This window comes from Marmota flaviventris, chromosome 5 (assembly GCF_047511675.1).
Source record: "Marmota flaviventris isolate mMarFla1 chromosome 5, mMarFla1.hap1, whole genome shotgun sequence".
In the NCBI taxonomy this organism is placed as follows: Eukaryota; Metazoa; Chordata; class Mammalia; order Rodentia; family Sciuridae; genus Marmota; species Marmota flaviventris.
The window spans coordinates 117,453,382-117,525,470 of record NC_092502.1 but is presented as its reverse complement, the minus strand read 5'-3'; positions in this window follow the sequence as shown (position 1 = coordinate 117,525,470).

The window sequence follows — 72,089 nt, the reverse complement described above, 5'->3', positions numbered from 1 at the left end:
TGCATGCTGTTTCTCCATTGGGTTTTGTCTGATGTTTGTCTCATTACATTTGATGTTATGAGGATGACTCTAGAGGTACAGAGCTCTTCTTGTCACTTTTTTTAAAAAAAATTATTTTGTTATTTATGACAGAAGAATGCATTACAATTCATATTACACATATAGAGCACAATTTTTCATATCTCTGGTTGTACAAAAAGTAGAGTCACACCATTTGTGTCTTCATATATGTACTTAGGGTAATGATGTCCATTTCATTCCACCATCTTTCCTACCCCCATTCCTGCTCTCCTCCCCTCCCACCTCTTTGCCCTATCTGGAGTTCATCTAATCCTCTCATGTACCCCTCCCCCAATCACATTATGAATCAGCATCCTTAAATCAGAGAAAACAATCAGCATTTGGTTTTGGGGGATTAGCTAACTTCACTTAGCATTATATTCTCCAACTCCATCTGTTTACCTGCAAATGCCATGATTTGATTCCCTTTTAATGCTGAATAATATTCCATTGTGTATATATACCACATTTTCTTTATCCATTTATCTACTGAAGGGCATCTAGGTTGGTTCCACTGTTTAGCTATTGTGAATTGTGCTGCTATAAACATCGATGTGGCTGTACCCCTGTATGCTGTTTTAAGTCCTTTGGTTAGAGTACATACTATTAACATATGTGCTTACTGCCTATCACTTACCAGTTATACTGTTTACACGGACCTTGGTTACCTGGCAGAGGTAGCATTTGTCAGGTTCTTCACTATAAAGCTATGCTTCTCTCCCCTTACCATACTGTATGGTCTGAGAGGAAGCCATTACGCACAGCCCACACTTAAGAAAAGGGCTGGAACGTCCACATGATTTATTGGGATTTCTCTTGCAGAGGGGATTTGTTGCTTTATTTATTTATTTATCTATTTATTTATTCATTTATTTACTTATCAATATAAACTGTGGTTATTTCTTTTGTACTTTGGGTTATAATCCAAATACAACTTTATTTATTTTGCCATCCAAATTGTTCCAGGTTTGGCCATTGGGAACTCTTTCAAGATGTTTCCTGTGTCCCTTTGACATTACCCCCATTGCATAACTTTTTAAAAAAGACAAAACATTTTTTGCTTTCTTTTCTTTCTTTACTTTTATAAGAGCCTCCAGATTTTCTTACATGTTTCTCCAGTCCTAGCATCAGCTTTATCTCCAAAGAGCTCTCCTGTCCTTTTTAGGAAAGATAATAGAAAGGATCATAAGGGCAAAGGGAAACGATGGAGGATATTAGACCAGAAAGTGGGATTGTCTGATGAGATTTGCATTTTAGAATGATCATTTCTGGCTGGACGTGGGAGAACTAAAGACGAGGAGTCAGACAAGAAAGGAGGCTACTGCAGTGGTCCCTGTGCCCCCGCCCCAAGGGAGGGATGTCTTGAACTATGAGAATAGCAAAGCAGGAGAGCAAAGGGGAGGTCAGGAGGTGGGCCAGCTTACATTCCCAACAGAGCCTGGGGCATTCCAGGTCCTGGGACTCAGTCTACCCTGTTACAAAGTGCACAGAAACTTTCTGGATGAGGAAGAATGATCATATCCTGAGCTAATGTTTACTGGGCACTTGCTATATTCCAGGCACTGCTCTCAACATTTAACTTAGAATAAGTCATTCAGGTCTCACAACAGCCCTGGTGCTAAGTACTCATAGTCTAATTTTACAGATGAGGAAATTAAGCATGAGAATCAGCAAGTGGCCACAGTTTCACAGTTAGCAGCAGACAGGGACACAAGTCCAGTGACGCAGACTCCCACCTGCACCTCTGAACACTGTGTTGTCATGCCTCATGCATAAAGATGGCCTCTGTATTGAGAACCCTGTTGCCAGAGCTGTACCTCAGCTGCCCGGACCAGTGGAGTGGGTTTCTAATCCTGCAGGTTCCTGAAATACTTCTGTCCCTCTGATCCCTGGTTTATCCCCCAAAGCCAGCTCAGACTGGCCAGACATCATGCCTGACTTGAACCCTGCATCTGTAACTTCCCAGATACAGATACTTTCATCTATTGAGCACCTGCTATTATCTGGCACTATTGGAAGTACTGGAGATATAGAGGGAGTAAGAGACATTAATGTTCTTAAGGAGCTCATTTGTGTGCCAGTGCCTAGGAGAATACTGTGTGTGTGTGTGTGTGTGTGTGTGTGTGTGTGTGAGAGAGAGAGAGAGAGAAATAGTATTATCGTTACCTCTGCTTACTCTGCCAGTCCTAACTGTGGTACCTGTGCCAACACTGGGCTGCCCAAACTCTCCACATCCAGGTGTGTCCCCAGGTCCTGCCCTTCCTGTGTCATGACTGTTTTCTGCTTGTCTGTGGAGCTTGCAGTCCCTGTGCTTGCACACTTCATTGGTGAGGAAGGCATGTCCAGATCCCTTCTCCTGCTGCCCGTGGGTCAGTCTGGGGAAGATGCCAGGCCATCTCAGCTTCCCAACTGCTCGGCTCTGTTCAGACTCAGACGAATTTTGTTTCCAGATTTTTTTTTTTTTTTTTGTCATTCACAGCATCATTGGAGCTTCAGATATATTTTTTTTTCTCCATAAATAGTAGGAGGTGAATCAAGAATGATAAACAGCCAGATTTCTTCTACCATTCTTTTCAGGCCCATCTGGATTTTTCTTTTTTTAAAAAAGAAATGTTTTTATTAGTGCATCATAGTTATACAAAATAGTGGGGTTCACTTTGACATAATCACACATGCATAAAAAATATTTTGCTCCATTTCAATTCCTTGTTCTTTCTCTTTCCCTCCTCTGGTCCCCTTCCACTATTCTGATTTTCCTTCTGTTTATTTATTGCTTTTTAAAATTGGTACTTTATAGATACTGTGCTGCTATAAACATTGATGTGCCTGTTTCACTGTAATATGGTGATTTTAGTTCTTTTGGATAAATACCAAGGAGTGGGATAGCTGGGTCATATGGTGGTTCCATTCCTAGTCTTTTGATGAATCTCCGTACTGCTTTCCAAAGGGGTTGTACTAATTTGCAGTCCTAACAACAATGTATAATTGTACCTTTACCCCCACATCCTCACCAGCATTTGTTATTAGTACTATTCTAGATGACTGCCATTCTAACTGGAGTAAGATGAAATCTCAGTGTAGTTTTGATTTGCATTTCCCTGATTGCCAGGGATTTTTCTATTTGGCTGTTTTCTGATTTGGGCCCAAGCCATTCTGACACCAAATGGTGAGACCATTTTAAAATTCTGCTTTATTTGTCCAATGTACTCCCCCCACCACCCGCCCCTTACATGACAATTTGCTTTCCTGAGTGGGAGGGAGTTTCAGTGTGCGGTCACTCTGCCAACTGCACTGCCATGAGTCCTCTTGTGCCTCCTCCACAGAGAAATGCTTGAGACCTTCAGAGCGAAACATCTTTCCCACAGGGACATCTATTCACTCCTATAGGGCAAGAGGCTCCTTGTGTTCTTGCTGGATTTTACTGACAGCCATGAGGCAAGAGAAGTCCTGACCCTAGGTGGAAACTGCATTACTCAGGGTTCTCCAGCAGAATGAAACCAAGAGAATACATATATAATTGTAAGAGGGGACTTACTAGATGGTTCCACCCAAACTAAGCTGGACAGTCCCATAATGGCCATCTGTGAGATGGACAGCCAAGGAAGCCAGTAGCTGTTCAGTCCTAGAAACTGGAAGACTCAGAACAAGAGGGACCAATGAGGTCCCCGTTCAAGACAGAAGGCCAGAAACGCTCTGGAGAGTTGCTGGTGCAAGTCCATGTTCAAAGGCTGAGGAATCTGAAATCTGATGCGTATGGTGACAGCAGTACCCACTTCAGAAGAGTTGAGAATGTGAGCACATGAGCTTCTCTCTTCTTCCTCTTTTTGTTTCATCTGGGCCCCAACTTATTAGATGGTGCCATCCACTCTCAGAGGTGTCTTCCCTACTCAATTCGCTGACCCACATGGCCATCCTCCCAGGAAACACCCTTGTGGCCACACCCAGAAGTATGCTTTACAATTTTTTACATGTCCCTCAACCCAGCAAGTTGACAACCAAGATTAACCATCATGGAGGCCCTCATTCACTTGTCCTGTCTACAGGGTAGAAGTTCTGTTAGTGGCTTGTGGTGGTTTCTGGCTACCCTCAACCTCCACCAGGAAACTCTCAGAGTCATCATAAGGTGAGAATGAGCAGGTTCACTATGAAGATCAGCTGTGCAAAGGGCAATGAGTGGGCAACCTCTGCTTGGCACATGGACTCCAGGGAACACAGTCTCCTTGATGGGCATCCTCAATGGCTGGGCTGGCTGGGCATGGGTGCAGCCGGGAATCATCCATCTGCTTTAACTGTGTTGAGAAGCAGGAGAAGAGAGAAGAGCTCAGTTTTCTCATTGCGGGACATGGATCAGGGCCACAGATGCCCATAGGAATTAGAGATGGTCTTTTAAAGGTCTCTGTTTAGTGGTAGAGAGAAGAGTTGCTGGGAGGGATGTATTTATTGCTTGTTGGTTTTGCTTTTTGAAGAGGAACCACACCACCTGTTTCTCCTCTTCCCCTTCCATCAAACAAGTCCAAATAGATGCTTCCACACAGATCCTTTCCATAAAGACATAAGCATCAAAAGAGAACTTGTAATAATGGAAGCCAACCCTTCTCAGAAGACCCTCTGTACCCAGGCCGTCCATGTAGCCTCCTGTTCTCAATGTGCAAGTGTTTAACTTAGGCCACTGTGTTCATCAGGAAAGCTCAAGCCAGAGACTGAGGTTGGGGAGTACAATAAAAGTACAGTATTTTGGCAAATGCTTTGCCTCTATCCTACCTCTCTGTCAGTAGCCACAAGAGACCCACAGTCAAGCAAATCTGTCATTAGTTCCTGTCTGTTCCAAAAATCAATATCAGGCAGTTCTTCCTCTACACCTTGTACACTGCAGGCACGGCTGTCAGCAGTTCTCTGTGCTTCCTGAGAGCGAGCCATCAGAGGACTCCCCTAGGGCCCGGGAAGGGACGGGAGGCCAGTTCTTCTATCTTGCTCACCTTCTTTTTTTTTTTTAAGTGTATTTTCAAACAGTTTGAAAAGGCTTCAGGTTGCTGCTGGGCTCTGTGTCTGGCTGGTTGCATCTGATCTACTAGATAAACATCCCCTCTAGCAGGAATGGAGTTGTGTGTCAAGAAGCATAAAGTCATTGCTTAAGGAGACCAAGGAGGTAGCAGGGCCAGCTACAGCATGAAAACATTCTGAGGAAGGGACATCTGTGGGGTGTGATTCATGGCCCCTGCACAGGTCTTGATATTCCCACTATTTTAATTCCAGGGTGACAGGCATTCCACTTTCTTAAAAGTAACAGATATGGTTTAGATCTGGAATGACCTACAAAGGGTCGTGGGTTGAAAGTTTGGCCCCCAATGCAACAATGTGTGGAGCTGGGGCTTTTGGGAAGTGATTGGAGTATGACGTTCCTAATCTCATTAATGGATTAATCCATTGATGGGTGAATGAACTACTGGGTGAATGAACTACTGGGTGGGTGGGTGGGGGTGGAAATTGTTAGCAGTGGGGCATGGTTGAAGGAAGTAGGTCCCTAAGTAGACTACATTGGAAGGATATTTCTTGTACCAGCCCCGCACCCTTCCTGGCTGTGAGGGGCTGAGCAGCTTTCCTCTACCACACCCTTTCTCCATGCTGTTCTGCCTCATCTCAGGCCCAGAGCAGCAAGGACAGTTGGCCTCCGAAAGAGTGAGCAAAACCCAAAACAAAAACAAAAGCTTTCTTCCTCCAAGTTGTCTTCTGAGGCCTTTGTCACACTAACTCACCATTGGTCTAGATGAAATAATAGTGGCAATAACCATGTGGTCATAATCATATTCTAGTACTGGAAGGTTTATAAAATGTTTTTAAGGCATTGCATTTTGTGGGATGGCCCCTGCTGAGTCAAGCTTTGGCTGAAATTGTGTGGATTATTCTAAAAAAAAACACCTTACCACTGGATGCCCCCTGCCCCCTGCTACTGGGTCCTACTCATACAACTGTTTCACTGAGTGGTTGGCATGGTGAGAAGGAACCATTAGGAGGAAGTGTTGGTGTCAGGGTCTCTGGGAGAAAGTAAAGGAACATGGGGGGAGGTCAGGATGTCAGAGAAGCTGTGACCAATCCCTGGCGCAGCTCCAGAAGTCTGCCTTTGAGCCACGGATGGAACAGATGTGCTGTGGGACATCACTATAAGAGCTACATCCCCCCCCCCCCCCCCGAGACTGATAATGGAGCCCCCACAGTGTTCACTGGAATCCAAATGACTTTCTATGGCACAGAAATAGGGAGGGGCCATCAGCCCATGTGTTTATGGACTGTGGCACCACTGCAATGACTCTGTTGGAGGCCGAGGAATTGTAGCATTCTCTGGCACCCGAAGGGTTTGGTGGCTGTAGCAGCCCATGGAGGCCAGCCGGGCCGAGTCAGGAAGCAGAGTTCTCAGAGAAGCAGCAGGTGTTGGTGGGACGTGTAAGGGGAAACTGGAGGAGAGTGGCCTTGAGTGAACGTGAGATGTTTTGAAGATTCCAGGAGGTGATCGGGTATGCTCTGAGAGCAGGGCTTCAGACTGTGGTCCTGCAGGTGGAGTTGATGGGCCAGGGAAACTGCTAAACCTGAGCATTATATCACAACTTAATGAGATCAGTAAACATTAATTCCCCATTCATTCATTCACCATGGATCCTGAGTATCCCCATTTTATCTGTGAGGCAACTGAGGTCTGGAGATGAAATGACTTCCAGGCATAGGGGCGGTTGGAGCTCCCGTGGGCTGGTTATCATGCTCTGTTCACAGGGCAGAACTGTCTTGCCATAACTACTCAGGTCCTTCCTGCTTCCATTCCCCATTTGTGCAGAGATAAGGCGAGTTATGATGAATGAGATAAAGATTAGCAAAATGGAAGTTTAGAGAGATACTGGGGGGGGGGGGTTGATGTTGAGGACACCTGGAAAACATAGGCTAGTGCAGGTAAGAATCAAGGTAGAGGAAGGTTGAATGCCTCCAAGGGCAAGTAGCTAGGAGGAAGAGGGACTAGAAAGGCCTCCCTTCACTATGAAACTTGTAAATCATATTCAGATACATTCGTGGGATTTTCATAATTTACCTCTATTTTCCTTTAGAGAAAACTGAGGTCCCAAAGTTCAGAGAGTCTTCCAAAACCATACAGTAGTGGATCCAGGATTTGAATCTGTCCTCCCTGTACACATACAGCATCCCTTAGACTCTTGCATTACATCTTACAAACCCCTCTCTCATAAGCCCGCTAGAATTATAAGCCACAAATGGAGAGCTTTAAGTATTTATATTTTAAAAATCAACCAGAATGTCATGGATGGAATGCAGACTGTGACAAAATTGAATCTAGGTGTTTCACACATGTATGCCATTACCTCACTAAAGACAGTGGGGGCAAAAGAAGTTGTCCTAAGTAATTTTGGAAAGCAGTGTTTTAAATGGATACCAGCATATCAAAAAAAAAAAAAAAAAAAAAAAAAAAAAAAAAAAGCTGCACATACGGATACTGTAATACAGTTAGTAAATTTGTTTCTCATAGGAACACCAGGAATCTGCAATTCTGAAACTACATGTTTACTGGTATTGGACAAATAAGTAAATAAACCACGTACAATGGGAATCAGGTTGTTATGGTCAGAAAAAAGGAATTATAAGTAAATAAAGGGGATGGCTAGAATAAGCCCCAAGGTACTGGAGTATAGTCAGAAACATTAGTATGAGCTTCCATTTATTTTTATGCTATAAATACACACACAGAGTTTATATGGAGAGAAAGAATTAGGTGGGCATATGTGGGTTAGTATACATACATATATTTCGTGGCTCTATCTAATGAAAGCCTAGAAGCAGTGACAGATCAGTAGCAACAAGCACACCCAGCACCCAGATCTTGCTTTTTAAACAAACATTCTCAAATAAAAGGAACCAAGTCCTTAGAGAAATGGCTGATCATAGGGACTGGGAAAGGAAAAATACTAGATGAGTCTGGAGAAGAAATTAAAGAAGTGCCAAAATAAAAATAAGAGGAAAAAGAGGAGAAGGAAGAAGAAGAAAGAAGAGGAGGGTGGGGAGGAAGAAGAAGAAAAGAAAAAATGAGACCTTCGTGTTAAATAGACTCATGTGAAAGACTTTCCAGTAGCCAAAGCTGGAGCAATTTGAGCAACAAAATAAGTTCCTTGAGAGGGTTGTAATATAAAGAATAAAATAAATATCCATACATTCATATTATACAAATAACTGATAAACTAATAGGAGAGGAGGAACAAACTCTACAGAAGAACTCAACTGGACTCTCCCCTCTCTCTGCATGTGGGCTGAGCTTGGTGACTTGATTCTAAGAAACAAAGAATGGTGGGAAAGGAGTAGGTAGCTGGGAAACCTAGTCATACCAGTAGTGGTAAGTTCTGTTGATGTCATGGACCTTCTGTTGTGAGGTGACAACCAGGCCACCCCCTCTTTGTGATTGTTGTAATTTGGATATGAAGTGTCCCCCAAAGACCCATGTGATGAAGGCTTGGTCCTTAGTGCAGCGATGTTCAAAGGTGGGGCTTTTATGAAGTGATTGGATCATAGAGTCTGTAACCTCATCAATGGATTAATCAATTTTATGGATTCATAATTTGAATGAACTATTGGGAGGTCATAGAAACTGTAGAAGGTGGGACCTAGTTAGAGGAAGTCGGTCAGAGGGAGGCACATCTAGAAAGGGTATTTCTTGTCCCTAACCCCTTCTTCCTTTCCTCTCTCCCTCTCCTTCTGCCAGCTTCTTGGATGCCATGATCTGAGCAGCTTTCTTAGGCCACATCCTTCCCGTGGCGTCTGCCTCACCTCAAGCCAAAAGTAGTGGAGCCAGCTAACTATGGACTGAGAACTCTGAAACCATGAATTCAAAATAAATCCAATTGTCCTTTAAGTTGTTCATGTTAGACATTTTGGTCAAATCAGCAAATGATGATCAACGCAGTGATATTCTTCCCAATGTCCTATAGCCCTAACCTGCTAATGAGAAAATATCAAACATAAATTGAGGAACATTCTACAAAATTGATGAAGAGCAGACTCTAAACTGGAAAGTCATGAAAAACAGGAAAAAAATGAGAAAGGGTCACAGATTGGAGGAAAATTATAAAAAAATATAATGACTAAATGTAATGTGCTATCCTGGATTGGATCTTGGAACAGAAAAAAACATTAGCGGAAAAAATGGTAACATCCAAATACAGTCTGCACTTTAGTTAATAGTATTTTACCAACGTTAATTTCTTGGTTTTGACAAGTGTTCTGTGGTTATGTAAGATGTTAACATTAGGAAATGCTGGGTGAGGACTATACAAGAACATTCTGTTCTATCTTTGCAATTTTTCTGTAAATCTAAATTAAAAGTCTAAAAAACTTTTAAAAAATGACTAGAAAGCTAGAGTACAAAGAGAACTGGATAATGCACATGCAGAATAAATAAGCAGAAAACAATGGAAAGTTGGATGAGAGAATTGGCATTCCACAGAGGATTTCTCTCTCCACACAGTTGTTCAAGCCATCGGGGTCATCTGGATTTTGGACACTTTGTCACAGTAAAGTCAAAAGCAGGGAGTAACAGTGGTCTGTTCAGCAATTCAGCTAGGTTCATAATGCACTGGGGAATTAAGATTAAAACTGTTTCTTGAGGAATGTTTCAGAAGAATTATTTAGATGATATTTTAAAATATAAATTAACAATGACTCCTTTTTATCTACAATTTTCCTCCATGGTGTTGAAGCCTTCTTATCAAAAAGGTTTGGGTTCTCATTCTTTGAACCCATTTTGCTTAGAGGTTGTACCAATAGTATAGGAAAATCAAGGACCCTTCCCATTCAACATTTTCAGAACATGATACCATTTCTACACTTCTGTTGAAACAAAACTAGCTTTTCAAGTAGGTGAAGGTGGTAGGCTAAAGAGAAAATTCAGGTTATCTCCATCTAGGAGATGATCTAGTACTTTAAGATCTTCTATTATCTCCGTTTGGTGGGGAGGTACTGGGGATCCAACCCAGAGCTTTGTGCAGGCTAGACAAGTGCTCTCTCCCTGAACTGCATTCCCAGTCCCTATCTCTTTTTAATGTGAAGCACATCTCTTTTCAGCCTCTACCTTTTTCTCTGAAGGTAACAGTGTGGGCATGGTGGATGACACACATTGGGTTCTTTAGGAAACAGGAAATCTCATGATTGCAAATAAAAATGGGGCCTGAATTTGAGATTAACAACTGTGAAGGGTGAGAGAGAATTTGAACTGTGATGTGCTTGCAACAGAGGTTTCAGACAATCCCACAGGTGGTGCTTGAATTTAGATTGTACTTTACATTTGAATAAGCAGAGGAAGAGAAAGGGTTCCCAACTGGGCAAGGCAGCTCCCTTTAGCAAAGGGAAATTGCTGAGGACTCTGCAACCAGAGAAATAAGATCCCAAGTTCAAGGCCAGACTCAGCAATTCAGTTAGGCTCTAAGCAACCTAGTGAGACCCTGTTTCAAAATAAAAAGGGTTAGACCACTGTGGCTCAGTGGTCAAGTGCCTTTGGGCTCAATCCCCACTACCAGAAAAGAAAAAATTCTAGGCTTGAAATTAAGGTCCACCCCCTCTTTTTAAATGCATATAAAATGTTGCTCCATTGTCTTCTTGTTTGGCATTGTTTCTAGTGAGACATCTGCTGTCGTGCCTATCTTTGTTCCTTTGTGTATGTCTTTTTTCACTGCCTCACATTTTTTTTCTCTTACTTTCTGTTTCTCTCTGCCATTCAAGACATTGAAGAAAGGACACGGTGTGTTTTCCTGTGAGAAATTCTTGCATTTCCTTGCATCCTTCAGCAGGGGCCATGATCAATTATGGTGACCGCACAGGAGCTGAAAGTCTCTGTATATTGTTTCCACTGTAGGGGATCAAGGGACGACTGAACAGACATCCCCCTGCTGCTGTGACATGGTGATGGCCACTATTAAGAAAGACAAACTGAAACAGGACTTAGAGGCTGCTTTGGCTAAAAAAGCACTGATTCTTCACTTCGACCTGCAGGTACCTCGTGAGTTATTAAAAGCAGGGCAAAAGCTTGATATCTCTGCCTTCATTTTGTGTCTCTCTCCTTTATTAACTTAAACTTTGGGTCAGATTCCTGCTCAATGCTGCATGTAGACATGTTAATCGCTTAACAAATGTCTGTCTAAAAACTAGAAATGTGAGGTTGATTATCTCTAAAATTACCTTACCTCTCTCCTCTCCCTTCAAGGTTGAAGGCACCAAAATAAGAAAAGCTAAAGCATTTTCAAGACTTGCAGGCATAGCATCCTCAACAGATTGTCAACCACCAGCTTTTACTATGTCCTGTTCCAGATCCCTGAAGCCGTGCCTAGAAGTCTCCAGTCATTGCCCTAAATCTGCCAGGAATAGTGTATCTTGCAGGCAGATCACCCCACAATGAAACTGCCCCCTAAGTGGGAGCAATTACCCCATGATGGGAACTGAGGCTGGCCCCTCTTAGGAGGAGCAATCCTTTTTAAGATAGGAACCAAATGGCCCCCTCAAATGATACAATTTCAGGACCTTACGGAACCAAGACTGACCAAACCACCTAGACCAGTTTGACCAAGACACCTAATTATTCACACCTTTTGCCCCCTGCCCCAATTCTTCCTCTGTTTAAACCTGAAGCTCATGTCAGTACCCCTGAAAACAGGGGTAAGGATGCTAGTACCCTTGTTTTCCCAATATAGCTACATTGAATAAATTTATTTCCTACTTCAACGTTGCTTCTTTTTCTACATTTGCTATTTGGAGTGAGTGGATCTAGTACAATGGGACTCCCCCAAATCAGGCTTTCTCCTAAGACCCTGGCAACAAAACCAGAACTCAGAAAGAAAATACATCCAGCAGTGGTAATTCAACAACAAAAGCTATACAAAAGAAAAGACAGCATGATTCTTTATTCTGAAGATAATACAGGAGTTATAGTAAATAATAAAGATCAAATGAAAGGTTCTGCCATTTCAAGGCAAGATGCAAAGGAATGTGCAGACTCCTGGCCCAGGAGGGCATCCAATGCAAGCAGTATTGGATGATTCTCCAGTATTTGTTTAAATCAATCAAACAAACATTAAAAAAAAATATTATGCTCCCAACAAAATAAATAAAACCTAAAATATTTTAAGTAAAATTTTTCTCTGTCACTTTTAAAAAATGATTTGTTCATTGTGTGTCTTCAACAATTTTCACTTTGAGATTGTTGAGCTTCTTATCCTTGTGGATTTAAAGTATTCATCAAATTTTGAAACTTTTTGGCCATTATTTGTTGAAACAATTTTTCCATTATCTGCTTCTCTCTTCCAGAGACTGCAATGTGCCATTAACTCCATCCAAAAGTCATCTCAGACTTTTTAGGCATTCTATCTGTGGATTTTTACCTTCTACATCTCTACTTAACATGGTCAGTCTTTCCTTTGGCATTCTTCTGGGTCCTACCTCACTGGACTCTTGTCATTCAGTAATCACCATCCTTCATCTTCCATTCCTTGATGTTCAGTGTCTTGAAACCATTACTTCATCTCTTAGGTTTTCAGCTTTTTTTTTTTTTTCAGATGGGAAAGCAAATCTGGTCCCTCATACTCATCCTGGCATCAAGTTGAAATTCCATCTAGGTTCATTTAAAAACACCAACCTTCTTTTAAATGTAAATTTTGTGATAAAGACTGACCTATTAAATTCATGGCACCTTATGACAGATACTGTGGTTGCCCACCACAAACCATGCTCTTTTTCCTTACTAAGGAAGTCTCACCTTTCTTTGGATATGAATATTCCAAGCCTAAGGGCATGTGAGAGTCTTTCTATGCTCCATAGGGGGAAAAGACAATTCTTTGTCAATGATCTGGTTAATATACAGCTGTGTGACCCAGGGTGCCATTTTCTCCCAGATGAAACCTGGAGCTGCAGACAGAGTGTTTTAGTCACTTTTGTTTGTTTGTTTTTTTGTTTTTTGCTGCTGTGACCAAAAGACCCGACAAGAACAACTTTAGAGGAGGAAGAGTTTATTTTAGGGGCTCATGATTTCAAGGTCTTAGTCCTTACGTGGTTGTCTCTATGGCTCTGAGCCCAAGGTGAGGCAGAACATCATGGTGGAAGAGTGTGATGGAGGAAAGTGGTTCAGGACAGAGCCGTCAGGAAGGGGGTGAGGAGAGAGAGAAAGAGAGGGAGAGAGAGGAAAAGAAAGTCATCTGCTCAACAAGGATAAAATGTATGCCCCACAGGATGTATCTCCTGGATCCACATCCTACCTACCCACAATTACCACACAATTAATCACTATCAGGGGATTAATGCATTGATCAGATTAAAACCCCCACAACTCAACCGCTTCACCTCGAAACCCTCCAGCATTGTCTCACACATGAGCTTGTGAGGGACATCTCACATCTAAACCATAACATAGAGCAAAGATGCAAAGATTTTTTTTTTTTCCTGCCTCCCTTTATTCTACTTTTAGAATATTTTGAGAGAAGATTTGATGGTTGGATCTTGGTCATCTGTGTTGGAGGAACCTAGAGTAATATTGTTGAACACATCACATAAGGTCAGGATATCATAGGTGGGCCCCCATGGTGAACCACAGAATAACTGGCTCACCTGCCTACGGGTACCAATAACATCAGCTAATATATATTGCCAAGATTTAAGCCACTATTTTTCAGGTTTTCTGTGACTTGTAGCCAAATACAGTCTACTTCTACCATGGCTTGGTTTCTTAGGTTCTTCTGAGAGCTTTTTTTCAGAGCAGGAAAGATGATGTTCTGGGAATGAAGACTGCCATCAGAGGAGGGGCAATCCCAATGGCAAACTCCTGACTTCACATTTTTTTTTTCAAATGAGTGGCACTCTCCAGTCATGATCATAGGTGGTCAGAGAGCCTCAGGCTTTGCCCCTTAATGTTAGAGCCATTTAACAGACCCTGGTTGTAAAGAAGTGCAGATGGGGAACCTGATGGCAACGTCCCCACAAAAAGTGCTGCATCAATTCTTGAGGGGAATACTAACTTCCAATGACTATGGTCCACAGGGGGGAAAAAAGCTCCAGCCAAAGCTACTTGAAAAAATATATATGAATACAGTTCCATCATAAATAATATATACTATTAATATGGCTTTAAATAATTTATAATGCTAGATTTGCATAATAAATAATACATAAATATGTAATCATCCCATGAAGTTATGTGAAATTAGTAATCATGAAGGAAACTTAACCTATTCACAGGCTGTGAGAAGAAAGGCTTGCAAGGGGCTCAGGGCCTTAATCAGTGCTGCTGTGGAATAGCTCAGCTGAGCAAAATACCAGCCTTGCATAAAAGTACTTTATCTGTGTATCTTATGACAGCAAAACGGTGACTAGTAACAGACCTTTCAGTGTATAGTCAGTAAAAAGGTTTCCATTAGTTTGTAAAAATAGCATTACTTATTAAAAAAATCTGTAATCCATCAATGATTGAAAAACTATCAAAGAGCTTTTTTTTCCTAAAAGTGAAGCAATGCTACCTATTGTCATTGACCCTTCCAACCCCTTCTTTTTTCTAGGGATTCTTTTGTGTTATTTTATTTAATCATCTTAGTAGTCCCATGTGGTGGACACAATTATCCCCATTTTCTAGCTCAGAGAACGGAGTAGGAGAGGATAGGACCTCACCCCAGGTCACACGGCTAGTGACAGGGACTGGTATACAGCTCTTGTGAAACAAAAGCCTGACGCTTTTCCTTGGCAATCACCACACTGTCTCTCATTTTTTAATGTAATTCTTCCCTCTGGATTAAGATTCTGGATGTTTTCATAATTCAAATTGAGCTAAACTCTGAAGAATCTCCTGTGTGCTGGACAGACATCTCATCTGAAGGCATCTGTTCAACAAAATAAACCTATGAGTATTTGTATCTTCATTGACAGGAACAGAGGCTCAGAAAAGTGAAGAGACTTACCCACAGCCTCAGAGCATGAGACAAAAACTGAGTCCTATGACTTCAACCCACACCACATCGCATCTCTGTTCAAGGGTGGATGTATTCACACCAGCCTCTCCAAAGAGCAGACCCAAGACCCAGGCTCCTTCAGTGTTGACCCCTGCCCAGTAATTTCAATGGCTTTTTTCTCAATAGGAAAGATAATCTTTTTGGAGTGGAGGTTGTTGTTAAAAGATTTGGGGACACTAAGGCAAATTTCCAATTTTCAAAGATCTGGCACTAGGGGTAGGCTTCGGTGCATTCACAGCAAAGGCCCTTCCTTCCAAGGTTCTTTAACCAGCACATTAATATCCGGAGTCCCTCCTGGGCACTGTCCATGGTACACAGTCAGTTTAAAGTCCCTTCTCCTCAGAGATTAGCCTTCTTAGAAGCTATACCTTGAGATCAGTCCTTCTAGGAAAGACACAGCCTGCTAAAGAGGGACTGAGAAAGGTTGAAACCATGTCTGCTGAGCCTACCCAGGAGAGTCAATATAAACCGCCTGCATCTTTCAGGCTGAATTATGGCTCATCAAGCACACATTAAACCTTTAAGCCTTTTTTTTTTAAGTAAGAATAAATCTACGTTGACGGTTCCAGCATATGTATTTGTTTTCCCTACACTGTCTATAAACCATGTCCAAGGTGAGTATTTATAAGCCTGAACGAAAACTAGACAAACAATTCTGAGAATAAGTGACAACTATAACCGTTCGTGATAAGACAGTCACAACAAAGGCAACACTGTGCATTAAGTGATTTTTCCTGCAAATCCTTTATACATATGTCAAGCTGTGTGCTGGCAGAGTGAAAGAGAATAAATCAAAGAGAATACCGGTATAAGAAAGGGTTTTTAGGCAAATGCTGCCTTCTATGCATAAATCAAATAAATAGTGATTAAAAAAACCCAAAGGAACAGCATAGATTTCAATGGAATTTTACACAATGAAGTTATTTAGCAATTACAACAACAATTTATATTGATGGAGCACTTTACAATTATTTTCTCATTAACTCTTATGACATTTCTGGCAAGTAGGTCCGTACCATTAGTTAATTTTATAGCCAACATAACTGAAGTAGAGAATTGTTAGGTAATTTTCCCAAGGTCACACAGCCAGATGTGAGCTGGGCAAAGCCTTCACTTTCAGATCTTATGTTCCCATGGTCCTGAGCTGCAGTTCCAGGATAGTGGGGCAACTTACCTCCTTCCTCAGTGAAGGACTAGTCAAGGGGTATCTGGGGGTAAATGATAAAGGCAAAGCCTCCTGGAATAGCTCTAGAAGGTGGCATTGGTGTCAGCACTTTAGCTGGAATGTGATCCTGTCAATGCATGCCTACGTGATGCAAACTCACCTCTCCAATAGAGCCTAGTTTGAGGTGGCCATGACAGTAAATCCAAAACTGTAGTCTCAATCCAGGTTGCAATTCTTGGAACTGTAAAGTAAACCAATGCCTGGGGACCAATTAAGCCTAAATGTCTTGAGATTGGAGATTAGACAGGGATATTTTCCAAAAACTATCCAGGTTTTCCTAACATATTGCCAGATATGAGAACCACTGGTGTAAAGATCCTTTCAGACCTGCTACACATGGTTGAGCAGGTTGTTCACTGCACAAGGACACCTAACCAGAGGGTGTAGTGAGGACTGAAATTCAGCCTATGAATTGTGTGCCCTGATTTGAGGTAGCATTTGTTCTCAAAAAGAGTTATCTTTTGTCTGATTTCTACAAAACAGGTATTCTCCTTCTTCTTGGATATGCATAGCAACAAATTCTGTTTTCAGATTATTTTTATGCCTTCATTAAAAATTACATTTAGCATCTACTACATGCTAGGCACTTGGTATGCATTGAGCATGCAACTATAGAATAATTGCTACTCTTGTCTTGTTGGATCCTCTGTCTCTTGGGGAAGATAAATGATTGCACAGGAGCCATACAACAATCTGTGAAGTGCTCCAAGTCGGGAGGAGTGCAGGAAGTTTGGTGGGGATGCCTGGAAGGATTACCCAGACTCAGCGTTCAAAGGATCTCATGGTAGAAGTGGTATAAAAGCTGAGACTGGAGCACATATTGGCAAGGTGCAAGGAGGAGGTGGCCTTCAAGGCTGAACGACAGCATTAAAGAAATATGGAATCAAGACAGATCATGGGTTATTGAGGAAATGACATGGCTCCTCCTATCTGTCTTGAGCATGAGAGAATGAAGGCAGAGGGGGACAGAGAATGTGACAGGTTCTGTCTGTCTCTCAAGGTGCGGGGTGGCCCCTGGCAAGCTCAGTACTGTGCTCCACTCCCCAGTCCCACCTCTGCTTCTGTATGACCATCCTCTCTCCCTCCTTCCCCTCTTCTGTCCAGAAACTCTCCTTTACTAGAGCAGAAAACACCTAAACCACTTGCACCTGACTTCCAGGAAGATAGAACTCTGAGCTCTGGAAAGAGACAGAAAACTTGGAAGCAGGCAAAGGGACCAACAAGAATGGGGACACAGATGCCACCACATCTCTTGATGCCACCCTGCCCAGCCTCATGACTGGCATGAACTCCTCCCAGCTCACCGCCCTCCTTCCTTGATGTGCCCGGATGTGATTCCACATTCAAAATTACCTGCCCTGTTATAGTTTGGATAGGAGGCCCCCCAAAAGCTCACGTGTGAGACAGTACAAGAGGGTTGGGGGGGAAATGATTGGTTTGTAAGAGTCTCAACCCAATCAGTGAATTAATCCCCTGCTAGGGATTAACGGTAAAGAAGTAGTAGGTGTGGCGGGAGGAGGTGGGAACTGGGGCGTGGCTTTGGGTATATATTTTTATGTGGCCAGTGGAGTCTCTCTCTGCTTTCTGGTCAGCATGTGAGGCTCTTCCCTCTGTCATACTCTTCTGCCATGTTGTCCTGCCTCACCTCGAGTCCTGAGGAATAGAGCCAGCTGTCCACAAGATCTCTGAAACCGCGAGCCCTCCAATACACTCTTCTTCCTCTACAGTTGTGCAGGTCGGGTCATTTAGTCACAGCAGCAAAACAACTCAAACTTGCTCTGTCCCCAGGCTGGTGGGGGGTATAAATGAAGCAAGGGCAGCCATGAGCCAATGGTATCACTGAGCCTGGGAGATGAGAACACAGGTAAGCATTGTACTAGTCCCTCTAATTCTCATGCTGGGAGAACAAGCTTAAGAGCCTCTGCTACTTCTCATCTTTCATTTTGCTTATCATCGCTTCTACGATGTTCTGTTCTTTTTTGTTAAAAAAAAAAAAATCTGGTTGCATTTGATTCTGGTTCTATTTTTTACTTCAAAATAGTATGTGCTTTGGATACATTGAGCATTTTAGTCAACTAAATTATCTGATCCATTAGAATTAGGATGGTACTGATCAAAATTTGTTTTGTCCTCCTAAAGCATAGGAATGTGCTGTACAATGTGCCCATCCATCCCTTTCCAATCTGCTCCCTCACAGTTCTGATGGCTGGCTTTCCTCCCTCCTGCTGGGGGCGTGGCAACTCCCAGCATCCAGTCAGGCCAATGATCTGTTTGTGCATCTCCTGTAAAACCCCGGGAATGTTTCTCCAGTTAGTGTCGGGAGACTTGCTGCGAGTCAGGGGGAAATGGATATCCAGCTTTTGAGCAACTTTGGCTCCTGAACCTCAAAGCCTCCACCATTCCATTTCTACACATCAGCCTGAAGAACTACAGAGCCCCTAAGTCTCTACCTACCCCAGCCTGAGACCTCACACTTGTGAACTGGAATGGAATTGAACACAGCCTCCAAGCCAAGAAGCCATTCAGTGTTTCATAACCTCTACTTGAAGACATTTCCTAGAGGCAGAGTTTGTATGTTGGCCAACAACCATGACCTCATTAGGGCAGCCACGGTGCCTCATGTATCCGTCATCTTTGGGCATCATATTGTGTTCTATGGGCTTCTTTATTCATGTTCCTTCCCATAAATGGAGCTCCCTGAGAACAGGGCAATAAAATCTTTCCCCACCCAAGTACCTGGTATATTTGACCCAAGGTAGGTGATCCGCATGTGTTTCTTAAGTGAATGAATGGCCTGATTATGTTGAAATTTGCACCTATTCCCTCTAAGGTAGAAGAAATTGAATTGGAAATGTTGTATTGAGAAATAAAGAATAAGTGCATCCTACATCCAGATCCTCCAGCCAGCAGCAAAGCTACATTATGGTCCTCTTTTGCTGGCCTCTGCTGCCCACACATGTGAGTCAGGACCTGGCTCCCTGTGGCTGAGTCTGTCTGAGGACAGCAGCCATTCTTCCCCAACTCCCACCACCTCCAGATCAGTCCTTTAAGGAAAAGAAGAGAAAGAAAAAAATCAAACTGTTCGTTTGTGCTTTTGACAAGATTGAACAAGCAGCTCACTGGTACTGTATTTCTAATATTTCAACAGTTTTGTATGGCCATAATGAACATTTTGATGACTTTTATCTTCTTGCAAAAGCTAGCTAATATTCCTTCTTTGATGCAGTCTCCAAGGGGCACAAGGGTAGGAAGAGGCTTCTCTTCAACAAGACAACGGGTACGGGCTTTCTCCACCCTGTGAGGGTTCTGTCCCCGGGACACACTGAAAATGAATACTTCGCAGTCCAATAAAGAGAAGCACTCCTAAACAGCACGACTGTGTCCATTAGGGGAACACCGACCAGAGTCATCAGGCTGTGCCCTCAGTGCTCATGAGAAGTTACTAGATTACACAGGCATCCAGCTATGAATTTGCTTCTACTGTATAAATCTCAAATGTGACAGAACTGAACATGTGCTAACACCAAATGTGCACATTGTGATTCTTATGTGATCTCTTTAAGCCAAATCCTGAAACAAGAATTTCATAGCTTTTCCCTTTATTTGAAACCTTGCATTTGCTCAATGGGCCTGGAACAGGGAGGGATCTCCAAGAGCGGGAGTTGAGGTCCCTTCTCCTGGCTGTCTGCCTCTGCGGGGTTTTTTGGTGCTCACTGACCTCCAGAATGGTAGAATGAGCCATGCAGACACCAGCTTTGCCACTTCCTGGCTGCTCATTGGAGTTCATTTCACAGCTAAGGAAACAAACTGGGAGAGGCTAGGGCTACTGCCCTCACAGGGTTGCTGGAGTCCCCAAGGAGCTCACTGATAAAAGGCTCTTTTCCTGGGCTGCATGCAGGAGGTGCCAGGCAAACATGAGGTACCCCGTCTTCCACTGCCCTTCCTGAGGAGCTGATCTTCTGGAATCCATAGACATGTCTTTCCTAGGCCTCTGTCATTGTCCTGGCTGCCCCTCAAGGCCTCTGTTCTCATGGTACCTTCTCTCAGTAGGCACTCAGTAAATGTTGTTGATAGGCTGGCTGACGGACTGATGGCATCATTTCACCTAGGACAAGTGTCCTTTACTGCCTTTATTTATCACTTAATGTCAAGTGGTGTCATCAGCATGATATCAGTTTCCTGAAATGCACCCCAGAACTAATGAGAAGGTTAAAGAATTAAAAAAAATCACTGGAGAGTATTAGCAATCATCAGAATCCTATCACCAGTAACAGTGTTTGAATAATACCTAACAGATGTAGAAAGTTTTGGAGCTAAATGTGTCAATCCTACACTGATTTTATCTAAATGTCCCCAATTTTTATGACATCATTTGTATGCATATTAAAGAATTTTCAACTGTGGTATCTTCCAGTACTTTAACTGTGGGAGGCAAAAGTTAAGTGTAAATGCCACATTTTATGCTGTTTCACAAATGGAAAGAATAAACCAACAAAAACACTCTCTTTTTCATGTAAAGATCTCCCTTCTTTTCAGCAAATTGTCAACAGTCCTTGGGATCAAAATGAATGCATTCCCCTCCCAAGCTACATCCCTCATGATTCTTGCCTATGTGATTTGCAAGAAGACAGGGGAAAGCATATTTAAGTTCTATCGTGTCCTGGGACAATTTCTTCTTTGGTAAAACATTAAATAAACACACACGCGCACACACACACACACACACACACACAGAGCAAGAATACAGCAAATCCAGTGTTATGGGCCTATGAAATGGATCTGAATTGTAAAACAGTCCCTCTATTTGTCACTTGCCATTGTCTGCCATTCTTTTAAAATGTCCACCATGTCTTTCACAAACACTCCCCCACTGCTGTCAGATCCGTTATCATTGCCTTGCACTTTTGTTCTTCTGTTAATTTTGGATAAAGTCCTAGAGTGTAGAGCAATATTATAGAACTCATTTCTGCTTAGGTCTCAAGTTTCCGTGGCTCCTCTATTACCAAGTGGCAGTGCACCCTATAGGCACAATAAATAAATAATACAACACTGAAGCTATAACAAATCACGAAATACATTATTAAAAAATTAAGAAATAAATATCCTCCCTTACTTAAATAGAGATTGATTTTATAATGTGGAATGCTGAGGAGAGCTGCTCCGAGATATATTAAGGCCTGGGGACACGCAGAATACACTGGAATGGGCATTTTGCTCCCTTGGCTGGAGGGGAAAAAGTCCTCAGAGTGAATGGATGCGTTTGTGAAGTGGAGGCTGCTATTCTCTGTTTGTTCACAAGCCAGGTATGATGCACTGCCTGCTTCGTCGTGTGAGGGGAGAAAGACCTCCAGGACACATCTGTCTTTCCTAAGCACAAACTGTTAGTCTGGATGAAGGTGATGAAGACAGATGCTTTCCTGGAACTAAAGTTGGAGGAGCACTGTTTCTTTCCTTTAACTTTAAATCACAATTCTGGCTTCCAAAAAACTGTTCTCAGGCCAGGATTTTGCCAAGCATCCTCCAGGGTGTTTCATTTAATGAGAGGATACGGCATAGATTGTTGGACCAGGTGTATATGTCCAGAGGCAAAATTAAATAGAATCCCTTCTCCAGAGGTTAGAAGATTTTCTATGGAAAAGATAAAGCCCATAGAGTCCCTGGTCTCTCAGGAAGTCAGTGTTTGTTGTGTACCTTGAGGTTTGTAGGGCCCATTGGCTCACAAGGACCAGCACTGACACAGCTACCATGGCTCTAACTCCATTCTGGAAGAGTGTGGCACTTGTCTATCCCATCCCTAAATGTTTTGGGACTAAGTAAATCTTACTGATTTCCCTGTCCTCTGCAAAGACTTCCAATATCTTAGTATAAGGGGAAAAGACAGTGGCTAACAAGTGACCACACCTATTCTCCATTCCAAAGTGATGCAAGAAGTCTGTTCTGGTGGCACATTAAAAAAACAAACAAACAAAAAAACCACCTCTTCATTTCCTTATTGCATTGCTATCTGTGAAGGATGCTATAGTATCCTCCCAGAGCCGACTGAACTGTCACAGAGTTCCCACCAGCTGAGTGATCCTAGAAAGATCACTGGAAATGGTTTGTTTAACAATGAGTTGATCCATTGGGAATATCCATTGGGAATATATATCCATTGGAATATTCCAAAGGCTCTTGAGGCAGCATTTGCCAAGTGCTTGACATGTCTATGTTTTTTATAGACAGTGTACCTTGTCCATCTTCCCCAAGCACATAAGGAAATACAAAGAACACAGTTATGATTGAGCATTTACTTTTCTTATCTTTTATGAAGACATTTTCTGACCTTCACCTGAAATCCTCTGTCACTCAGACACCCAGGAGCCTCAGATCCCAGAGACATAGCCATCTTCACCCTATAGATTCTGAGGTCACCCTGGACATGAACTTCTAGCTGGTAAATGGAGAAGAGAAAAGTAGGAGAATGCAGGGGAGAGCTTTTAACATGCCATGCCCAGTGCAGAGTGGGCTGTGGGATATGCCATGTTCCACTGGCCTGAACCAGTTACCTGATCTTACCCGTATGGGAACACAGCTGGGATTGTCTTCCCCTGTTGAGTATCAGCCACAGCCCTGCACCTTCTTTTTCTCAGTTTTATGAAGGGGACAAGCTCCATCCTTCTCTAAGGGTCTCCGTTCTTCCTTGTGCATGAAATGCTTGCCCCAGATGGTTAGCTCCCTCACGTCTAACAAGAAAGCCAGAAGGTTGATGGGAGACATGTTGGTTGGCATTCACACTTAATGCTCAATATGGAAAAACTTAAACTCTTCCACGTCCCTTGGGAAGGATGAAATTCTTAACAAAGCTTCCAGTGAATTCCTAGGGATTTAAATTCTCAAGATGATCTGGCCTTTGGACTCCCACTTCTGTACCTGTTCTGTCCAGTCTGAAATGAGTCAGTGCAAATGCAAAAGGCAGCTCCTTCCCACTTTTGAATGACTTTATACCCACACCCACACCCACTCCCACATCTATGCCACTCCACTCTCATAGAGTGCATGTGATTCGGATGGATCCTACTGAAGCTTTATAGGTCCTGGGGACTTCTGGGTCACATTGCAATGCACATAGCAAACAACTTCCCATCTGTTATTAGTCCTCCCCCTGAGAATTTCTCACAGTTTTTGACGCTTCCAAGAAATGACCTCCAACCCCTACCAGTTTGTCAAGGGGTTTCTCTGAGAGGAACTGAGAAGAGAACACTTTAACGTGATTATATCAGATGATCATCTAGGAATGTGGCACCTCATTCATTTCCTCAACAACAACAATGTCAGGTGCTGTACTATCCAGGGGTGAACCACAGCAACAGGATCTCTGCCTTCATGGAGCTAACACCTGAGCACAGAAGATGGCTAAAAACAAGTGAACTGTCTTATATGATAATCACAACTTGGGATAAGTTCTACAATGGTGATAAAGGGCTGAGAGAATATACTAGAGTGTGGTGCTTATTCTAAGTAGAGTACTCAGGAAATCTTGTCCAAAGGAGAGAAGTGACATTTAAACTAAGATTTGTAAGATGTGAGGGAGCTAACCATCTGGGGCAAGCATTTCATGCACAAGGAAGAATAGAGACCCTCAGAGAAGGATGGAGCTTGTCCTCTTCATAAAACTGAGAAAAAGAAGGTGCAGGGCTGTGGCTGAGATCCACTCTCTCTTTACCAAAGTCTTCCTCCTACATTATTGACTTGTGGCTGGGAAGTGGATGCCCAGCCAGCGGCTGGCTACATTTCACCTAGATAAGAGAGAGCATGCGACTTAGTGTGACTAAAGGTAACCTGCGTCTCTCAGGCCAGCCTCCTCATCACACTTAGTCCTCCACTGTTTCTCATCCCCCAACTGCTGCCTGGATGCTGACACCAAAGGACCTTGAAGTCATTCGATGAAAACAATAGAATCTCCATCAGTCTGGGTTCCTAAATGTCGGCATGAAGCAGAGTTCCTCCATCAGTTATCTGCCAGTCTACCACTGTGTCACAGGTTACTCTCAAACTTAGGGCTAAAAACAACACACATTTATTATCTCACAGTTATGAGAGTCAGGAATTGGGCACACCATAGTCCAATTCCTGCTTAAAGGTCTCTCAATAGGCTTGAATCAAGGATCAGCCTGAGGCTGTGGCCTCATCTGAAGTCTTGACTGGGGAAGGGTCTGCTTCCAAGCCCATTCCTGTGGTTGTTGGCAAGACTCAGTTTCTCCAGGGCTGTTAGATGTCAGGCCTCTGTGTTTTCCTCGGGTGACCAGAAGCTGCTTTGTCCCTTGTCAAAGAGCAAGCCTGCATGAGGAACCACAGAGAGAGTTCTATCAAGATGGAAGTCACCATCTTTTGTAATGTAATCCTGGAAATGACATCCCATCACTCCTACCATATTGTGCTCGCTTGAAGCAAGTCACTTGATCTAGTCCACTTTCAAGGGAAAGGGTTGATACTAGAAGGCAGGGACTTTGGAGAGCTATGTCAGTCAGAGGCTGCCTATCAGTGTGAGTAGGATATACACCCCTCCTTGTATGAAACACTGGCACTTCAGGCTTGGTCGACCACAGCATCTAGCATCACAGCAGGAGGTTCTGGGAAAGTGAGGTCAGAGAAGGCCAGGCAAAGCACTGCCTTATTAGCTCTGATAAGGAGCTGGCACTTATTCTAAGTGCAGTAGGAGGTCATTAAGGGATTTAAGCACGAGAGAGAAGGGATCTAGATTTTATCTTATAAACATTCTTGCTACTGCCCATAAATTCTTCAGGAGGAAACAAAAGTAGAAAAAGAGAACTGTCAAAGGCTATTGTCCTCTGATATAGTATTGGAGAATAAAGAAAACAGGACTGGGATGGTTAATTTTATATATTGATGTGGCTGGGCCACGGTGCCCTGTTACATGATCAAAATTATTACAGACGTTTCTGTGAGGGTGCTCTTGGATGAGATCAACATTCATATTAATGGATTTTGAGTAAAACAGATTGGCTTTCATAATGTGGGTGGGCCTCATCCAATCAGTTGAAAGCCTGAATAGAACAAAGGACTGAATTGTGCAGCAGATGGGCTTAAACTTGAATTGTAACATAGGCTTGTCCTGGGTCTTGAGCCTGCTGACCCACCCTGCAAATGACGAACTTGCTTTCCTCTATAATCAGGAGCAATTCTATAATCTCTCTCTCTCTCTCTCTCTGTGTGTGTGTGTGTGTGTAGAAGGGGGGGGAGACACACACACACACACACATCCTATTGGTTCTGTGTCTCCAGGGAACCCTGATCAACTACCAAGCAGTTGCAGCTGCAGCAGCTGTGGCAGAAAGTCCTGCTGTTAATACCTGTTCTGTGTTCCTGGCGCTACAGAGGATATTCTGAACACATTATCCCATCCAGTCATCCAACTAATCTAGATTTTTTTATGTGCATTTTACAAATGAGGAACTCAAGACATAGAGAGTTAAGTAAATGACCCAAGGTCCCATAATGAGTAAGAGGTGTAAATACATGATCAATTTGTCAGGACCCCATGATTAAAATTTAAAAAAAAAGGAGGAGAAGATGAGATGAAAAAGAATAGCAGCAATGACCGAAAAAAAAAAAATAGGTTTAGTGATTCAAATCTGAAATTCCGTTTTGCTGATGGTCACAGCACATTCATTAAACCCAGTGCATTTTCCTTATGTATTAAAATAACATTTGCAATCTGTGAGAGGCCTTTCTTTTTGCTAACACATGACAATTATATCTTTACACTGCAACTGCAAATCTGGTTTTTAGTTTTCCTGTTTGTTTCCATACGCATACTTTTACAGCCAATTGTTAACAGATTAACAACTTTGGGTGAAATCCATCAGCCTTCTCTGGTTTGCCTCAGTGGTTGGGAAACTCTGTTGACAAGGACAGAGCACAGAGGAGCTGGCTCTAGCTTGAGCAGGCCAAATGGAGCAGTAGTCCCCTGGATAAGCATTTATTATGCTCTTGCTACACTCCAGACTCCATGCTGTGCACTCCGGACTCTGCCTCATCAGCAGCCAGGAGACTTCCAGAATGCAAAGAAGGGCTTATCAGGAAATAAACACATTTAAATAGAAAAATAGTCTTGGAAATATATTCCAAGTCTTGGAAATGTGTTCTATGTTTTCTCTTTCCATCTACCTTTCTATCTATCCTTTCTTCTATTTATCCATTTCTTTCCACAGTTTCTAAGCAATGATCTCTCAGTGGCAAAATTTTGAAATAATCATCAAAATAGTAACATCTCAACCCCATTCTCTATAGAACTGCTGTAATCTACAGCTACTGAACAAGCCACTCCAGAGCTGCAATCGTTGCAAAAGTGAAAGTTATTAATTGCCAGGATTTAACCCTCTGCTCCAGTCTGCACTCCAGCTTCTAGGGAATGGGAGCTCGGCGAAAAATTCACACTTAGTTTTGTCCCAAGTGGGAGGGATGGATGGAGAAACTCCAAGTGTATAAACACATCAGACTTTTATTCTTCTATTTAAATAGATGTAAAAAATCAGGCTATATGGAAAGAAGGAAAACACAAAGACATTACACGAAATACAAAGTTAGAGTCTTTCTTGACCTTGTTAGACCTCTCTTATAACAACGAATCATGGTCATCACATGCAAGATGGCAGGAAAGAGTTAAGCAACAAAACCTAAGAATACAGCAAGCAGACCCAGCTGCAGAAACAAAGTGATCATGGAATGTACAGAAAAGACTCAGCCTGGGTTACAGATATGACCACAGAGGAGCAAATTGCTGCGGAATCTGGAAGGGAGAAGCACAACTTGGCTTTCCGTCCAGACAATTCCTTATCCAGCTCCATGGCTGGAGTTCTGTAGGAGGAGGTGAAATTTTGGAGGAAGCATTTGCCCAAGGCATGGGCAGAACACATTTGTCACTGGAAGGCAGCAACAGAGAGCTGCACCTCCAGCTTTTCAGTGTTGCAAAGAATTACTCCGTCACGCAAGGAACACCAAAAGCTCAAAGAGAAATGCAGATGATGCAGTCTCTCAGCATGGTTCAGAAGAGAACTACTTATTCCAAGACTGAATTCATAGAATTACAGACAGAAAGACTTAAACTATCTAAGATGGTACATCTTCTTCAGTACAGGAACTGGCCTTTCTGGTGGGAAACAGCACAGATCCATGTCAGAGATAAGCGGTGCAGGTGAGCAGGCAGCAGTGGATTCAGGGCAATGGAGAACCAGGGTGGCAAAGCCTGACTTCATCTTTGGCAAGAGCTCTAAAGGTCAGGAGGAAGTGACCAGCAACAGGACAGTTGCTTTTGTTTAGATGTTACAGGAGAGATCACCAGGCTGATGGTATGGGGAGGAAACATTCCAAGAGAAATATGAAAGCAGAGAAATAAGAAACAGTGTGGTTTGTTCACCAGTCACTAGGGAAGAAGGAGAGCAATAATACATTCACTGGGCTGGGGCTATAGCTCAGCAGTAGAGCGCTTGCCTAGCACATGAGAGGCCCTAGGTTTGATCCTCAGTATCACATAAAAATAAATAAATAGAACAAAGGTATTGTGAAAAAAATTTAAAAGCACAACTTGGCTGAATACTTTTATATTTGTTCATTGTCTCATATAGCTGGTAATCCTGTTAAATCACCACAATTACTTCCAATTTACAAATGAGAAAACCAAGGCAGAGAAGCCAAGTAGCTTGCTAAAGGTAGTATAGTTAGTCACTGAGGAATTCCAACCCAGCTTTGCACTCAACTGCATATTTTTTGAGTTTACTATCACAATATTTATGCTTGAATAATAAGGTATTTAATAAACTCTTCCTTAACACAATGACCCCCTCAGGCTACCGTCCTAGATTTTTCTCTCTTTCTCTTTTTCCTCACTCCAACCTCTTGGAAGAGTTTTCTCAACCTGATTTTGCTTCCTTACCTCCTCCTGGACCTAACTCTCAACCTATCGAATCCCTCCAACAAAGCTGTGCTTGCCTGGGTCAGTAAGGGCTCATGCTTCATTCAGTCTTTTGAGCACTTCTTGGTACTTAGCATGGCTCTTAGCAACTTTAAATGCCACTGACTTCTGAACCTTTTCTGACTTGGACTTCTGCAGGTTAACGTCCTCCCTGTCTCCCTTTCATTGGTTTCATGGCCCTTCCTCTTTCCCCTGCACACGCTCCTCTTCCTCTGCTCACCTCTTGGATTTGGAAGTGCTAAAGGACCTTATACGACGCCTGGGCTTTAGTAACCATCCGTGCTCTGCTGATTCCTAGAGAAGACCTCCAATTTTTGGCTTTGTTTCTGCTTCAGTATTTTCTCCCAGCACCAGCACCCTTCTTCTGGTAATAGCACCTGATTCTCCTCTGAGGAACTTCCCCTGTCCTTATTTTCAGCATAAGCAGTTGAAGAGGACTGATTTCTGGGGGCTGGTGGGGGTGGTCTTGTGATCTGGGCCTTCATTCCACTCTCCTTACTCCAGGAATTGCTTTTGGAATGGACGGAAAACCAACTTTTTCTCCCATTGTTAAAGAGACAGAAGCACCCTTTGATACAGAACCCGAACCTGAAAAAATATTGCTTGGAGCTGTACAGCCACTTCACTACTAAGAGGACGGGACATATTTGAGAGTGGAGCAAAGAGGGAAGAACAGAGAAATCAGAGGAAAGAAATGGACCCCATGCCTCATTTGAGTCTCTGTGTCTAGTCCTGCAGCTATCCCTGTACACCTCAGTCTGATGGCCACTAGCCACATGTGGTTATTGAGCACTACAAATATTTTAAAATATTTTAATCCTTTATATAGGATATGAATATATTAAACGAGTTTCAATATATCTTAGACATATTGGGTTAAGTAAACTGTACTACTGAAAGTAACTTTATTCATTTATTTTTTTACTTATTTAATGTGGCTACCAAAAAATTTTAAGTTACATATATAGTTCATGTTGTATTTCTATTGGACTATGTTGCTGGGGATCTTCCTATTACATAACTGAAAATTGTCTTCTTTTTCTCAAGCCTGCAACTGATTTCTGGGGGCTGGTGGGGGTGGTCTTGTGATCTGGGCCTTCATTCCACTCTCCTTACTCCAGGAATTGCTTTTGGAATGGATTGTGTTTGCAATCACAAATGTCTTCATAATATAATAATATCTCTCATTCTAGTTCTTTCTCTTAGACACCAATACCAAATACAACAAGATAGCCATAGGAAAGACATTTGTTTAAAATGAGTGAGATGTCCTTTAAAAGTTGTGAACAATTTTCTATTTTTACTGGTGTAGACATCATTCATCTTTGGAAAAGACTTCCTTTGTTTCTGGAAAATAATTGGAAAGGATTCTTTTTTGACCCAAACGTAAAGCAAATGTTCGGGCATCATTTCTAAAGGAGACTGCCACCCAATAACCTAGATGTAAATGACTCAAACTGACATGCTATATATTTGTTGATCAATGCAAATCCTATCTTTTTCAGTAGGGGTGTGCCCTTGAAAAGATTTTTTTAGCTAAATTAGATTTTTTTTTAAGTGTAACTGATTCTGTATATTATTCTTTGCTCTTGGGATGTACATGCACATAGGTTTCATCTTAAAACTAGTCATGAGAGATCAGGAGTGCAAACCAGATGCTGAGGGGATGCATGTGGAGGTGTGTCCGTACCTTAATCTGGGGGTTTGGCTTTAAAGGGAACCATATGGGAAATGCCAAAGTATACCCTGGGCTGAAAACCCACAGTGGTGTTATTTCAGGTGGTATCATCTAGACTTCAGAAAATCTGCTGTCAAATTTTGTGATTGCCCTGTCTGAGCTCTCAGGGTCAGACCACACACTATCGGTAAGAGAAGTTTGCCCCTGGAGAAAACAGCTATGAAAATGAGGGAGAGAAGCTTTTCTCATCTGTTGAATGGCAGCATCTAATTGGTCCTCTCAAGTAGAAGGGACTGGGAAGCACTACTGGTAAGCACTGACCATCATGAGTGGCAAGGGTCATAGCCAAAAGGAAGCCATTATTAGAGGCAAAATGGAGAAGCGGGAGTATAGCGACATCTAAGTTCTCCTCTTTTGCACTATAATTCCCTTCCAGAATCCCCAAATAGTCCAGAAAATTTTGTTAGATACCACTGTGTGGTTTTATGTGTGCCCTGTAAGATTAAGGGAAATCTATGTGCCCATACTGGAACGAAGCAGAATAAAATGGAGAAAGTAGTTGAGAGAAGTGAAAGACGAGCTGGCAAGAGTTGACTTACCTGCTGGGTCTGAGAAAGTCATCTGGAGGACGGATGGCTTGTGGGGGTGACAAGTGGCCTCCAGGGAAGATTAGTGTAACACATGAGCCTGACTGAGGGATTCCCAGAAATTACCTGGCAGGGAGAACATAGCAGAAAAATTAAACTCTAGTGGCTTGTTAAGTGAGGACTCTATTAGCTACTTATTTATCTATTTTTTTCAGTGCTAGGGATTGAACCCAGGGCCATGCACATGATAGGCAAGCATTCTACCACTAAGCTAGACCCTCAGCCCCATTAGCTATATTCATTAAGTAAGGTAATCCATGAGAAATGGAGATAGCACTCACCAGATTGTCCATGCACTCCTCAGTATTCCCTAGAACCCACCTGTGCAGAAATAGGGCCATGCGCTTAGGACTATTTAAGTGGTTTATGAAAGGAAGTGAAGAACCCAGGCATAATTTTTCAGACTCTCCTTCCCTATTGTGGCCATCTAAAAAGTGACATATTCCAGAAAATGTAGCTACAAGATTCAAGAGCTGCAAACCATTAAGCATATAACTGAGTTCAAAGTAAATTCTGTGTCCACTATGCCATTGATATTTTTTTAAATGCATCATTAACCTAGTCTATCTTATGAATATACTTTGTAATATGATTACCATGGAGTCAGGTGTAACTGAGAAATGTTAGTGACAGTGAAGGCTTCAGATCCATTCCTTGCCTTACCTGTGTTCTGAGGTGCATCACAAGAGGACCGGATCCAGGGGGCTGTTTGGGGGGTTCCTATGCCTGCTGACTTATGGCTGGGTAGGCAATGGAGGGCACTGCAAGGAGACATGGAAGAAGTGGGAAGCCAGGGTGTTTCTCCCCCTCTTAGCACCTTGGAAGGAATCTTCAGCAGAAAGTAAATCTTTAAAGTATTAAAAGAAAATAACAAACAATCTAGAATTCTACACTCAGTGAAAATATCCTTGAAAAAGGAAGGTCAAATAAATGCATATTCAGACCAACAAAAAACATATAGAATTTATCTTCAGACTCAGGCTAAAAGAAAAACCAATGGGATTTCTTCATGATCCAGATTGAAGCACAGAAATAGAGGCAAGAATAAAGAAGACAAAGGTTAAAATCCAGTTGAGCCAGATGAACACCAACTGAACAATAATGAAACTCTAAAATGTGTATAAGTTAAAACTAAAAATGTGTGTAAGTTAACATCTTGTAAAGTCCTTGCATCATCTGATTTGTTGAAAAAGTAGTAATTTAAATGAGACTCTAGGAAGTCAAAGATGTATGTTGTGATCTCCAGGTAACCATAAAAGAATAGCAAAATATATATAATTAACACACTATTAGAGAAGGAGCTGGAATAAAAGCTACTTGATTAAACCAAAATGTGGCATGAAAGGAGAATAAAAGAGCAAAGAACATATAGGGGGAAAAAAAGTAAGATGTTAAATTAAAGCCTGATATATCATTAAGTTAAATGAAATGTGAGTGGATTAAATACTCCTATTAAAAAATAAATGTTACCAGACTTGAGAGAAAACTAAATCCAATTATATTCTGTTTATCTGAGACCCACAAAAAATATAAAAATATAGGTAGGTTGAAAGAAAAAGAATTGGAAAAGATAGATTATGAAAACAATAATCAAAAAGGGAAAAGGAGGTTGGAATAGCTAAAATAATATCTAAGAAAAATAGACATAAGACAGTGAGTGACACCCACTCCCTTCACGCTGGACCCCAACTCTTCTTCAGTCAGTCTTACTCCTTACTTGTCCTTCCAGTTTCAGCAGGACCTGGACAGATCTCCCCAGCTCTCCAGCAAGCCCAATAGAAGCTGAGGTTTTTCCAAGCCCTTGCATATTAGGATCTTCTTTTCCTTTGGAATTTAGAGACCAACATGAGAAGACATCTATGCTGGCCTGGTAAAGGATGAGAGACCATGTGGAGCCAAGACAAACTATCCAGCTATCCTCCAAAGACCAACCTGCCAATCATGAGAAACACAAGTAAGGTCACGCCAGCCCATCCAGCCCCAGCCAAGCTGGCTCCAACTAAAACAGCCATTCCAAATATCCTACTTGTCCCAGATGTTTTAGCCGGCTTTTTCATTACTATGACCAAAAGACCTGACAAGAACAGTTTTAAGGAGGAAAAGTATATTTGGGGGCTCATGGTTTCAGAGGGCTCCGCCCATAAATGGCTGAGTCTATTGTTCTAGGCCCAAGATGATGCAGAATATCATGGCAGAAGAGTGTGGCGGAGGAAGGCACCTCAGGATATAGAACCAGGAAGTAGAAAGAGAACTCATCTCACCACAACAATATATAAACCCCACAGATATACCCCTAATGACCCACCTCCTCTAGCCACGCCCTACCTACCTGTCATCACCACCCAGTAAATCTCTTAGTGGATTAATGCACTGATTAGGTCAAGGCTCTCATAACCCAATCATTTCACCCCTAAACTCTTGCATTGTCTCACACATGAGTTTTTTTGGGGGGTACCTCATATCTAAACCATAACACCAGCTAACACACAAAATTGTGTGGAAAATTAAATGGATGTTATTATAAGCTCCTAAATTTTGGATGGTAGTTTACACCACTAAAGAGAACTGATAAAATGGTCAATCTTTATGTGAAATCTTATGGTAGGCATCATGACAATTTTCTGAAAGAACTTGTCATTGTAACTGAAGTTTGAACTAAAAGGCCTTATATTGGAGCAAGTATACAGAAAAGAAACTGAAATCTGTATTTGGGGACTGCTCTTACATTGACTATCTTTTCATTAATCATTTTATACTTTATAACATTGTGATGGTGTTCTAGGGAGTATTGACTTGTCGTCTTTGTTACGTGCAACTCTTTCAGGTCTGGGCTTTCACTGCTTTATCAAGTATGCAAGCTGACTACCTCAACTATGCAGGTATTCTCTTTCTAATGTTGCTACTTCATCTTTCTTAAATTATTCCCTTGCTTATTTGAACCAAGAATGTCTGCCGTAAAGATAACCATAGAAAGAAGAAGATGTCCACTCTTGACTTTTTTACATGTCTTTATTTGAATCAAACTGGAAGTGGGATCATGTTTTAACTATGGCTACAAGTGGAGGATAGGCATAGAAGCTGGAATCAGTAAGCCTGAGTTGGCAATGGGAAGAACTGAGACTCCCTCTTTGGTACCCTGAGCATGTACCAAATGTTTCTGAGCCTCAATCTCTTTTTGGAAAGGGGTGTGATAACACATGGTTCACAGAGCTGTTGTGAGCATGCCACGTGAATGCATTTCACATAGGCAAGTTATTATTACAAATGAGCAACCCTTAAAATCCTCAGATGGTTTTCCGTTCTGATCAGAATGAAGTTGGCTTGAAGCACAAAGAGAATGTGGCATCCTCCCCACCTCCAGTACTTGTAACTCTATGCCATTCCTCTTGGCTTCCTGAAGAGGCTCATTTAGATGCATTTACATCAGCTCAACAAGAGACTTGCTTTGTAGAGGCCCAAATGTAGCTAGGAAACCCACAGCCATCAATCAACTTAGCTGGTAATAGGTCACTTGCTTCTTTTCCATCAACACATAGGCAAACAAACAACATATTTAAAATAGAGAACCAACTTTTGAAATCAATATAACCATCTTGTTTCCCTATAACAGACTAGAACAGACTGGGCTTATGAGATATAAGTGACCACAGGAATTCTGTTTTAGCATTTGATAGTACCAATGATGGAAACGGATCTATTTTTATGGATATCTCTTTTCCCTTTTCCAAGATGACAGTGACAATAAATACATTCAACACGCTGGTGGAGAAAACTGATGTGGGGCTGCCAGCTTTTCAACTGTGTCTGTATATATATCTTCTGTTTTCAGGATAGCAAGTTCAGCTCCTATTTCAAGGACCTTTCTGTGTTGACAGTACTTCGTTACCTGAACTACAAGGCACCTTTGCCCTGAATGAGTGGATCTGTTCATTTGTCTATTACTGTAATTTCCCAGCAATCAGCAAGTTCCAGCTCTTTCTCTAATGATGACTGTTTTTTATTTGCCAGGCAGGCAGGCAGGCAGTATTTATCAATTTCTTTGCTGCTTGCTTTTAAGTGATCACTGATCTATAATTCCTCTTCAGTTTATCACTCAGGTCTACTTTATAAGATGACTATTTATGAGGCAATATGCATGTTGGCTGGCCTTGGACAGTTATAGCAACAGCTCATTTCAAGTGCCCCATTGTTATAAATACATTTCCCTCTCAACTCATCACAAAGTGGAAATAAATAGAACAATGAATTTTATATATAGCTTTTCAGTTCTGTGAGCTTGCTTTATCTGGGCCTTCACCTCCCCTTCAGCCTACAAGTAAACTCTCAACTCATAAGACATCAATGAAACAGTTACTAACTCTTTCTGAGATTCTAGACTTTTTAGGGTGAAAAGCATTCAGAGAGTATGACTCAAAAATGGATGAAATGCCTACTGGGTATATACTCAAATACAGGGATTAAATTTCAGTGCTGCAAAAATAAACATTTATAAGATTTTTCAAATATTCTTTTTCCCCCAAATATAATTTGCATTTGCTAAGTTTCTTTTGTGTATGTGTGCATGGTTTTTTGTGTTTTTTTTTAACATCTTGACATTTGAATCTCATGAGTGGCTATTAGATGCTTCTTAACAAATTATTCTAAATCTCATTAATTTCTTGTCTTCAAGGTGCTTCTTTTAATGAAACAGCATTGAATTGTAAATCCTTTTCAAGGTATTTGTTAGGAGATACTGCTTCGTGACCTTTATGGCCATTATTTTAGCAGAACCATTATAAAAATAAACTTAGTTCTTAGAATGTTTAAACAAAAAGAATGTACTCAGGATAACTTTCCATCTAAAATGATGCAAAAAATACTCTAAGGATAGAGAAGAGCCATTTTGTTTAGAAAGTCAATCTTTTTAATTCTGCTTTATTTTTTTTCTTTTTTCCCAGAGTAGACTAAACAAATAAGTCACCACAGGCACTGTGCATTTTTTCTATTCCTTTCTCTTGGGATGAAATATGAAATAATCTACAAAGTAATTTGATCCAGCAATTAAAAACAAGGACATGAATTACACTAACAACTGTCACATAGAAAGAATTAATTCCCTCATAACGCTGCTTGATGTTACAGACCCTGGGTGATTACGAACAGATTGTAATTGGAAAAGAGCCAAACCAATTCAGGTATCTCCAAAACACAGGGGTAAGCCTCGACTTGCAAACGGAGAACAGTTTTTACTACCCACAGGAGTATCTTTTTGCAATTGGCGCTCGGATGTTTACCTAGCGATTTCTCAAGGCACCCAGTGATGCAGCCGTCCAAGGTACTGCACGTGGCAAAAATGCTGATCCCTGCTGCTGAAAGTCAGCACACCATTTATGGAAAGCAGACCTTCTGGAGGCTGCTTCTAGAAATGCTGTCCCCCGGAGTAGGGATCATTGGCTGCTTCTGTTTAGCTGTATATTTGTCATTCTAAAGTAACGGACAATCCCTACCTGGAATGTCATTGGGCAAAGTGGTAAAGGACACCAAACGCCTGCTGTTTATTGGCAGAAATTTATTTTTCCCAATAGCATCCAGATTTTAGGGCCCTTTTCTGATGTTTCATTATTTCTGGTTTAAGGCAAGGTAGTGAAGCTCTTTATTGAAGAAAACTGTGGTGCTCTGGTACAGTGGAAAGGGCTCAATTTGAGGGATGAAAGGATCTAAAATGTCCCCTACACCCACTTATAAAAGTAGTGCACAGTAATTGTTTTAGAAAACAAAACCCATAACTCAAAACAAAGAAGAAAACAAAAATCCTCCATGAGTAATCTACCCTACCCGGGCACAACCATTAACATTTTGGTGTATTTTTTTCCCCTAGCCTTTTTTGCATTTTTTGAGGTTAGGATCATTCTTCTTATACCATTTTGTATCCTGTTTTGTTTTATTCTGTTTGCTTAAAATTTGTCAGATGCATTTTACCATGTCATTGAAAAATCCTCTGACATATAATTTATAACAGCTGCATAATAGTCTATCTTTTGAATGTTCCAGAATTTATTTAAACAATCTCCTGATGATGTTTTCATTTTTAACCACACTATTTGTACATAAATCTTTGTCTACATTTTTGCCTTTTCCTTTGGGTAATTTTCTAAATGGGGAACCAGTGGGTGTAAGGATAAGAGCATTTTTTTCATGTTTCTTCCTCTTTTTAAATATTATTACCTTCTCTGTAATAAAGACATATTGCAAAAACAAATGAACCTTTCTGACTTTTAAAGAAGAAAACAAAATCACTACTTGTTCCTGAACACACATACAATTCCCTCTGTCTTTCCTTCTTTTCCTCTATTATTCCTTCTTTTCCTTCTATGAAAAACAATGGGAATCATATTTTTCAAAAGCTGTTTTGTGATTTTCTTTTTTGACCTACTACAGAATATAACATTTTTAAGGCTTTTGATGTATGTTAAATTGGTATGCAGAAAGCCACACCAACACCCATCATCATTAGCATGGGCCAAGTGACATTTTGTTCTCTAATACCATCTTCAAATATTGCCTCTATTATAATCTTTGCTATTTAATGGTAGCGTGAGCTTTAATTTACATTTACTTGCACCTTTGTGAAGCTAAATTCTTTTTGATTTTTTAACTTTGGACACTTAGGTCCACCTTTTGTAATTTGCCTGTTAACTTGTTACCATCCTGTTTGCACATTGGTTTGTATGAGCTCTTTATATAATAAGTAATTAGGGCTTTTCTCATTATTGTGACAAATGTTTTTCTTATTTCTTGTCTCTTAGTTTCATTTATTTTTTAAATTCAATTAAAAATATCATGCAACTTTTTGTTCCCCTATTTCTTTCTCTTATTTTCAAATATAAGTCATCCTTCCCCATAGAGAGAACAGATGAATTATTCATGTTTTGTTTTTTCTTTATGATTTTAATTTTAATTATTTTTATTTTAATCTACCTGGAATTAATTGTGGAACATAGCAGAAGATTAGCTTCCTGTTTCCAACGGTTCAACCTTGCCTGTTAAATTAGTGTAACTCTTTTATCACATATCAAGTTTTTGTACAAACACAGGTCTGTTTCTGAATTGTGCCTTTCCTTCTAAACTGTAAACTTCATGCAGGCAGCTAAATTATTATCACCACCTAATTCCTATCATATGCCATTCTCTGCTCAGACTACAGAAACCCAGAGGAGCAAAGGAGAACTGGACTTCCTATAGGGAACTGAAAACCCAATCCACACTAAACTTATAAAATTTGTTCTCCTACCATACACTGCTACAGATATAAATATAATATTGTAAACCATGCCTGAAAGTCAAGAAGGATAGACAGAAATATCAAGTCCGTGGTGTACAATTGTGAAATAAAGAAAGAAAAAAGAAAGAAGTCTATCTGAAATGTGATTAAATTCTAGGTACATAGTATTTTTCTAATAAATAACCATGACCCTTTAATTTTGGGTAAGTGCTTCATCATAGGGTTTTAATTCTCCTTTTTTATGATTTTAAAAGAAATTGCAAGCGTTGCAGGAACTGACCATGCAAACAGTGGGAGAATAGATTTCAGGTAAATTTCTCCGGAAAGAGAGGTGGCTTGATTCACTGTAATTTCTCAAGCTCAAAAGCACTATTTACTTACAAGTTTTGATTTCTTAAATCATGAAGCAGTAAAGCAATCTTGGATTTTAATTCTCTGAGTCTCTCTTCCTTTTAATAAAATATTAAAGAGTCTACAATACCTTTGGTTGAATCTTTAGAGACAGGTCAGAGGGCTGGGAAGAAATAAACAGCTTCATTTCCAAAGTACTTCAAGGATAAAGGCTCCTCCTCTGTATGGAGGATTTATCCCAGGACAAATACAATCACAAGTCACTAGGTTTGCTGTTGGAGGTAATGTCACGGAACTGTCTTGCCAGAGAATATGTGAAAAGAGAAAATACACAGTGTTCAAGCCTGGATTACAATACCGTCTGGGGTTAGCACATTTTAACTCACAGTTCACTCTTGCTTGTTATCATAGAGTTAGATTTCATCTGAAATCACAACCAGCCACAATAAGACAGCACTGCTAACACCTTATTCTGATGTTATTAAAAACTTTAATTCATAGTTTGGATAACCTAGCCATGCCCTGTGCACCAGTGTCAATGCAGAGAGGAAAAAACTTGGACCCAAATTTCCTGCATCATGAAAATTCAAAACAAGAGCAATATTGCTGCCAATCTAATTGGCAAAGCCACTCTGATTCAAAGACCAGATTTCCTGATTAAAAATTTGCAATCAGATCAGGTTTCAGAGGATGCAAAGCTATGGGGAACAAGCATTATTAAGCATTTCAAAGTTCCAGTATAGCCACTCAAGGTTTTCTACTGTGGCTGCTGCAGTCATGTTAGCCTTTGAAGGATTTGAAGCAATGAGTCTCAGTTGTTTATTATTGGGATATATTGGCTCTTGTTGAATAGTACAAAGCTCCTAAAAATAGGTATTTGAATGACACTACAGGTACATTACTGCATTGACTAACTCTCTCCCCAAATTCACCCTAGGTCTATTAATAAGTATATTTATAATATGGATTAAAAGATAATCTAACTTCAGACACATAGGGCAGTACCTATTTGAAAATCACTCCAGATAAAACGGTAGTCATCCCAGTTTAAAACCGGCACTCTTAAGCAGTAATGACAAAAAATATCAAACAATGCTTTCCATGTTGCAAAATGTAAAGTCTTTTTTGCAAAGAGCAAATTCTTCTTTTGTAACCACGACTACTTCAACTAAGTTTTCCTTGAAGTTCCAGACTTAAAGGAGACCTGCTAGTGAAGGAGGCATGTCAGTAGACATCTGCAGAAATGAAAAATCTTCCTGCTATCTAACTTAAATCTCCTCTGTTCCTTTCAGGTAAGCCCATTCATCACTTCCCTGGGGCTATTCTGTGTCCAGAGTGCTGCCGCAGTGCTCCTGGAGATGAGAATATGGTCTGGCTTTATCTTTAGAGCATCTTTAAAATATAGATTACAGAAGAGAGCTGACTACAAAGTGCTGCGATGTGGTATTTAGAGAGCACCATGCTCTGCAGACAGAAGCCTGCCACTACATTAATTCATCTCGCACCATTTTCTGTTCTCATTATAATTTTATCTCAGGAATTAATATATTCTGCCATCTTCTATTCTGGTTACAATCTAGAGAAATCCGTGAGGCTGAATACATTTTGTACCACTTTGTTCTGCTTATAATGTTAAGATGTTTTCAAGAATGGATTAGTTCAATGCCACTTTCCCTACTTTATCTTGAGAACCGGAGCTTAAACAGAAAACTTCATTTGGCATCGGTGTGAATGCGTTTCTAGTACAAAGATTGTATAAAGAAGAGAGACTAGGAAAATAGTTTTATTTGTCTTTGTTTTTAAAGATTCTTTGACCTCCCATAAATTTTAAAGAGATCATGCAAAGGGCATACGTGAAAAGCGTTAGCTGGGTGACAAAGGCCTTTAGAAAGAAAGAGTTCTCATCGTGAGTCATTCCTTCTCCCAAGTGAAACAAATAGAAATTCCTCCATCACAATTACATTTAAAAAAAGGAGCTAACCGTTGAAAATACACATAAATCCTAACAAAGATTTAAATTTAACTAAAGGATGTAAAAATACCCTCTCACTACTACAATTACCAAAGTGGCTAAGCCGTTTTGAAGAATCATGGAATGACCACATTCCTTTGGTCACCAAAATAAAACTGGTAAAAGTGATTTTTTTTTAACATGGCATTGGGGGAGGGTGGCACTCAGAATAATAACAAACTGTACAATTTGAGGTAATATATTCTTGCTTTGTTAAATTATGGGACCAGTTTCTCATTTAGACTGAAAGTCAAAGTAATGATTACCATAAACTGAAAATGATGCTGTGTTTCAGATACAAGATGAAAGTAATGTTTTGCTAAAAGATATGCATACTGGATACCATCTTTTTAAAAATATTTTTTTTTGTAGTTGTCGATGGACAGAATGCCTTTATTTTATTTACTTTTATGTGGTACTAAGGATCAAACTCAGTACCTCACACATGCTAGGCAAGGCCTCTGCCACTGCAGCACCTGAAAAACATCTTAACCTATTTTATATCTTTTATTGTTGTTCATCTCCCTCTCAAATGCTCTAGACCCTTCCACACTTTCTCAATCTCTAACCCTCTATTGTTCAACAACATATATTTGTGACATGAGTTGGGGACACATTCTAGGTCTGAGAAACAAACTAAAAGTCATTGGGGTCAATATTTCTAATCAAACTAGAGGTTTCAGCCACAGACACATTGCTGCTTAGCTCCTTCTATCTAGTCAGTTCCTTCTCCCCTTCCCCCAGTGCCTATTACAGACTTTGATTTCTTTTAAAACCTCTCTTCTTTCCAGTTTGTAATTCTCTGCAGAAGACCATAACTTCTCTTTGCAGAAAAAAAAAAAAAAAAAAAAAAAAATATATATATATATATATATATATATATATATAATTGTAAATCTTTTCCTTTTCTACCCTCCCCACAAATGCATCTAGACCTAGGCGTATCTTCTCTTCCCTCCCACCAACGAGGCTTTGGGGAGAGAGTTCCTTCTTGCTTTGGGGTTCTCAGTCCATTTGGCCCCTTGGTCTCTACTTATAGGACCTCATTCCTTCAGTTCCTGAATCTCCTTCCTGTATATCAAGCCCCTCTTCCTTCTAACAGAGAGGAGTATTAACAGTCTCAGGCCTCTCTATTATTATTTTTTTTTACTTTTTTTTAATTGTAGATGGACACAGTACCTTTATTTTATTTATTTATTTTATGTGGTGCTGAGGATTGAACCCATTGCCTCACACGTGCAAGACAAGCACTCTGCCACTGAGCCACAATCCCAGTCCCAGGCCTGTTTTTTTAAAACAGAAGTTAAAATGGGACTTTTAACCCCAGGTATCACTCCAGTGACCTCCTTATTTCTTATTTCCCTTCACAGCCCAACTTTCTCATCTCCCTCTGTTCTCTACTTTGCAGTGTGGCTCCTGCCCCACTATGCCATGGGAACTGCCTCATGACCCCAGAGTCACTAATGGCTTCCGTATTGACATATTTAATGGATGTTTCCATCCTTATCTTACTTCTCTGCCATATTGACACTGTAGGCCACTGCTTCCTGCTTGAAACTATTTTGCTTTGGGGACATTGTAAAATTCTTTGCTTTCCTTATGAGTGCTCCTTCTTCATTTCCTTCATTCGTCCTTTTGCTCTCTTCTAAAAAAGCCACTGTGCCCAGGGCTCCAATGCTGGCCCTCTGGTCTTTGATTCTATGTTCTTTATGGATGAACATGCCCCAAACTGTGGTTTTGTAACTTTAAGATTCAATTTTGCCCCTGAGCCTTTCCTGTTGAGCCCCTGACTCACTCCTTCCCATGTACCTGTTTGTGTCAACTTGATTGGGTGAAGGAATGCCCAGATGGCAGATAAAGCATTATTTCTGAGTTTGTCTGTGAAGGTGTTTCTGGAAGACATTAACATTTGAATCCTAGACTACCTAAGCAGACCTATCCTCACCAAGTCACCAAGTGGGCAGGCATTGTCCAATCCATTGAAGGCCTGATTATAACAGAAAGATGGAGGAAAGGAAGCTACTTTCACTCTCTTCTTGACCTGGGACATTCATCTTCTCCTATTCTTAGACATCAAAGCTCCTGGTCCTTTGCCTTTACAACTCTAGGACTTATACAAGGGGCCTTTACCCCAATTTCTAGGGTCTCAGATTCAGACTGAATTGCACCACCAGTTTTCCTGGTTCTCCAGTTTGCAGATGGCCATTCATGGGAATTCTCAGCCTCCATAATCATGAGAGCCAATTCTTCTAAGAAATTTCTTATCTATATATACACAGATAATACATATATAAACACATAGAGAGAAATAATATCTCCTATTGATATTTAGATATTTCTAATCTCTATATATTTTTATAGAAATATAGAAAGTCAAATATATATTATATATACACACATAGGTACGTATATATATATATATGTATAAATATATACATATTTATTTATACACATACATATGTATACGTACCTATGTATGTTTATATATTTGATTTGCTTTCTCTGACCGATACATTTGGGATCAGTGTGACTTCTCTCATTAACATTGCTCATCTTCCATAAGTTTTAGCAGATTTAACCATGGCTAGATATATTGAGGGGAAGACGTAAGACGTAAGAGTGTATGACGCTTTAGACAGCTCTCTAAGTAATGATTCCCTTTTTATACCTGGCCAATTTTAAAACAAATAAAAATACCCAAATGACCCATACAGTTGCTACTTCTTCTCAAGTCCTTGAATCAGAACTTTTTGGAACTTACCCAACTGTGTCAGACTGTCCTACACATAACCTAACAATGAAGGAGATCACTGAGCATGTTACCACATCATAAAAGTCCATCTGTCCCATCCTGCCTACCTGGCTACTTTCAATTTCCAAGTTTCTGGTTCTTAAATTGTGAACATGGCCATAATTTTCCATTGGTTGGGGTTCACCTGGTAACTTTGGAACATGAATGTGAGACATAATCAGGTAGTAGTTCCAAAGATCAGGAAATGGTTAGCATAGCAACAACCTTTCTTAAGAAATTTCCAATAAGACTAATTTGCTCAGGAGAGCAAAGAATTAAACATCTTAAAATCAACACTCAAGACACTTAACATGCATTTAATACTTAGGGAAGATTTCAACCAGTTACAAGTATATGATTTAAAAATTCAGCTTACTCTGCAGTACGAGTATGGAAAAGGTAATTGCATGTCACCAATTTAGAAACATCAATAGGAAAAGAAGTTGTCCATGAGCCCTTATGGAGTTTCACAGGATAAGGTTAAAGAGTAGGAAACATCTTTTATAAATATGTGAAGAAAAGAGACTAGGGTTATTTCAATCTCCTATTTACATTTAATTGCCTCTTTTATTCCAAAACTACATCATTGTTGCTATTTGCAGCATAAATACAACCTACAATAAACAAGGAAATGAACAAACTTTGTCTCTAAAATGTCTAGCTAAAGTCAATTTTAAAAGCTCTCCAATGGATACTCTCCCAAAAAACCAGCATTGACTTCTTATTGCTGATAAGCAATTGTTAAGATAAATCTACCAGCTGAAAAAACTCAAGATTTAACGGTACCCTCTCAAAGAGATACTGGTTCTCCTTGGAAGTAGAGTAGCTGATTTGCACTTTTGTATGGCCTGAACACAGAAGGGATTTTAATCAAATACAGTTTGAATGACACCTGCTACTAAAATATGATTCTGTGTGAAAAGCAAGACTTTGTGACCGAACACATGAATAGACATTTTTCACGACTTCCTTTTGTTTTCCAAAACAGTTTTTCATCAGTCTGGGAGGAGAACAGTACTTAGCTGCTCAGGGACTACCTTTAGCAGTATAGGCGAAGCACTTCACTCTCCCATCGCGTTCAATCCTTGTCCCAGGCTGCACTAGTGACAATTAACTCTAATGGTAATGGCAGCCAGTTTGATGAAGACTCTGAGCTGTTAGGGATGGAACTGAAACCACTGAACAATCATTTCCCCAAAGACCATGAACCTTCAGGGGGTAATGACTTTGTGTCATTACATCCTGAGCCAAAATTCAACTGATAGACTACAGGTTAACAGTTCTATTTCCCCCACTCAGCAGCCCAGGCTGGAATTCCTGTTTATGTTGTGATAGCTTCCAATAAGTTTCTTATCAAATTTCTTACTGCTTGGGACTCAGAAAACTTTCTCTTCAGGGGTAACCACATTTTTTTTTTTAAGAAAGTAAGTTTTAGAAAGGGCAATTTTAAAAAATATAGGAAGGGCGCATTAGAGCAAGGCTATAGATATTATGACACTGTTTTATATTTAAATGAGAAGAAAAAAATGTACATATATCTCAGATCCAGCAAACAACAACCTTTTTACTTTTTCCTACTATATTATGACTTATGTCAGTAGGTAGAAAGATTCTATTATTTTAAAAAAGAGAGAGTGTGAGAGAGAGAGAGAGAATTTTTTAATATTTATTTATTTATTTTTAGTTCTCTGCAGACACAACATCTTTGGGTTTTTTTGTATGTGGTGCTGAGGATCGAACCCGGGCCTTACGCATGCCAGGCGAGCGCGCTACCGCTTGAGCCACATCCCCAGCCCAAGATTCTAAAATTTAAATTTTCCATTTCAACCACTCTTTCCACAATATATGTAAAGCAGAAGCATAAACATATTGTTTATTTAAAACCAAGCATTCAGTTATATGTCAAAGATTACTATGAAGAACTGGTGAGTGGATCCATGGGACAATGAAAACCAGATTTTTTTTTTCTTCCCATGAGACTCATTTCCAAGCCCTGTGGGGGCTTATCAAGCTGAGTTTCAGGTCTCCTGATCCTTTCGAGACTCCAATTAACTTGTGCGGTTCTATTGGTTTTGATTCAGGCCTGTGTGGCTCATCTCCAGTGAGAAGAAAAACCAACATAGGAAAGGTTGAGCAAAGTGGTGGCTTAGGAATTTGTTTTTTTTTTTTTTTCTTTGTAAATAGTCCCAAAGAGAGAGAACAAACATTCTAAGCTACTTTGACGTTTACAAACAGAATCTCTGATAACCTCCCAGTGCCCCCAGCTAAGAGGTGACAACAAAGGTAGGCGCCCACTCAACAGCTTTGATGACCCAGCTTGGCCAGGCTGCTGGAGGCAAACAGATCTTTAGGGCACACAGTGGGACGGGGGAGGGCTGCGTTTCTTGATTGCTCCCCCTCCTTCTTTCTGCCTTGCATTCACATCTCTCCCATTTCATTCCTATCCGGCCAACTCTGAAGCGTTGAAAGAGGATTGGCTGTAGCTCCTGTCAGCCACCTGGCAGCCCTCAACCACAACCAGCTTTACTTAAACTTCTGGCTGGCTTTAAAAGGGAAAGCCAGGGGGAAAAAACGAGAGAAAAAATTTAAACAGCATCCAGCCAGTGGGGAGGTGGCTCTGAAGTCTTTACACAGAAGATACCAATTGTGTATCAGCAGGCCACATAGGAGTTTGGAAGGGCATCTAGCCTCAAGTCAATTATGAGTTACAGAGTTTGAATAAGGTGACTACAGCTGGTTATGGACTTTAGCAAGGCTCAGACTAAACATTGTGGCCTGTGTGCCTTCTTTGGTGTTTATTACATTCCACTTGTGGAACTCTCCATAACATTTTAAAAATGTTTTCTATGCATGCAAGTTTATTCTGTATTATTTCCACGTATTCAAATTCTCACATGATGGCAATGATTATATTAGTTAATTTTTATGTTTGGCATTTAATCATATTAGTTAACATTTATGTTTACATTAATATTAGTTAAGATTAGTGGTTAGCATAGCCATATTGTCAGCATTGTACTAAGCACTTTGCTTATCTTATCTGTTTATCTTTACAACAACCCCATAAGGAAAGGTCCCCTTAGGATGCTTGTTTATCAAATATCACACAATTCTCTCAATTGATGAGAACACTGAGGATGACTTCAGTTCTCAGAGGTGATAAATGGTGGTAGGGTTGGAATTCTAACCCAGGTGTTTTCTACACCTAAAGTCATTTTCTTAGTCTTTATCCACCACTGTTCTGAGACAAAATCTCAAGATGTAATTTTTCTGAGCCTCAGATACCTCAGTCAGTTTAATGAGGAAATTGGATGACACTATCTCCCGGTTCTGAAATGGTTTGCTAAATAAAGACCTGCTAACTTTGCAGGAAAAAGGAGTGCTCCTGGGCCCTTCTCCATCAGCTCACTGAAAACCCTGACAACTCTGCTTCGAGGCATGGGACAGGAAGATGACCTTGTTCTTAATTGAGTTCAAGATCTACAACCAGATTTCAATCTTTTGGTCAAAACTCCAGATATGTTTATGAATAGGTATATCCATGATTTCCTCCTGATGTGGTGAATCTTAGAAAGAAATCTTGTATCTCTTAAAAAATAAATCTTTCCCTGGATTTCAGGTACCAGCTACAAGACTTTTATTTGCCTCCTTTTAAAGCAGACTCCTCATAAAAGTGGTCACTACAGTCCTCCATCAACATCCAGGAGGGAATTTGTCCCAGGATCCTCATGGATGCCAAAATGCATGGATGCTCCAAGCCCTTAGATAAAAATGGCATAATATTTGCTAATAAATTGTCCTCCTGTATCTTTAAAATTATCCCTACATGGCTTATAATACCTAATATAATATAAATGTTATGTAAATGATATACAATTTGGTTTAGGAAATAATGTCAAGGAAAAAAGTCTGTACATGTTCGATACAGATGTATTTTTTTCTGAGTATTTTCAGTCTGCAGTTGGTTAAATCCACAGAGGCATAACCTGCAGTCACAAAGGGTCGACTGTACTTGCTGCTACTAGTGCTTCATCTCTCATTTTTGTTCTCAGCCTGCTGCAACTGGGTTCTTGCCCTATCAGTCCACAGAAACCTCTTATCAGGGTGACCTACAACTTCCATGATGTTCTTCATCTGGCCACATATGACAAAACCCTGAAGTACCATGACACAGAAGAATGGTTAAAAAACAAACAAACAGGTGTTTACAGATCAAAATTTATGAATAATCTGCACCGAAATAAAATCTAAGGGCAAAACGTAAATATACATCATTAGACAGCTATACATTATTTAAAAAAAAAATCTTACTCCCAGAAGAGTTTCTTTTTCTTTATACACTGGTATTTATTGTACTCAAGAAAATTGTTAAGTACACAGTTTAGATTTTATTTGAACAAATGTATCCTCCTATCATAATTTCTACATATTATCCTAATACACACTAAGAGTACATTAAGGGGCTAGAGTTGTAGTTCAGTGGTAGAGGGCTTGCCTAGCATGTGTGAGGCACTGGGTTCCATCCTCCGCACTACATAAAATAAATAAATAAAATAAATGTGTCCATCTACAATTAAAAAACATTTTTAAAAGAGCACATTAAATTTGTTAAAGATGCCTAAACTGAAGAAAATTCCCCTATTTTCTAGCCATGGGAGCTCATGTGAGTTGCCTTTCTTAGGCTTACGTAGGAAAACAAGGTAGGGGCTTAATCATCCCCTACTTTCACATAATTGGTATTGGTAGACCTGGGACCTGCAGCCAAGATTCAAAACTCAAAGCCAGAGTCATTCTGTAGTGCTATGCTTCCTTGATATATTTCAAAAGATGAGTAAATTTGCCACAGCAAGATGTCTCTTTTACTAGTCAGTACCTGATAAGGCAATACTCAAAAAGAGGAGTTCTGAATCTCTTCTCTCTAACTCACCTGTTCCCAGCATGTGGCTTGGCCACTTAGGAAGTGATCCCAAGTCATTTTGTAGATATATGAGCCACAGTGATTGGGTTTGCAAATGTTTCACCACTTTAAAAACTAGATCACATTTAAAGTTACATCAATGATAACACCATTTGTATTCATTTGTAACCCAATATGCTTTCTTGAGTAGCAAATAATGTAAGAGATGGAGTTAAATTTCATGTACCAGCTTGAACTTGGCCTGACATGCAGGCTGGTGTAAGGATGCTTCAGCCTGTCACTTGGATTCTTCCATGGGAATGGGAAGATCCACTGTGAATGTCACTATCATGTACAGCAAAGCAGAGACTTCATTATGGCCAAGAGTTGCTTTCTGAGATGTTCTTATGTTGCCTGGCTTTCTTCTTTAACAAACACCAAGTATTGGGCAGAGAATTCTTTAGAACTGGAAAGCTTGGCGTCAGATTTTCCTAGTTGGTTGGAGGACCATTAGAAGACATTGTTCTTCAACCAACTCCCTTTCCATCTGGTCATGAGCCAGATGTGCCAGGTATTGGCAAAACAGACAACACTGGGGTGACAAAAAAATTCTCCCTTTAGCCTGGACAGATTGGTTTCTTAAGAAACATGAAACATTTTCCATTTCTTTAAAACATGGTACCACACTGAAAATGGATTGACTTATGTATCCTTGACCAAAATCTTTGTTTTCAGTTCTAAAATTAGAAACAAGGAAGTTGGGGTGAATACTACCCTCCCCCAACTCCCTGCAGGCCACAACAGCAGGTGTGCCTATTTTCAGAGGTAAGTGAAATATTTGCCAAATCATTTGGCACATTTCAACTCAAAATGTGCCAAATTACCTGCCAAAGCTAAACAGCCTTTTTAAAAGAAAGATAAATGTCCTTCTGAGCACATTTGCACAGACCCACAGTGCCATCCAGTGGCTCATTATGAGGGTCACAAGTGTGCCGGGCTCCAGTTGTCTCCCAGGGTTTGGGTCACCTTTGGATCACCTTTTCCATGGCATTGGTTTCTTTGCTACCCAGAACCCTTGGGACTTGGTAAAGTGCAATGCATGGATTAGAATGAGCTAGGTTGGAGGAGGGTTGGTGTCAAGGCTTGGATGTCCTGTCTATGATGTCCTGGTGGGAGTGCCAGTGTCTAGAGGGCTTTCCAACTAGCAAACATCTATGTACCTTCTTCCATTGAATCAAAGCCAAGAACAACCTACTAAAGATGCCCCGAACTTTGTGGTTAGTCTCAAGTTTCCCCACCTTCAGGAGGACAAGTCAAGCCCAAGTATGGCAGCCTACTTTACTTTCCTTCCATTTGATAAGTGGTCCTCATTTTTAAAAATCTCTAGTTAATTTCTATCTTAAAATGCCTTCTTAATGGATTGAATTCCTCTTTTAAAAAAATAGACAAGGAGTCCCAGGCCATATAAGCTGATGAAAAATGGTAAAGAGGAAGGAAGGTAGGAAATGAAGGAAGAGAAAAGAATAAGGACAGAGAAGACAGACTTGATTCTCTTCTCTTTGGACAACTGAAGGGTCAAACTGGCACTACCTCTTCTAAAGTCAGTTTCTATAAATTGTAGAGCAAAAGGGGCTTTTGAAAGGAAAATGGATCACACCACGACAACAGCAGCTGTGTATCACCACAAGGAGTTTCCTTCAGGTAGCAGTTGTTCAATGCTTGTGAGCTGCACCAAGCAAATCATCTGAGAACTGCTTTACACAGTCATCAGTTTGGTTCTGAAGGGGTTAGAGTTCCCACTGGGGATTGTTCCAAGAGGGAAACAAGTATCTGAACAGGAGTTGCAGATTGAAATTCAACAAAGGCATTGACTCTCTCCCTGTTGGCTTTCCCAGTGTAGCTTGACAGAGGCCTGTTACATGGTTCAGCTTCAAAATCTCTAAACCTACCGGACAAGATCTAGATATTTCAATTTGTCATGTCTTTATCTTTTTGAAAAGATCCCATAAGCAAACATCAATGACTCTAATTAGCAGTCTGTCTCTTCCCCAAATAAATTAAATTCATCTGGATCAAATCTTGACAGAGCTGGATGGACCATACTGGCTGGAGCTATACCCTCCATTTTCCATTTGCTACTTAATCTTCTTTGACTTCAACATTGTATAAAATAATCAGAAGTTAAAGAAATTTATGGATTATGCACCAGGATGATATCCTCATTTTACAAATATGATAACTGTGGCCCACCAGTCCGCATTTTCTAAATGAGTACAACCTCTAGTGAGAAAACACACTGGGAAAAAGAACCACTTTGACACTGCACACAATAAAGAAATATCCCCAAACTTGGTATCACCAAATAACATGATCTAAGAGTTTGGTGAAAAGATTAGAAGAATAGCTAATTACCTTTGCTTCCCCTCTAGCTGTATTCCAGGAGGCGATGTGGAATGAGCAGTGGTATGTGGAATGACACACTCATTTTGTGTTCAGAAACCAGAAAATCTGAGTTGTCTGACTCTAGTGTCACTCACATAGAAAGGCTGACTCATTTGAACTTTGAAGCCTTGTTAATGGAGAAATTGTGGTTTTCTGGATTGTTCCATTTGAGATGGAGAAAGGCTTAAAAAACAAGTTTAATAAACACAGTGTATGATCAAAGATGGAAGAATGATATTCCATGAATGCCTGTCTGAGGAATAGAACCATGATTAAGAAGAGGCATGAGAAAGAATTATTTAAAGAAGCCACAATTAGGCTACTGAATGCCAAGGACATCTTGTTAGGTATTCTACAATGATTCCTTATTGAAAGACAACTCTTGAAGCACCGGTCGCAGACCCAACGACAGAGAACTATAGACAAAGAATGTTTGCTCTGCAGAGATTCAAGGGAGGGAACTTAAAGTGAAAAATCTGTACTGTATGGATGGATATCTTTACAATCTCTGGCCACATCCAGTAAAGATTCAGGATGTTTTGGTAATAACTGACAAATACCCACTCCGACCAATTCAAATTTAAAAACAAAAATATTCCCTAAAAGATCGATCACTTATTGACAGGCCTCATCCAGCAATAATAAATATTCAAGGGCGTAAAGTAAAGCACCACTGGACCTCACAGGGCTGGAAATGTGGAACTTCAGAGTTGGTAACTGAGATCCTAATATCTGTCTCTGCCTCCTTCTCTATTAATTTAGACTATTTGACACTTACATAAATAAGAAAAATATATGAAGTTTTCATCTTTAGGGAGTCTTGTCTCTTAGCTTTTTCTCCCTCCTCACCCCCATTCCAATTATATGTCTCCATGTAATCTGCCATTGTTCCATTATTCTCTTTACACTTGAACTTCCTTGACTTTCTCTTTGTCTCAGCTCCCCTATAGCTTCATCAGGGATTAACTTTGGCTCACTGTATTACAGAAATCACCTCTGATTCTCTACAACCTTTCAGCTTTAAAGTGTACCAACTAGACACTCTGTTAGCCATCTAGCCACTGGCTGACCTTAGTTAGAGGTCATCCCTGATTCAGGTTGTGGGATGCAAACATGGTAGTCTAGGCTGATCTCTTGGTCTCATCATTGATTGGTATCCATCATTGAAGGACAAAATTCCTGGAAAAAAAATGAACCATTGTTGAGGTAGACACCCCAAACTACATCTATTAGATTATATATTTTGTCTAAGTTAATATAAAATATTTTATAAATGTTATGTTTCTCACCAAGCTAAGCTAGTAAATCTCCCTTTATTATCATGGATTTCAAGATAATGGGGCCAATTTCTGCCAGAGATTTATCATTTTCATAACACTATCCAGTTCTTCCTTGTTGGTTAGAATTGAAAATCAAATAGAAATTTCTACATTGCTGTCTCCAACTTCTAACCTATGAAATTACCAAGAGAAGACAAATCAACAGTTTACCAGATGTTCTACTTTGAGGAGAATGACACTTCCAACATATGCCTAACTAGAGAAATAGGGTATTTCAACAATCTTGTTTCTGGGCCAAAACTAGTCTATGCCTAGTTTTGAGTCTGTGGCAGTGGTATACAATAATTACAATAGTACTTTATTTTCTCTTTCCTTTTATATTGTGTCAAAAGTTATTTTCATTCTATAAAGATGCATAAATCTTTATACATAAATGTATAAATTTTGCATCTTTATGCATCTTTATACATTTCTTAACAGGGCTACTTGGTGGAACAACCCATATAAATGCCATTTGTTACATTTAATCATTTAAGAATAAGATAAGTAATAGATAACGATATGATAAGACCTCAGTGATGATTTTCTGTTTGCATTGAAACTGCCTATTTTAAGAGATCTTGCCTCTTTCCATTATATGCCATGTAAAATCATTTCCCATACTTTCCTGCTTCAGAAAGTTTACAGCAAACCTTGGGGGATGGTCAAAAACTGCCTCATGAAACTTGAGTGGTACTGATAAAAAAAAAATGGATCAGAAATGGTGATGTTCAATTTTGTGTTCAGATATATGCAGAAGACCAGACAACATGTTCGGCCTTTGGATGCTTTGGGGAATTCTATGAGCCTCGATATTTTGAGCCTCACAGCGGGCAAGTGAAGGATGGACTAGATCATTCTGAAGTCACACTAAAGCACATTGGGTGAGCAGGATCACAGACAGCTGACATTGAATTTTAAGTATCAAGCGTCTCTGATTTGAACCTCACACATGCAGGTCCTCAGATACCCACCATGGCAACTAACTTGTCACAAGATGGTACAGCTGTTATATATCTGTCTGGTTCTAGGCAGAATAATGTTCTTCATCGAATTTGTCAAAATGGGAAATTCGTCTGCTGCTGATGACAGCAGAACCTTCCTTTTTCAAAGGGGACAGCATCATAGAAGGCCACTTACACATAACCTGGGCAAGCTTTGGGTCTTGGGGTCAAATGCTTTCTCTTTTTGACACGATTTCTCTTGAACAGTGAGACTGTAGAATCCTGAGTTGAGAAGCTCCTCCTACGGGATATCTTTATCAAAAGATCTGCTTTAACTCCATAGATGAAGTTCATTTTGCCTATAATTGTATCAGCCATAACTTATTTCGGTTTTAAAATGACTCCTGATTCTCAAATAGCTTCTACCATCCCCATAATAGCCCTATGATACTGAGCTCTTCTTACTGTTTGGATTCAGTACATGAAGATACTAAAAACCTTGAGAAATGTGATTGGCTCAAAGACTTGAGGAATTACATGACTTTTTCAATCATATGCCTTGTTTGTGAACAAAGTGACTAGAACATTTAAGGTATTCTGATGCCTGCCAAGCATTCTCTACCACAGCCCTCCATTTTCTTTCCTCTGGCATTGGACAAATATCCTCTAGTGGTTATTCTCTTAAAGTGGCTGCCCTAGTTCCTGCCTTCCCATTTGCTTCTCAGTAATAAAAGTAAGATATGGAATCTCTGCTGACTTCCCATTGGTTAAAATTTAGCCACATATCTCACAAAAATGTAGGCTTTTTAAAAAAATGAACATCCATGTACCCTACTAAAATTCAGGAAGTGTCTTTTACTAAAAGAATTTGAGGAGATACCTAAGGGTCTACTATATAACCAAAGAGAATACCAGAGAGGACCCCATTGTGAATATTAGTTGGTGTGATATGATTTTAGCAGCAATATTTTTCCTGAAGTTGAAAGGGGGCCTTCTAAATGACTCCTGGAATGTCATCAAGCTATTGCTTTCCTGGACCACCCAGTATCCAAAGAATTTTAGAATGTGAGATTTGACCTCCATTGTATAACATTTTGTAACTTATGAAATTATGTCCAAAATATTTTATAAACTTTTGAGCAAAGTGCAGCGCATGATCCAATTTTAATAGGAAATGATCTGGCTCACATTAAAATGGGCAGGATGGGGCATGGGAAGGAGGTGCCCTGCAGAAGCCCATCGTGGAACACAATGAAGAACCTTAGTTCTCTAATGCTTTTTCAGACCTCTGATCTGACAGTTCCCAAAGATTTGAATTCAGAGCCCTCAGTCTTCTCTCTGAGTGTGAAAAAAAGGATGTGTCCAGGGCCTTCAGCATTCTTCCACTGGGAGGGTGGTTTGAAAAGAGAAATCCAATAGGTTGAAAAAGAAAACCTAATAAGTAATGAAGGACAAAGAAAGGTAGGACTGAGAAAATGATTTCTTCATGGAAGAACTCAGCACGAGAAGGGGAAATGCGTAGCTCATGATGGCGGTGATGGAGGCAGTTCTTTTCCCGGTGGCTCTCACCTCCCTTCGTGGTTTTGGTTTCTCTCAGTTGCACCTGCATTCACTCTCCCTCTCATTGTGATTTCTATCTTTTCAGTGGATTTAAAATCCTCTAAACTTGCCTGTCTTAACTATGGCTGTCAGAGGGCCTATACCACATGGCTGTGTGTGCGTATTAAATAAGAAGTCCCACAGCATCTCCAGAGGCAATGCTGGACCCCTTCAATTAGAGTTGACAATACCTTGTTTCTCTTTGGGGAGTTTCTCTGACAAAGCAAAGGGAGCAATGGGTGGGATGAAATCCTTCCTTTTGCTTACCCGCAAGAGCCCTGGCTTCACATTTCACAAGGCATTGCCTTTTCTACTCAGCAGAATAAAGCGACAGCCCCCAGGGCAATTGTGTAATTACACACAGCTCTGCTCTTACAAGGCGCTATGCAGATTGAGCTCATTTATCAACTCTTCACTTATCTGGGATGATTATTTTAAATACAGTAGAATTTGCTATCTTAAAAAAAATAATAATGGGTTGTTCCTCCACTCTGGGTTTGGTCTGAATAAGCACAGCATCCAGGCAGAAATGAGTGCTGTTCACCAGCCCTGTCATTTCCATTCTGGAACAGAGAGATCATTGGTTTCCAGTGTGTTCTTATAGATGGACACCCCAGTTCATCCTTTCAGTGTTGGAGAACTTTAGTGTGTTCTCCTTTCTTTTGTTTCAATCACAGTGGAAAGCCACTGCTTCATCTCCCTCCAGGAATAATGGTGCCAGCAACAATATGTCCCCATGGGGCTGTAGAAATGGTGTACTTCCAGATCACTCTGGACACCTGATCCCTCGTCCCTCCACAGCCACCCTGTTCTCTGGCCCAGTGCCCAGGCCCAACCATGGCTGCTTCCAACATTGGTTCCAATAAGGCTTTCTCTTACAAAACTGAAGGTGGGGTGGAGTCTCCAATGGTCTCTGGGTGCCTGGTGTGCTCTGGACTCCTGTTGCCTCATCTTCTACTCCTACCTACCTCAGTGGTACTGCATCAGGAACAGGCCTCTCACTTGGGGCCCACTCCTTACATTTGACAGTCCCTCATCCTAGTCACTGGTCTCCCTATAGGATGATCATTGAATCCCCCTTTGGCAAGGAATCAGGGTGCTCTGTCTTTCTCCTATAAATCTTCCAAGACTACAGTCTCGTCACTCAAATACTTGTCCCCAGAATAACAGTCCACATTCTTGGCTACTGAAACTCAACTGCCACAAGAAGAGGAAAAACAGCTACTATTTGTTGAATATATACCCATGCCTCCTACTTGACTGGGATCAGCTCAATTAGTGGCAGGGAGTCCCACACACTCTGGCTTTAATTTTCACTCTAACTCCCTTAAAAATAAGTGATATTACAGTCAAGTGATATCATATATACATTTAATTTAGTCTAACTCAAGTATATATGCTTCCCCCCCAAATTAATATACATAAAATGATATTATTTATCTTATATATACAAATTTTATATACTCTACATATTTAATATAAATATTTTATTTATGCTCTATATTATATATTTATAAACATATATTGTGATACAATAAAATCACCACGTTAGTCATCTCTGAATAGTACCCAAGCTGCTGGGCAGCCTCTCTTGACTGACTCAGCCATGTCAGAACCCCATCCTAGTTTGCTGGGTCACCCAATGAATGGGTCCGCAAATTCTTTTTCAGACCCTTCCTTACCAAATCCATGCCACCATGAATGAGAGGTGCATGAATTGCCAGAGACTGTCAGCTGGGCGCGTACCATCAGGGTCATATTTGTCGTGCTGAGTGCAGTAACACATGCTTAGATGAGTTCTTTTGGACACCACTTATTTCTGCTGTCCCTGGGAAGAGTGAAATGTTCAGCCATTTGCAGCTCACCAAAAAGAGGCACTCACCTGAGTGCTTGACTAGGGAGATGGAGAATGTGAATCATCATTATTTTCTCACCTCTTTCTGGATTCTCTTGAACCTACAGCTAATTTCTAGGAGCTGGAACAAATCAGCTCACTATTCTGGGCCTCAGTTTCCTTATCTGCTTGACGAGGTGGTTGCTATCTTAAAATAAATAATAATAATGGGTTGTTCCTCCACTCTGGGTTTGGTGCACAGCATCCAGGCAGAAATGAGTGCTGTTCACCAGCCCTGTCATTTCCATTCTGGAACAGAGAGATCATTGGTTTCCAGTGTGTTCTTATGGATGGACACCCCAGTTCATCCTTTCAGATGAAGATGTTCCTTCCAATTCTAACATTTTGTAGTTCCTTCCACACACAAAAAAACATTTCTTCCACCATGTGCCTAATTCCTGTTTCTGCCCTAAGACCAGGCCCAAAACTTTCTATGAGTCCCTGAGTACAGATGGATGGGAAGCCTTCTGGCTCAAACTTGGTGTTTCTTTCACACCACAGCCTGAGGCTTTATCTGATATGTTTCTATGATTCAGGGACTTCCTCATTCTAGGGGGACTGAAAGCTATGGAGGTGACAGTGGAGATTTCCTCTTTCCTGTCAAGGGCAATGTATGAGACTTCTTCCTCCCCACCTCACCCCACGCAGCCTCCTTTAAAAAAAATCATTTATTTTATATCTTTGGTAAAAAACTATAAGAGAAAGAAAGGGAGGGTGGAGAGGAAAAAGGAGAGGAAAGAAAGAGAGAAAGCAAGCTCCGGGGAGGGAGGGAGGGAGGGAAGGAAGGAGGGAAAGCAGAGGGAAAGCAAGGCAAGAAGCAGCCCACTGAAAGATTAGATCTGATCCATCTGTTTTTGGGTTTGGGTGTTAGGCAGATTCCCAAATGATAAAATTATGATCAATGGGCACAACTTTTCATTTTTAAAAAATTCAGGTAATTTAAGGCCAGGTGACTACAGAACAAAGAGTTCCGGCAGCCAGGCTTTCTCTCTCTATAGCTCCCATCTAGGTGACTTGGATGAATCTGAAGACAAAACTCGATTGAACCATTTACTTGCTCCTCTGCGTCCAAGCTGCTCTGGGGCCAGCCGTTTTCTGCCTCCTCTGAACTAATGCATCTCATCAAGACTCTGGATACGCTGCTCTGCGCAGCTTTCACAGACCATCTCCCGGGACTGCCTAAAAGCAGATTACCCTCCTGCTCCTTCTGAATTTGCATCCAGATGAAATCCAGTTCAAGGAAACAGCAAAGACAGCTGTAAAAGGGAAAAGCGTAGAAGTTTTCACAAGAAGGCAACCAGCTCCCAGAAGATTAGAAAGGAAAAGAGGGAGTTGAGCTCTGCTTTGTTTGACATCAACTGATCTTTCAGGATCCAAGAGGGCCAAATGACACCTTCCCATAACACCCAGTCCAGGTGTCATCTCCCCAGGGCAGTCTATCTGGATTCCTACCTTTTCCTCCATCCTCAAGGTTGGAAATAGACTCTCTCCTCTTCTCTGCTCTAGTACAGCCCTTACTACTTCCTACTCTGGCTTACTCTATGGAAAAACTCTCTTGGAGACTATAAGTTCCTTTAGGGCAGGGATCACTGGGAAGTGTGACATAACTTCTCACTGAATGTAAGTTTATGGAGACACAAATAAACATATAGACACAGACATAATCTTGCACGGTGCCCGGAAAACAGTAGAAACTTGATAACTACTTGGCAAAATAAAGAATGAAAGAATAAATGATAAATTCACTGAATCTGTTTCTGAACCTCTTACTGTTCCCTTATCATATGAGCTTTTGTTTTGCTTAAAGAGAGAATTTACCAAAAAGAAAAAAAAAAAAAGAAAGAAAGAAAGAAAATTAAAAAGAAGGCCTACAATATGGGATGTATGACTTCTCCACTGACTTCCAGACCAGACCCGGTGGTGGCCTCACGGCTCCTTCTCCCTTGCTCCCCTCTTGCATTTGAGGAATGCAAATTCAATAATCAGGGGAGAAGATGCACTCACCTCCCTCCCCTGCATGCCCTGCACAGCAATTACCCTCTTGCAAGTATCTCTCCACTGGCAGATTAGAAGTTCAAAAAGCTTCGCCTTGTTGCTGACCTGCATAGAATCATGGCAGCTGATAAGGCAAGGCAGCTACGGGGTCTGCAGCTGGAGGCTGGTAAGGGATGGGCTGAGAGCCGATCCTGCTTCCCCAGCATCCCCCGGCACACAATCTGGCCGATTATTGACAATGCTGAGTGATGTGGATGGCATTTATTAGTTTTCAATAGCTGCTATAAAATGAACATCACGCCATCTGCAAAATTAGGATTCCGAAGCAGCCCTGGATATTAAAATATTTGTGACTGCTTCTGCTATTATATAAGATTTTACATTTTATAGGCTCCCCGGGGGACTAGAGGCATAAATTAAGATACATATTTAGAAGCAGTAAATAAACTTAGGAAAGCAGCAGTACAATTAATGAATGGACAGAAAATTGCATTTGGGAGGAGAGAGTTTTTCTACAGAGAGAGTCATCAGCGAAATGGGGTTTAAACATTCTCCTGCCACTATCATTAAGACATTAATAGGAAAAATAATATACTGGAATTCATAAGAAGGAATTTTCAGAAAGTATATAAACAACTCTATGTATAAAAGAGAGATTCAGTGAGTAATAGACCTCCTCTCCCTTGCCATCCCACTGGACTGCATCCAGCAGTACCATCTCCAACAGAGTAAATGGCTGATCAAAGGAATTCCACAGAAAACGTTCCAAGGCCTGATTCTAATGTCACTCAATTTTCTAGCATAATTACCGTATTGTGTCACTTTCTCTTAACCCCACATTCCTAATGAAGACACAATCACAGCGTGATTCAAAGATGCAAGAGCAAATCAGGGTCAATCACTATTAGTTTGAATTCCCTAGGCAGGTTGGGTTTATTCATAGATCCCTCCTGGGCTGGACCACCACCCATTAGGATGGGTGTGCTCACTGTGACATTGGCTTGGCTCTGGCAGGATTTCGAGGAAAGGGTGCTTCTTGTATTTGTCTTATATTTGGCCTCTTGCATCCCTTCTTCCACCTGCCCTTAGAGATAACCTGGAGGAAAGCCTCTCTCTTTGTCTTCTCTAGCAATATCACATTGGGTTGGTCCATGTTTATTTCTGGTGCCTGTGAGCATGTCTGATGCCTCAGAACAAATGGGTGTTCAAGTGTCATCCTGCAACCATCTATCTGGGTGCCCTCACTACCAAGTCTGGGATACCCAATGGCAGGGCAAAAGGCAGCTCTTGGTTACCCAGGACTAGTAGTTTCATCTGTGATCACACAGGATGAGGCCATTGCTCATGCCCTCATTTCCTCTCCTGGATCTGTTCTTTCTTTCCAATTGTACCTCCACATCAATCAAAACTCAGCATCGGGATGCTGGCCTCTCTCAATTCACCTTTGAAAGGCTGCTTGTACTAATGGTGGTCAGAGCCTTAGGAAACCATTCCCTGAAGTATCACTGATCTGAAACATAATCCAGAGATAGAAAGGGCTCTGGCTTGCTGCTTTATATTAGAGCAAAAATAATCACGGTAATAGCTTGCATTCTCCTTGATACTTTTCATTCAATAATGTCAAGTAATTTGTACGCAAGTAATTAAGAAAACACTCCTTTGTGGTAACTTACTAATTTAGCTCCCATTTTAAAGAGAGACACAAAGAGGCTTAATGATTCTCCCCAGGGGACAGCAGAGTAGGTAGCAGAAGCATTGGGTATGCAGTGATTTGTGGCATAAGATCTCTCATGTTCAGCTCTAATCCCCAATATTGGGCTCACAAAATTGCTTCGGAGCGGGGGTTGGTGTCGCGTCTCTTGGGTGGTGTTGCTCTGTTCTATTGAAGAGCCGCCGGTTTTGCCGCAGAGGCAGCTGCATTTCTTAGCTGTGGGTGAATATTTTTGTACTTTCTTTTCATCACATGATGTATATCATTCCCCGCACTGGCATTTCCAATCACAGAGAGCAGCAGAACCACAGAATGAATTGGAGAACTGTAATTTTTCCCCCTCATTGATTTGGGGGGAGGGAGAGAGGGGATGGGGAGGGGAATGGGTAAGGTGGAATGTTCTTTCAAATCTCCCAACAACACCACTACTGGATGTTTCTTTCACCTCACAACTGCTCATTCAAACTCCCCTCTTTCCATTCTGCCTGCCTCTGCCAGCCTCTTCAACAGGCCCAGACTGCTTCCATCCTCAGAGCATCAGGTGCATAGTCCAAGCAGGATACGTGACCCCGGTGACCAGAGCACAAGGTCCCCATCTCCACCTACTTCCACTCTCATCCCCCTCCTGCTCACGGACTCTTTGGATGAGTAGGAAATGACATTCGGTATTAGAGATAGCATTATTTGATGGTGGTGGTCATTATTTGTAATAATCCTTCTCAAGTTGGAATGCTGTGTATTTTGATGCTTTGGTTGCTGGAAGATGTGCCATTAAATTTCTATCTCATTCCTATGAAATTTAAGCTGACAAAGGGGAAAAGACAATTACTAGATTGCTTTTAAATGCGTTTTTCACTCTGAGGCATAGCAAGAACTTGGAGAATATTGGGTGGAGGTATAAAATCTCTTAGTGAAGTAGACAGAATTGGAGAGGGAAGATGGAATTTATTGTTGCTATTAAAATAGTTGTTGGTTCTATTGAAGGTAACTATGAGTTGTGTTCTTAAACAACTTCAATAATTATAGTGGTAATTAGCACAGGTAGGCACACATGGAAATATAAACATGCAAGTAGATAAATATACTGGCAACTACATCAATAAAGCACTCTGCAAACATAAACTTCTATATAAATGTTAATTAATTACATAAGTAGGCATATAGGATGGGATGGTTATTCATATTACTGCAAAGATAAACCATACTTACAAAAAGGCAGTGCACACATTTGAGAGCCAGTTTTCTCCCCGTGTCTCATCTCAGCCTCCTGGGTCCTAAGCAAAGGGTCAGGAAAGTCAAAGGCTCCAGCCCTTTGCTATTCAATCCAACAACCCAAAGGCTACATGTGCCTATTGAGCACTTCAGATGTTTCTAGTCCCAAATGAAATGTACAAAGAGTGTAAAAAAAAAAAAGTACCAAATTTTGAAGGCTTAGCTTGAATATCTCATTAATAATTTTATATAGATTATACATGGGAATGATAATATTTCGGATATATTATGTTAAACAAAGTATTAAAATAAATTTAAAATATTTCTTTATATGTTTTTACTATGGGTAGTAGGAAATTTTAAATTCTCTTGTGGCTTAGAGTACATTTTTATTGGACAATGTTGCTGTGGACTATTGAACCTGAGTTTGTGGAGCAATATAAGTCAGGGACAAGGAATGGTTCTGGGGCTTCCAGGGCACATTCTGCTACTGTGACATTTCTGCCTGTGAGCTATCAGAGGATAAACCAAGGCTGTCTCTCCATGCCGTGAAGGACAGGGGTGAGCAAGCCGGTCCAGTAGTCCTGCTCAGCCTGGGAGGGACAATATTTGGCATCAGACACAGTAAAACAATGGGGCTCAAGGCATACTGGGGTATTTGGGCTGCTTATCTGCAAAGTTGGAAGAAAGGAAAGCACAGGTTTATCATGCCCCCCTTCTGGTAAGCACCTGTTTGGCTGCTGGGTATGCCAGCTAATTATTCATGAGGGGAGAAGAGGGAGGGGACAAATAAGAGGAAGACTGGCCTGGGAGTGGGAGGTGAGAATATGTGCTCAGTGTAGCTTCTGGAGTAGTTTGCCTCAGATTTTGCCACACAAGGGGTTTGCAGGGCACCTATTTGTCCTGAATGAAAAGGACTTGCACGAATTCATTCATGTATCACCCTGGTACAGTGTTTAAAAGTCAGATAAATGTTGACAACTGTGACATAACCTAGCTGTGGTGCCAACCACAACCATAACCCGGGTTATGGTGGTCAGTCCTGTTTGGGTGGGTTCTTTAAATCACTTGTTTTCTTATTTGCATGTTATTTGTGTAAACTCAACTACTAAGTTCAGAAGGCCTTAACTCCAAGAAGGCATAATTAAACTGAATTATATCAATAGTATAACCCCCTACAACTGTATGCAAATACATACCAAGATAAATGCTATTTGAGAATGTAAGATTATTAAACCATTGAATTCGTTGTAACTCAGAAATTGTGAATACACAACCTGTGTGGAACCCTCCTTTTGACATCACAATTCCTATAGGTCACAGGCACAGGAGAGTTTTTTTAAAGGTCCCAACTTTCTCAGAGATGTTTACCTTCCGGAGCCCTTAATGCTCATTCAGTACAGCTTCTCCCTGATCCTGATTGAGCAATAAGGCATCGAAGGCCCAGAGAGGAAATTGCTCAAGATGATACCACCACTCAGGGCTGACCCAAGACCAGAAAATGTCCCTGGTCCAGGTCCTCTTCTACTTGGAGATACAAGTGCTGGAGTAGGAAGGGGCTGTCATCTATAAAGCTAGCCATCTAAATGTCCCCGTAGAGCTAGTAAACTATGAAATGTGGTCCATCCCCTCCCTTGACAAGCATAACTTCCTAACAATGCAGCAGGCCAGCTTATGTGCTAGAAATCTTGGGTTTTTCTGGGTACCCATAATGTGATGCACAAGGGAGATGCAAGCTCCAGAGAGGCACATGCCGTTGGCCCTGTAAGAACTGTACGGAAGCGTGCCAGAGCTGATTTCTCTAACCTGAGGTCCAGCAGGACCTCAGGGCCGCATTTAAGAGACTTCTCCTCCTACCCTGATTCCTAGTCCTGGACATTTTTCTGTATTACAACACTCGCTTCTGCATAATGCAATGTACCTATAACCCTATTCTACTCCAAATGATAATTATTATTCCCGACAGGGGAAGGACTTCTTGGGTATAAGGAAATAGCAAAATAGAGTTGAAGTTCTAATTTTCTTGTTGTGCTCAGATCTCATTGCTGCCCTACATCTTCTCCTTTCACTCCACAAACACACATTCTGAAACAAACACAGAGACACACATACACACTGAGACACACACATGCACGCACACACTTGCACACCTGGACAACCCTATATGGTCAAGAATCCCATACAAGACACAATGGTCGCTCTCTTTCCTGTCATTTTTTGTTGTGAGTCACTTGAACTCCACTGATTTGCATGTTGTTTTCATAAATTTGCATAGCACATTGAAGAGGTCCTCTCTCTTCAGCATCTCTGCTGTGGAAATGTGGCCAGTTCTCCCTGTGCCACAAGGCAATCAAAGGAAGGCTTTATTTCCACATACATTTATTACAATGACGCTTTTGAATGCTACAGAACATAGAAGGACTTTCTTTTAATTAGAGTATCAGTGTGAGGAATTTACTAAAGCCATCCCTTTTTTGCTGTGGTCAATGGGCAACTCAGAATTATGAGAGCAGGTAGCCAGGAAGGTGCACAATGTCCTACTCTGGGAGGGATATTTTTAAATGATCCCATCAGGGATGTCCTCAAGAAATCCTCGCAGCCACTTGTGTCCTCTGAGCCTCCAAAATCCTGCTCCTTTAGTGGCTTTCACACCAGAGTTCTCACAAGGATGCTGCCAGTGACACTGGGGACCCCTGTCCATCTGGCTTGGCTCAGGACTCCATGTTCCACAGTGAAGCTGAGAAAACTGTGTGGAGTGTTTATATGTCTGTTTTGGTTTCATTTCTGGAATAATGGCCACACTGTACATGACCACCTGATTCTAATCACTCAAAAGAATTTTTTAAAAGGGGTTTTTCAGCCCCACACATGAAAGTGATATTATGAGTCCTGTTGAGAATTGAATCATATGTGCACAGCCCTCACGGTCTCTTACATAATGGCCTTGCCTATGTGCAGTCCTTCCTTCCCTCCCATCTCATAAGTCATCCATTTACCTTGGGCATGTTCTTTTTTGCTCTTCAACACTGAGCCATTCGCAGAATGAAAAGACAAGAGAAAGGGGTGAGGGATGGGGCCTCAATCCTCTTTGGTTCTCCAGCCACCACATAAAGAAAGACCAAAAGGGAAAAGGGAAGAAATGAAAGAGTACCCATAGAAAAGAGGAAGGAACCTAACAGAGAAGAAAAGCATCAAGAGAATGGTCTTGCTCCAGGGCAGTAGTGTAAGGGCTGTGGATCACAACTCCTTCCCTGTGAAGGAATGGGAAACCCACAGGCCTGGGACTCAAGCCCACTTGGGGAACGTGTGGCTATGCAGTCTTGACCAACTTGTGTAGTCTTCAAGATCAGGATAGCAATGCTATATAACATCTCACTTACTCCACAGAGAAATAAGGAAAATGAAATCATTTACTATATTGTTTAGAGAAATCCTTATTGGACATGTATGCAACTGTTCCTTCGTGGTCTCCATTACCTCTCATGAAGTAAACAGAAAAGGAGTTGAACTGCAGTGAATATTTTTTTCCTTTCTGTTCTTTTTTAATCAGTCCACAAACATTTCTGGACATTCCACTGTATCTTCAACCTGCATTATATAAACTACAATGTACAAATGTACCCACCACCCTGCTCATTCCAAGCTTCCCAAGTCCCAGCAACCCTCCATCACTGTCTGCTAAGATCCCATTAAGTTTCTTGCTGAGGCCATCGTAGTGAGCAAGCATAAGAGTGGAGCTTCTATTTTCAGGTCATTCACTTGAATTTTGAATCTTTGTGAATCACAAGAAAATCTATGCAGAGTAATGTATCCATTATATGATACCCTAATTCTAAAGACAGTGATTCAACTGCTCCTGTCAGGTCTCTAACCATCTCCTTCCATGTGACCAAATCCAAGGGACACTTCTCTGATCTCATTTAATTTGGTTGCTCATCCAACTTACCACTTCCTCTTTCTTTCTTTTTTTTAAAATATTTTTTAGTTGTAGTTGGACACAATACCTTTATTTTATTTATTTATTTTTATGTGGTGCTGAGGATCGAACCCAGAGCCTCGCATATGCTAGGCAAGTGCTCTACCTACTGCTCAGCCACAACCCCAGCCCTGTACCACCTCCTCTTTCTAAGAATATTCACTTTTCTTGGTTTTCCTCACACCATCCTCTGTTTTCTTCACTTCAATGGCTTTTGTCTTTTTTCCCTCTGTTGCCTCTACCTCCCCTTTCAGTTTCACAGGTTAATAATATTCCTTAGAGTTTGGTCCTATCACCCTTCTTTTTTTCCTTCCTCTTTCTTTTCTTCTTTTCCTCTTCCTCCTTCCTTTCTCTCTTCTCCCTCTTTTTCTCATCCATCTATATGCTCTCCATGGCTGATCCCATCATTCTCAACGTTTAACTCCATGGAGTTAAAACTCTTTAATCACTTTCTGTTACGGTTTAGGCAAAAGCTCATGAGTGAGACAGTGCACGGATTTTCAGAGGTGAGATGATTAGATTATAAGAGATGTAAGCTAATCAGTGAATTAATCCACTGCTAATGAGTACCAAATTCACAACCACAGATCATCAGAGATCTTTATTTATATATCCAACTGCCTACACTTGGATATCTCAAATGTTTCTCTGATTTAACATGTTTAACATTATCAGAACACAAACCTTGATTCCTGGTCCCCAAACTTAACTTTCCACCTCCACATATCTTCCCTCTAGAACCTCCCAGCATCTGGAGCCAAGACCATGGGGTCATTCTTGACTCTTCACTTTCCTGCATACCCACCATTCAATCTACTAGCAAGTCCTATCAACCTGAACAATAGCCGTGAATCTGTTTATCTCCACCACTACCCTGCCAGCCACACCACCATCATCTCTCACCTGGGTCCACTTTATACCTCCCAACTGGTGTCTTTCTTTCCATTTTTGTTCCCAGCTCAACTCAATTCTTTCTCCACATAGTAATAAAGTAAATTATACTATATCAGATTAATATCAAACATAAATCAGATCATGTCATTCCTCTGCTTAAAACTCTTTACACTTTCTGTTAAGGTTTAGGCCAAAAAGCTCATGAGTGAGACAGTGCAAGGATTTTCAGAGGGGAAATGATTAAATTATAAGAGATGCAAGCTAATCAGTGAATTAATCCACTGATACGGATTAATTGGGTAGTAACTGTAGGCAGGTGGAGTGTGGCTGGAGAAGGTGGGTCACTGGGGGTGTGCCTTTGGGCTTTATATTTTGTCCCTGGTGGAGCGGAGCTCTCTCTCTCTTCTTATTGTTGCCATGTCCTAAGCTGCTTTCCTCCTCCACACCCTCTGCCATGATGTTGAGCCTCACCTTGGGCTGTTTTAGTCAGCTTTTTCACTGCTGTGACTAAAAGGACCCAACCAGAACAACTGTAGAGGAGGAAAAGTTTATTTAGGGGCTCACGGTTTTAGAACTGGCCATAGGAGGCCAGCTCCAATCCTTGGGGCTCAAGGTGAGGCTGAACATCTGCTGGAAGAGTGTGGCAGAGGGAAGCAGCTCATATCCTGATGGGAAAGCAGAGGGAGACTCCATTCTCCAGTTACAGAATATATACATCCCAAGCCATGCCCCCCAATTCCCAGCTCCAGCCACACCCTACCGCCTCCAGTTACCACTCAATTCATCCCATCAGGTATTAATTCACTGGTTAGGTTAAAGCTATAATCCAACCATTTCTCCTCCAAACCTTCTTGCATTTTCTCAGATGTGAGTTTTGGGGGGACACCACATCTAAACCATCATAGGCTCAAAGTGATGGAGTCATCCAACCACAGACTGAAACCATGAGTCAGAATAAACTTTTCTTCTTCTATGCTGTTCTCGTCAGGTTTATTGACAAGTGACAAAATAGCTGGCTAAAGCACCCTCTATTTCACATGGAATAAAATCTAGTTTCTTTACCACATACCCTGCATGATCTGTCCCCTGTCCCCTCCACCTCATCTCATGCCAGGCTTTCTTTCCCCTTACTTGGTGATAGCTAGTCACACCAGTCCTCTTAGTTCTGTAAATGTGACCAAATCCTTCCTGATTCAGAATCTCTCCTACTTTTACTCCTTTGCCCTTATGTTAAATGTCTTATCCCATAGAGGACTTCTCCCAACAACCCCATTATGAACATTATTTTCCTCACTTTTATTACTTTCTATCTTGGCTCTTTCTTTGTTCCTTTTTTAAACTTGTCTTGATTTCTAATAATTTCTTCCTACTGAAAAAAATTTTTGATGAAATTTGTTGTTGTTTTTTTTTTTTTTTTTTGTGACCTTCAGTAAAATATGAGCTCCATGAAGGTAAGAATGGACTATCTGTGACTATGGTATTCCTCACACCACATCCCGCTGTTCAGCACTATGGGAAAAAAACGAAGAAAGAAATGAGGAATCACAATCTCTGTAATATTATCCAGGTTTATCCTAATCATTTTCTTCAAATTACAATTCCAGTTTGACTTTAAGACTTGGGGATTGAGGAAGTAGCTCAGCAATAGAGTGCTTGCCTGGCATGTTCAAGGCTCTGGGTTTGATTCCCAGCATTAGGAGAAGGAGGAGGAGGAGGAGGAAGGGAGCCAGGAGAGGAAGAGGAAGAGAAGGAAGAAGACAATGAATCAGGACATACTTGAGACATCTGTTTCTGTGGAAACTTCTAAGTAGCCATCTTTGGCAGATTCAAGTCCCTTTTAGGCCACACTCATATGGAGAAGAAATGAGCACTCAGAAAAATGACCAAAGTTGAAATATTACATGGGTAATTTGGCTTTTTTTTATGATAAATTGTTCCTAAAGAGATCTAAGTAGAGATAACCATCAACCTAACATCTAATTAACTTAAATAGAGCAAATATTGTCTAAATCAGGACACTTAAAGATACACTTTAAATAATAACTCAAGGATAATAAACATCAATGAATATTATCTCATGAAAACCAGAACAAGATGCTCTAACATCAATCACTATGTGGTTCAAATCTTCCTAGAATTTGCAATAAAAAGTTAACATAATGGCTAATCATAAAATTATATTCAAATGGTGTGGACTAATAGCATATTCCACAAATTATTACCTTTTTATCTATAATTATGATCTATTTTATATGACAACAAGTCAGTGGGTAAAGGAACACAGAGTTAAATATGTTGGAATCCAGAAGGGTTCTGTGGGCGAGAATTTGATAGACATCTTTGAGGAGATGGAAGGGGATTTGTTGTCTCATGGTTGATTCTTGGATAAATCAGTAATAAAAAATAATAATTAAAGTTTACTGGGCCTTTATCAGATGCCATATCAACTGAAAAATGCATTTAACATTTCTAACCAAAATAATCCTCAGAACACCTCCAGGAATATTTAGTATCAGTTTCATTTTGCAGAGAAGGTCTTCAAAGTTCAGAGGATTAAACAAATTGCCCAAGATTATAAAACAATGAGCAGCAAAACTGTGCTCACACACAAAGGGGCCTTTCTCTGAAGCCCATATTCTTAGCCACTGGTTGACTCCTTACATTCCCAACTTCCTTCTATAGTTGCAGTTTAGAGGTCTCTCTCTGATCCACACTGGGATAAGCTTCTTCCTGCTGGCACATGCTCCTTTATGTGCTTGGAGGAAACACTAACAAGGCTCACAGATTGCTGCACGTGGAGGGCTGCCTGTCTTGTACCTGTCTAGAGGAATTGAACCATACCGTGTTATGGCTGAAAAAAATCTTGGATGGTCCATGGTCCTGCCTCCTTATTTTGCACATGAGAAAATCAGAGAAATGAATGAACTTGCCTAAAATCACAGAGCCTCACAGTCAAAAGCCAGAACCCAAACCCAGATCTCCTGATTTCCAGTCCACTATGCAGTGATATTCAAAATACAGAATATATCCAGAGTATATTCAGAATATAGAATATATAGAATATAGCAATATTCAGAATATAGAATCTTCAGAAAAAATTTTCCCATGTAAATATTTTATAGATAATTTAGTAATAATATAAAACATTAATTTTACAATAAATAATGCATATTTACCAAAAAAATGTAAACATAGCCTGGGGTACACTGTCAGGCTTGGAATTAGCTCCATGGTCCCAAGGAAATGCAGCACATGCACAGGACGCTGTCCCACACCTGGGACCTGGCAGTCCTCCCTAGATTGTGTCTGCATTTTCCCAGAGTGGCAGAGTTCAGGCTGCACAGCTGCAGGGAATTGTCTCCCTCTACGACCCTCCCATTTGCTCATCTGTAAACCATCAGAAGGATGTTCCAGACTTGTCCAGGATGTTCCTGGCTTCCACATCTCCTTCGCTCTCTTTCATTCTCAGCTGAGACCCCTGACTGTTCATTAGAGAAGACCAGCCCATCTCAAGGCTGTGAAACAAGCAGGACCATTAGTGGACCTGGGAAGGCCAGATAGGACACACACAGCCCAGGGCCGCCTTAGTCTATCCTGCTGCTGATTCCAGACTCCAAACCTGGCCCCACTGATGACTGGGTTCCTGATCTTCTCCTGAGACCAAAGTCCAACCTCAGATCCCCACTCCAGGAACCTGGCCCCATCTTTGTCCTCACGACTGGGTCGCTCATGATAATCAATTCTTAGGACCAGACTTAGGAATTTTCAGAGGCCTTAAATACTCTAAATAGTATGCAGTTTCTTTACCTCCTCCCTTTTTTTCTCCATCCAAGTTAAAATAAAAAAAAATACTATGTCATAATTAAAGTTTTAGAAATGATAAAAAAAATGTACATAGATACTATTGTTAAAATACCGTCTTCCTAGATATTCTCATCTCTCTCCCTCCATCCCTCCCTCTCTCTCTTCCTCTCTCTGTCTCTCTCATGTGTGACATGTACCCTTGCTTTGCTGAGGCCAAATTACCCAGCTGTGAATATTTCTCCCTTGTTAGGTAGCACAGCTTACCTGTCTCAGAGGCCCTGGAGGGACGGTGGATTAGAACAGAGTTTCTCTTTCTGGTTCTGGTGTTCCTTGAGGGGACTCGTGCCACATGCTATATTTTTCCCCCCTAACAAAACAAAACAAACACATCATCCTGTTCCTATATCAGGCAGTTTCTTTCCACTGTCTACCTTGGGTGGCTTCCAAGTGGAGGGCTGGCAGTGACACACTGACACCTTCCCATTAAGGGCTTTCCCAGGAGCTTCTGACATGATTTCCCAATGAGGAACGGGGCCCAGGCACCTCCTCCTGGAAGGCTTACCCCAGAACCCTCTAGAGCTATGATGTGCTGAGAGCCATAGCCGAGTCTGAATGACGCATGCCATTTTTGCCAGAACAGAGTGGTTGAGAGGTGACGCCAGCAAGCTATTGAGACGATAATGGTTATGTTAAGCTGTGTATATTAGACCCCTGCTGTCTGCCTCGGCCTGCTACTTTGGAGTTCTCAGGCTACTTTGGAGATCTAGCGGGGATTCCCGGAGAGTTCCCATTGGTTGGGGAAGTGCCGGAGGAGGGATTTCCGGTTGGTGGTTCCTGGAGGAGCCACGTGGTTGGTGTTCGGGAGAGTTCCTGGGGAGCGTGTGTGGAGTGTGCTAGTGGAGTTCGGAAATAAAGTTTGTTCTTGCTTCAGTGGCTTGTGATTTGTGCCAAGCCAGACTGCGGCATTTGGTGGCCCGTACGGGAATGAATGAACCTGCGACTCCAACTGAGCTAACCATTATCATCTCAATGGCTTACTGGCGTCATCTCTCAACCACTCCGTTCTGGCAAAAATGCCATGCGCCATTTGGACTTGGCTATGGTTCTCAGCAGTGATGCATTAGTCAACCAGAGCTGCATCCTCACCAGTGAGGTCTGGACCCCAACTGGATGGGAGTGGGTGTTCTTCCTGGAGAGCTCTAGCTCAGCTCCAGGGACAGTGTTTGCTCTGTGTATATGTTCTTCTTCTTCTTCTTCTTCTTCTTTTTTTTTTTTTTTTGGCATTCTTTTTACCTTTTACTAACTGATATGTTGCTCCAATCTCCTGTTGATTAATTCTTTATATTCAGCTTTTTCTATTCAAATTCCTTTGTTTTATGTCTTCTGATTGGACTCTGATGGATATGAAATTAGCTTCAAAAGTAGTTCCAAGAAATGGGCTAGGAAAGAGGATTTGGTCGTTTGGCCATATTCTTGAACTTGTGTGCAGCACTGAGCTCCTTGCCAAGGGGAACAGAGTGCTAGTGAACCAGGACATGCAGCATCACCTAGTTAGTCAAGTTGTCACCTGTAGTTGATTGTGGATGGAATGCCAACTGAAGCAAGTGCCATGGGAGCCCAGGTGGCTGCTACACTTGATCATTATAACAATAATGGTGGCTACAAGGGCCATGGCATGGAATGGACTTTTGTGAGCTTGAGCACTTCCAGAAAGAAAACAATAAGCTTGGATTCTTCAACTCCAAGCTCAAGTCACAATGTGAGAACCAGAGAGCCTTCATGACATTCCTGCCAGTGTCTCTGTGAGGACATGACAAGAACCTCCACAGGTCTTAGCAGCTTCACCTTTCAGAGGTCACCATATCTCCACCTTCCTCAGATGACTACTGCCTTTCCTGGTACCTCTGAAGTATGTTCTCAAGTCTTAGCTCGTATTTAGGATTAACTAACTCATGGATTAACCATGTGAAAAAATTACATTTAGTAGATTAACAAAAGTGAGAACCTTAATAGAACACCACACACATGTCTACATTTTAGAAGGGACCAAGTGAAGATGCAGGACTGCTCCAACCCCAGCCAGTTATAAGCATCTTATCTGTCAGAATCCCATGTTTCCATCCTACATAGGGAGAGAGGAAGTGCAAGATACAACCAGAAGAACCTTATGCAGTCTGGTCAATTATAAACTCGCATCTGTGCACAATCCCCTTCTCTTGACTTTAGGGGTAATGATAGGGTTTTTTAGCTTTGCCTCATCTTTTGATCTTATATGCATTTAATCTAGGATTAGAGAGCAGTTTTGCTGCAAAAGTCCAGAACATGGAGCTTTTAATTTAGTGCAGTAATATTGGGGAACCACCCTTCAAGAGATTGAGAAGGTATAT